This window comes from Schistocerca americana, chromosome 6 (assembly GCF_021461395.2).
Source record: "Schistocerca americana isolate TAMUIC-IGC-003095 chromosome 6, iqSchAmer2.1, whole genome shotgun sequence".
Classification (NCBI taxonomy): domain Eukaryota; kingdom Metazoa; phylum Arthropoda; class Insecta; order Orthoptera; family Acrididae; genus Schistocerca; species Schistocerca americana.
In genome coordinates this window covers 237369457-237441545 of record NC_060124.1, presented here as the reverse complement: position 1 = coordinate 237441545, position 72089 = coordinate 237369457, and the positions used below count along the sequence as shown (strand labels likewise).

The following is a 72089-nucleotide window of genomic DNA, read 5'->3' as shown; positions in this document are numbered from 1 at the left end:
TGCCTGCACATTTCTGTCATCACTTAACCACACACACACACACTAACATTCACTCTATTCATTTTATCTAACAGATAAAAGAGGAAGGTTCCCATACACCAAGTGGTACAACATTGGGAGAGAGCACATGGTTCCAACTGTAGCTTTTATTCGGGCAAGTCCCGTCTTCACGTTTAACTAACTCCGCGAGTTTTACTGGATATTATGAAGGAACAATTAAATCACACGCGTGAATTTACGTAGAAGATCCAGCTCGATCACGAAATGTGATTACGTCGAACTGAAGCTTCTCACCAAGAAATGCACGGGGTCTGCGGACCACGTGTTACAATCTCTCCACAATCAGTAGTCAATAAACACATTTAAATAAAATACACTTTGCATATATACTTCAGAGTCACACTGAAATGTAAATTGAGCAATTCTGAGTATTACTCGGCAATGAGCGCCTGTCCACTCCCAAATGCAGTGAACACAAATTCCCATGAAATTACTTGGTAAAATAAATCATCTCCCTATCTCTCCTAACCGAGATGATTCTAGGAAATACCATAGCGGCTTTCCTCAGCAGGGAAGCTGCTTCCAAGTTCAAAGTGAACATGGAATTCTAAATCCTCGCTAACTATCGGAGCGATAGAGCAGAGCGTGCTTACTCACTCAGGTCTGCCCAGCAACAACCTCGATACCGTCTCCCTCGTCCGGGTCCACACATCGTGGCCGCAAGGACTCAGAGATACCGCACACGGTTATTTGCCAACCTAACGAGCGCTAATGACGCGCGTGGAGCTTATGCCTCTCTGGTCCAGTGCAGTCGCGCTCTACTAGATTCGAGGTTGGCTACACTTCCACTATGCCTATAGCACACCCACAGCCGACATCTCACGCATACCTCATCATACGTTCGCATTCACACTTTACAGACAATTACCATATCTAATATTAAAATGATCGTCTATATTTAAATAACCCTATCTTACTAATTATCATCAGGCTCTTCCCTGAGTGTCGGAAGGGCACTCAGGTGTCTTTAGTTGTGGGGTCGAGCCATGTAGCGGCTTACATGGAGCCGTTACACTATTCTGTCTCACCCTGTGGAAAATATCCACAGGTTCCGTGTTGGAAAGTCAGAAACATAATCTGCTTCTCAGGTCTCAACCGATGAAATGAATCAGCTTTTCCCTGTGTCAATCAACTACCGTGTGACAAGGAACTATCACCCACAAGAATCCCCTGACCACATAACTAACAGCGACAATTACTACCTAAAAGACGCAACAATAAACACGACAAGAAAATCAATAATGATGATTTCTTCTGAAGCGATAAGGAATGTTAGTATTCGCATTACCGTGATCAAGAATGTAGCCGATAGGTTAACACATGTGCTAATAGATGTATTTCATTTTTATCTCGTGAACGGAATATATCCCACTTTATGGAAAAGAAGCATAATCCGATCCCTTCCTAAGATCGAAAACCCGCGATCACCTTGTGTTACCGATCAATCAACGTATTATCTGCAGTTTCCAAAGCTCTGGAATATATTGTCCACGACTAAATTACTGAACACGTAAGCGACTTCAATTTCTTTGACAAATACCAATCCGGCTTTTATAAGCGCCAAAGCAGAAATATTGCACTAATTAACGTAACCTGTTAATATACCATAGACAACCCTGAGGCCACAATATTGACCATACTAGACTTCAGCAAAGTTTTTAATACCATCAGCTTTGACATACCGCTCAGAAAAGGTGACAACTAAATTTCTCAGATAGTGTCCTAATGTGGTTTGAAACCTACTTGAAAAATAGACAGCGAATTGTTGTCCTTGGGAGTGCAAAATCGCCCTGGAAACATGTTCTCATCGGAGTACCCCAAGGGTCAGTCTTAGTCCATCTTTCGTTTCTCTTTTATGTCAGTGACGTTCCATCGGTTCTGTCTTCTTGTAAATATCATTTGTAGGCCGACGAACTCCAGCTCTACTTTAGTGCCAGACTTGCAGATATGAATATTGCTACTGCTCAGCGCAAAGATGACCTTTCTTGGAGGTAACGTGGATGAAAAACCTGCGCTTAAATTAAATGTAAAAAATGTCCCAAGTAATCTCAGTATATCATCATAAATTAATAAGTTCAGAATTCTACGATCAGCTGCCTCCCATACAATCAGAAGGCATCCCATTACCATATTAGAAAGCAGTGAAGAACTTGGGTGTAATTTTGAATGAGCATTTAAATTGGACAAAGAATACCGTTGCCTTACGCCAAAAGTCTGCCGCTTGCCTCTATGCCCTGGAAAGGTTTCGGAACGTATTTCCATAGGATATGAAACGTAACATCTTTCGTGCTATATAAACACAAGGTATCACCCACCTAGTATCGTAGCTGTCCTGATTCATAAAACAAAAACATCAGCAATTTCGTTAGCTATCACTGCTGTCCGCCTCTGGAACAACCCAGAACTCTTCCCACAATTCCCTCATCTGCTACTTTTAAGAAAGAGTTGAAGAAATTCCTCCTGCGAGCCTCATAGCTCTTCTCCAAAATTAAATTATATAGCCATTTCCTCCTCTGTCAACTAGCAAATCCACTACCCCTATCTTCTTCCAGATGTTCTTCTTTCTCTTTTCCTTTTTCTGTGAATCATCCGACCATCTCTTCCCTTATTTTTTTTAACTGTGTGTTATCACATTCATCTTTCCTTCCATCTTCCACCCCTTTCTCTATGCCCATTGCTGCTAGCACTCATAATTTTAAAAAAACATAGCTGATTAAAGTCTATAATTATAGTTTTTACCATGTACAAATATAAACTGTCAGTATGTTATATGGACTTAGCATAACATACTTACTGTTAAATATGGAAAGTGAAACATGTAGGACGCTTGGTCAGCTGTAAGAGAGGGCCTGATGGTCCTAATTTTGCCGGCTTAGATAAATCAAGAAATAAATAAAAAATAAATTTCATGTGGTTTGTATGTGTTGTTCCTCGCATTTTGTGCAACCATTCTTGGTAAAATATTTGTTTTGAGATTGTCCACAAACATTCTTTTGATGCACAACGCAGTCCTAAATATCCGTCTCACTTAGTCCAATTGTTCTATACTGGTTACAGGCCCACACAGTGAAAGTATTAATTTCAAAGTTCGTTTCGGTAACGAATTATTTTTAATTTCGGTTTACTATAAACGTCCTCGGACCATTTTAAACAGAAATGTTAACGGACGTGTACTCAGCTTAAATCACGATTTCACTTACGAGTGAAGTTTGGCCTATGCACTATACATTAATAATGATTAAGAGAGTCGGCTCATGATATTACCATATCGTCATAGTCCAATACAATAAGGACAGGGCACTGAATTCAAAGGCCCTTGCTTTGATTTCTTGTCCAAAGCATTCAAGAAATACTTCCTCATGCAAACATCGCTGTAGCCTCATGAAGCTCGTTTCCAAGCTCCAGCAGTACAACCTAGTCTAATTTACGTACTATTTCTCGGGCTGATCTTTGCTTTCTAATGCAATACTTGGATATCATTACATATGTTGAGTCGCAGTTCCGATATGAAACGACACAGCTTTAGGCTCGCACTTTCAATGCGACCAACCTATTGCACTGACAAGGCTAAAGACGCTATTCCATTATTGTGTTGTTTTATGTTCCCAAATCCGCAGTATTAGAATATTTACAGAATTTTTACTTTTGCATGATTTTGTAGTTCATGCGTGAGCATACGAGATGTCTGTAGCTGTTCTCCTTATACTCCATACAAGTACAAGCCATTGGGAAGCCGTCCGCTGTGGCCGAGCGATTCTAGGCGCTTCAGTCCGGAACCGCACTGCTGCTACGGTGACGATTGTTCCTGTAATGTGAAAAGTATTAAGTCGTAGAATGTAGTGTTTCTGTTACATGTTATATTAAACATTCTGATGATGCTTGGTCGGTACAAAATGCCTGAAAATATCTTGAAGTCTCAGAACAACGGTGAAGAAGACGGAAGGTAGAAGAAAAGTCTTCCTACAGAAAAGGAAACAGCGTTTTTCAACCTGCGCTGCAAATAACATTCAGGATCTGCTTTCTGTAACACAACTACGGTAAAAAAAGTCGCTGCAAGAAAAAGTTATCAGTGTGGAGGAATGAAATTTCGGGAATACATTTGTCTAGGTCACATCTTTAAGTGATTAAAGTTGCAACATCAAAGGTTAGTGTAAGCGCGAGGTAAGCCATTGCAAATGTGAAATGCAGGTACTTTAATAACCGGTGTAGCCTCGAGACTGTTGAAAGTGAGCATACAGACGTGCATGCGTTGTGTTGTACAGCTGCTGGATGTCAGTTTGTGGGAAGAAGTTCCGTGCCTGTAGTATTTGGTCGGTCAATACAGGGACAGTTAATGCTGTTTGTGGATGACGCTGGAGTTCTTGTCCGATGATGTCCCATATGTGCTCGACTGGAGACAGATCTCGTGATCGGACTGGCCAAGGCAACAAGTCGATACACTGTAGAGCATGTTGTGTTCCAACATTCGTATATGGGCGAGCGTTATCCTGTTGGAAAACACCTCCTGGAATGCAGTACACCAGACTGACGTACGATTTTGCAGTCAGGGTGCGCGGGATGATCAAGAGAGTACTCCTGCTGTCGCACGAAATCGCACCTCAGACCATAATTCTAGGTGTAGGTCCAGTGTAACTATCACGCAGACCGGTTGTTTGCAGACCGTCATCTGCCCTCCTTCTAGCCAACACACAGCCATCACTGGCACTGAGGTACGAGTAGAACCAGCTTTCATCAGGAAACACAACGGACTTCCACCCTGCCTTCCAATGAGCTCCTTCTTCAAACCACTGCAGTCACAGATGTCGCTAGTTTGGAGTCGGTGGCGTTCACGCTATGTGGCCTCTGGCTCGGAGCTTTTCTTGAAGTATCCGATTTGTACCAGTTCATTGGGTCACTCTCGCGCCGACCGCTGCTCTGCCACACACGCAGTACGATATGCCAGAGTCATACGCTGAACATGATGGCCATCCCTCTTGGTGGTGCCAAGTCTTCGTCTGGAGCCCGGTCTTCTTGCGACTGTACTTTCTCGTGACCAAAATGGTTCTAATGGCTCTGAGCACTATGGGACTAAACAGCTGAGGTCATCATTCCCCTAGAACTAACTAACCTAAGGACATCACACACATCCATGCCCGAGGCAGGATTCGAACCTGCGACCGTAGCGGTCGCCCGGCTCCAGACTGAAGCGCCTAGAACCGCTCGGCCACACCGGCCTGCTCTCGTGACCACCGCTGCCAGCAAACATGTACAGCGGCTACAGTCTTGTCCAGTCTTTCTGTAATATCTCAAAAGGAATATCCATCTTCTCGTAGCCCTATTACACGACCTCCTCCAAACTCGGTGAGGAGGTTCTAATGGCGTCTCTACAGCTTAACAGGCATTCTTGACCAACATCAACTCACCATGTCCAATCTCAAAAGTAACTAAAGCTCACGACCATTGCAGCGTGTATTTAAAGCAAAGCTGATAGTCATCTTCATAGTGGTGCTAATTGCGCTACTCTTTTGTGACACGTGTGAAATTTGAAGAAACATCATCTTTCAGACGTAGAAACACTCCAACATCAGTTTATGTCGCAGAACTTTTCTTTTGTGCTGCGATTTTTTTACGTCTTATATTACCCTCATTGGGAAAAAGTTATGGTAAGTCTGTGGGTGTGATGTATATCCGGCAATGCCCCTCCACGAGCCCTCAAAAGTACAATAACATATCCAAGCATGCATTCTAAAAGGTGTTCCAAAAACAGATTGACCACGGATATTGCAGCACTACCCACATTTGATCTTGTACAGGTTTTATCGAATGTTCACAGATACAGCATCCCATAAATATTAGACTAAGTTAAAATCTGGTGATATGGGGGCGTGGTCACTGGCGTGATTTCAGTGGAATGTTCATCAAGTCACTTGTGTGCTACCAAATACCGACAATATGTCACACTGACCTACTGAAACATGGTATCTCCGTCAGGGTACCCTAATGTCACATGGGGCTGCAGATGTCCTGCAACAATGTTCAGATGATGTGCATGTTCAGTGGTCGCCGTAGCAAGACACTAGGACCTAACTGCGACAGTTTGAGCACAGTCCGGGCTCTAACCTCCAATCAGAACACGACTTTGTTGACGGGAAGAGTATATAGCTTCATGAGGCATGCATTGCATTCTCACGTGCCCGTCATCACGACAGCATCAAAACCAAGATTCATTAGATGTACTACAGGCCTCCTCTGTTTCACAGCCCATTGACCACTGACGACGTTCGCGGACTCTTGCCAGTCGTTGAGCTCCGACTCGAGGTGTCAGGGAAGGGGACGTGACCCGGTCATCGACTGTTGAAGGCTGTGCAGTAGACTTGCCTCGATGCACTTCCGCTCGAACTGGTTTCTGACGAAGCAGACGGTCGATCACAGCATATGGATGTGTGGAGGCGACGTGACGATCGTTCGTTCGAGACTTGGGGTCGTCCCGTCTGGTGGCTTACGAGAGCTGTATTGAAGACGCGGAAAGATACTGTTGACTTCGGAAACAGAAATTCTTGTGTAATCTCGGATAACATGACTTGCGAAATATAGATGTATACAAGCATTGACCCAAGAGTCTTGGACCAACTATCATCTCACTATCGAAGTCGTTTAACTTTCAGCGTAGTTCCATGGTTTTGGAACAACAATCTTTACATCTATATATGTTGGCTCGGCGATGAAGTGCCCACTGACCCGCACCGTATTCACCGACCCGTATTCTCTGATGACCTCGACGTTGGGCGCTCATAAGCACCAACCACCGACCCGTATTCACATCCCTTAACGTTAAAAAAATACTCTTTAAGTAACAGTAGATTTCCCCTTCAATTTTCATTATTTCAGGTATTTAAAGCCCCTCGAGAAAAAAAATCCATTTCTATTTTGAAAATAAATCTTCAACAAGTAACCGAGCTAGCTTAGGAAAAAGACAGATTTCTATTTAATATACTATGTTCAAAATGTTGTTGTATGACCAACTGATCATACCGTCGTCCTTTACATTTTATAATCTGATCCGTTTCCGGCTCGCGTTGATGCCGCTCATAGCTTGGCATCTTGTAATAGCGATAGTGGCCTCTAGTTTCCTTAGTGTGTTTACTGGCGCCACTACGTTTGCTCGCCTTGTCTGTCCGTGAGCAGCAGCAGCGCTTATCGATAGTGCGTGCTGTGCTTTGGAGTGGCCTCTACTACTTCCAGGTCGTCGTGTGCCGAGCTAGTTCAGTTGGAACAGATCGGCAGTGAGGTCCAGACAGCCAGACAGTACTCGCCCAAACGCTGGCGACACACAAGCACTGGAAGGATGTGGTCGCGGGAGTGCACGACCACGTCGAGGACCGGATTCAGCTAGTTTTAATTAATGGACTGTGATATTCGAGTAGTGCAACTTTTACCTGTGTGTGTGTGTGTGTGTGTGTGTGTGTGTGTGTGTGTCCACCCATCGAAGTGCCCTCATGGCAACAAGTTGTCAGTCGAAGATTTATACTGCGATCTTTCTCGTGCGTGACTTAAGTGGGGACGGCCGTCGCAGCGGACGACGTGCATTTGGTCTTCCTACTGCTTCTGGCTTCTCTGTGTTTGTGCCGACTTATAATTCGTCCGTGTTGTTTCACTGTAACTGGTTTTAGTATTGTGAGTTGTTTGTGGAAATGTTTTCCCTGATCCGTGTGTATCTTGTGGTTTGGAATGAGCAGTTATTTTAATGCTGTCTGCGTACTGGATTTGGTGAAGGGAGCTGCGAACGGACATCACGTCGGTTGGGGGTGCAGCAGCTAGCAGGTCCGTGCAGCGCAGGGGCAAGCCGGGACCGCTGGCGGCGTGCTGCCACTGACGGATCGAGGAGCGGTAGCTGTGAGAGCGATCACTTCGTTGCACACCGTACCCTGGACGTTTAAGTTGAGTGAACAGTTAACTGCTAATGCAGCCTCGACTATTCTGAGATCTCGCCTTTGGTCGGCAGGTTGTTCCTCCCAGGGCCGCTGAGCCTGGCGGCAATAAGTGAAGTATTTAGAGGCGGTGAAATATTGCAGTCTTCTTTCTCTATTTGTTATTCATCATTGAATTTAGTATCATTCTTATTAGTGAAGTGCAACCAGCGGTATTTTCTGCCATGTGGTCGCTAACGCCCCAGTTACCTGCCCTGGAGGTTAGCATACTTTCCGGCAGTGTACCTTTCCTCGTCGTGTTCGACAGCCTTTTGTATTGTACGGTGCATATTTTTTGGGAGGTCTACCTTGGTTCTAGTGTTTCCTTCGGCCTTGGGTGTTTTCTGAAGACGTAGTGCCGTCTGTCTCTTCGCCCTTGCCTAAAAATATTCCACCGTTGTACCGCTGATCGGACGTTAGGCGGATTGGTTAGTCGGTCGGTCGGCGCTTAAGCTGCCCTAATTTTAGTTGCCATCCTATTGCGTGAGTACAACTCTTGGCTGCCTGTCTCACCTTACGTTATATCTGAGATACTTTCCCAGGCCGACCCTTGGAACACTTGCTGAGAACCACTTGTCCTGTTTCCTTAGATTGTGATGTTTGTTTTAAGGATATTTGTAATTTTCTAATTATTGTTGCTGTGGCCTTCAGCCTAGCAATAATTTCATCTATTTCATAATAAGGCCTTCAGCCGTGTTACAATAAGTTTTTTAAAAGCAAACTTGTTTTGAAAGCAAAGTATTTGTTGAAATGTGTGCTATTTGGAATTGTTCTTCTGACTTCTGATTCAGGCCTTCAGCTGTTTGTGTCTTTCGTGAAAAGTCCTTAATCAGTGTTACAGTAAGTTTTTTTTAAGCAAACTTGTTTTAAAAGCAAGCTATTTATTTGAAAGTGCTATTTGGAATTGTTCTGACTTCTAATTCAGGCCTTAAGCCGTTTTTTTGTTTGAGGTTATTGTTGGTGGCCTTCGACCCTAAAATTATGTAATTTTTTTTCTGTGATAAGGCCTTCAGCCGTCATACAGTCAATTGTGTTTTTTAAGAGATTGTTTTAAAAATTTGTTTCTTTAAATAAAGATTACGTGTTTGTTGTGCAAAAGAGAGTAACTGATTACGGCCCCATCCTGAGAAGCCAGCTCTCATAATCTAATAAATTATTTTTCCACTTTGCATTTCATAGCTCTCTTCGTATGGCATTTCTAAATACATTTTTCCTTTTCGTAGGAAGAGTATGTGAAATACTTGATCAAGCTATACCACGGTTGTTCAAATGTAACTGCCTTTTCTTTTCTTTCAGATTATTGATAACAAGAGCATAAGTTTCTGAAACTTTTTGAAATATACAAATGATTAGGAGTTAAAAGCTGGCATTTTAATTTACAACATTCTCAGCAATTCCAAATTTCATTTTTGTGATAAAACAGACATGTGTGGAAGAGAAATAGAAAACACACCAGCAGTGTGACTAATAGTCACTGTCAAGTTTCTAGCCTCTGTTAGAGTTGCGCTTACACCTTCTTCTATGGGCAAACACTGTGTAAATACCTTTTTATCTGTTCGATAAGAGTGTCTCTCTATTCACCTCTCAACATAAAAAGACGGTTCATGTCACTCTGACCGTAGATTCGCCTGATCTTGGTGTTGGCCCTCCCTTACAAGGGTGTGTCTACCCTTTATTTCTCCGATGCCTATATGAAATCCCGTACATCCAACTTCATATCCTTAACAGCATTCACAGCCTCTGATCCTTATGTTTATATCTCCCAATGACGATGTTTCCGCGAAACATATCAAATCTACTCAGTTACTCCAACGTATGTTTCCTGAGTCCTTCTGTTATAACTGCTACCTATGCTACTTTCAGTGTTACAAATTACCTAAATCTGTACGAAATCATGTAATAAAAAGCTTCCTCTCGCGGTATTCTTCCTACGTTTGTTATACTATTTGTTACTAACAACATTCCTCCACGCTCTTCCAGGTGTTCATCACCTTCCCATAATTGCTACTTGTTAATTACTGTTAGCCCGCGATCTAGGCGGTCACATTCCGCCCACATGGAAAACAATTACAAAAGTACAATTTTCAATGTCTGAACGTATTTATTTTTCATTTCTTTCGGCCAGTACTCACAATATACACTAAGAACTCACTATGCGAATACTGTTGCGAATACCTGTATGTTTGGTCTTCATCTCTGTTTAATCTTTCTAGTTCATATAAGACATATCTATTTAACAGATAACCTGTGCCACTATTTTACGACAAGAGGTGTGATATATTGATAACTATAGGCTTTTTATTGCACTGACACAAATCATTTGTTCAGTAACGCTCTCTCGTCAGAAATAACTTGAGCCTTCTATATTCCTTTGGCTCCTCATCTGTTAAGCAATTCATTAGTGGTCTCCTCCCAGAGATAATGCCATGTTCAGCTATTGCACCCAGACAATTTGCTCGCCATAAACTAGCGTATATGGTAAGAGGTCATACTTGCCTTCACTTGGGGTATGATTTCCGCCCCCTTGCCCTTCCCTCTGTTTTGTGACTAGCCTAACACGTCTGTGTTTCGTCATTTCGTCATTATGTCCACAAGCTGCTACTTGCTTACTGTGAGTAACCTCCCAAACATAATGCGTCTAAGTACAGATAAAGTGATAAATTCTTATCACACAAAACGTACATAATACGTCATTTACATTCGGTACATGATACACCGTGGCTGTAGTGGATTTTGTTTGTATTATCGCAATCGTTCCACTGATTTACGAGATAACTATGGTAAGTCCCTCTGTAACAGGGCAGAGGCAATTTCAACTGTGAGGTGCAAAGATCTGGAATGGTCTCCACTCAGCTTCACGAGGCCAAATGGGGGTCTGCATGATAAAAAAGATTATGAAATTCTCATTAAAGCTGCAAAAAATGGAGTAATATCTTAAGGCTTGCAGCAGGCTGGGAGCAGCGTGACATTTATATTACTTTTACTTTGTACATCAGATGAGCATCGGCAGTTGTCACCCAAGTTAGGTATTTGTTTCACGTGGTAGACAAAGCGTAACAAAATAGTATAGCTAATTTCTCAAGACCAATTCCTTACTCAGAGAAGGATTTGTCATAGTAACATGCTTCTGCAGGCGATTTATTTCCACTCTAGAACAACTTTTTTAAATTCTTCGTAATCCATAAATGGCGAGAAAAAAAGGGATGCAGCATAACACATGAAATTTTTTCACATGAAATATTCAAACTGCCTCCTCGGATACTCCTGCTGACATTCTAATACTTGTTTTTGTTGCTTTTCACTGAAAGTAATGTTGATCAGCTATTCACGTTATTGTGACAAATTCCGTTTCCTTACTTGCATATCGCATCACCTGTTGAGGATGACAACGTACTTCAAGAGCACGAAATTATTGAGAAGAGCTTTTTACGGTCTTCATTTCTGACGCAATGAAACGTAAGTGTCAAAAAAGCCGAGTTGGCGGCCATTTGAATTTCTCAGGAACGAAAGTGTACAAAAAAAGCTGCGCTGGCAAATGGCTGTTTGGTGTACGGTGTAAGTCGCGCCTCTGACGTTTCTATGATGACAGAATTTCGAGGATTATCTTTGAAGCAACTGACTGTCGTCTTAGGGGTTAGGGAACGTCAAATCTTTCTACTTTCGATTGGGGGAAGTATAATGGAGGAGGCAATTCTTCAGGTAATTCACGACGACACTAATGTTAACAAAATATTAGTTGCAGTGTTATCTTCTATGTTGACGCGATGATGAGTGCTACATAATGACCTGCTGTCTGTATCTATACCATTTACAGCGTGGACAGGTGTTATTGGTTGTTAATTTTTCTGGTGGGGCACACTTCAACGAATGGTTTATTCAGCAACTTGCTAATGGTTGTTTTAGTACAATGGTGCATTTTACGGCTTAGTTGTCTTGAAAGCGTTATGTAAGTATAAGCTCACACACACAGCAAGTAAGAGCTCTCCTCAGACAGTTTACTGAGGACACCTTTTCTTTTTCTATACAGGATCATTCATTTCTTTCTTAGAGGATCCTGTAACTGATCCCTTAGATGTCATGCCTTTGTAAATACAAAGTACTAGGCAAACCACTGCCCATTAAAATTGAAATGCCAGAAGGATACCATGTAATGAATTTACCTTCCTTCATGTATACGCATTAGGCGAAGTATAGATTTGTTTTGATAATGCTGGGCATAGAGTCAAACGGATACGTCACCCAAATCGCTTCAACGTTACGTCACAGTTCATAGATTATATGGCTGGTGAGAGGTGGCTTGTCAGTGTCTACGCAATCCGTATGAGATGTTTTTAAAGTGTCAGAGAACACGCCAAAACCCCGTGTGTCGAGGTATGTGAGGACAGCAAGAGCAAAATTCTATGTGACATTACCTTGTTGAAATACACTCCTGGAAATTGAAATAAGAACACCGTGAATTCATTGTCCCAGGAAGGGGAAACTTTATTGACGCATTCCTGGGGTCAGATACATCACATGATCACACTGACAGAACCACAGGCACATAGACACAGGCAACAGAGCATGCACAATGTCGGCACTAGTACAGTGTATATCCACCTTTCGCAGCAATGCAGGCTGCTATTCTCCCATGGAGACGATCGTAGAGATGCTGGATGTAGTCCTATGGAACGGCTTGCCATGCCATTTCCACCTGGCGCCTCAGTTGGACCAGCGTTCGTGCTGGACGTGCAGACCGCGTGAGACGACGCTTCATCCAGTCCCAAACATGCTCAATGGGGGACAGATCCGGAGATCTTGCTGGCCAGGGTAGTCGACTTACACCTTCTAGAGCACGTTGGGTGGCACGGGATACATGCGGACGTGCATTATTCTGTTGGAACAGCAAGTTCCCTTGCCGGTCTAGGAATGGTAGAACGATGGGTTCGATGACGGTTTGGATGTACCGTGCACTATTCAGTGTCCCCTGACGATCACCAGTGGTGTACGGCCAGTGTAGGAAATCGCTCCCCACACCATGATGCCGGGTGTTGGCCCTGTGTGCCTCGGTCGTATGCAGTCCTGATTGTGGCGCTCACCTGCACGGCGCCAAACACGCATACGACCATCATTGGCACCAAGGCAGAAGGGACTCTCATCGCTGAAGACGACACGTCTCCATTCGTCCCTCCATTCACGCCTGTCGCGACACCACTGGAGGTGGGCTGCACGATGTTGGGGCGTGAGCGGAAGACGGCCTAACGGTGTGCGGGACCGGAGCCCAGCTTCATGGAGACGGTTGCGAATGGTCCTCGCCGATACCCCAGGAGCAACAGTGTCCCTAATTTGCTGGGAAGTGGCGGTGCGGTCCCCTACGGCACTGCGTAGGATCCTACGGTCTTGGCGTGCATCCGTGCGTCGCTGCGGTCCGGTCCCAGGTCGACGGGCACGTGCACCTTCCGCCGACCACTGGCGACAACATCGATGTACTGTGGAGACCTCACGCCCCACGTGTTGAGCAATTCGGCGGTACGTCCACCCGGCCTCCCGCATGCCCACTATACGCCCTCGCTCAAAGTCCGTCAACTGCACATACGGTTCACGTCCACGCTGTCGCGGCATGCTACCAGTGTTAAAGACTGCGATGGAGCTCCGTATGCCACGGCAAACTGGCTGACACTGACGGCGGCGGTGCACAAATGCTGCGCAGCTAGCGCCATTCGACGGCCAACACCGCGGTTCCTGGTGTGTCCGCTGTGCCGTGCGTGTGATCATTGCTTGTACAGCCCTCTCGCAGTGTCCGGAGCAAGTATGGTGGGTCTGACACACCGGTGTCAATGTGTTCTTTTTTCCATTTCCAGGAGTGTACAATACTTCGCAGACTTCGAAGATAAGGCATGATTACCGGGCTTTACACGTAACATATGCTGGCTGTGTGAACCACAGGTGATTATGAAGTTCATCCAACGACGCACTACACCATGATATCGCACGTTGGGTCCATAAAACGGTGGCAAACGCAATCTATCAACATTCGTTCTACTCAAAGACGCCACACATGGACACATCCATTACCATAGTGTAGGAATAACCGGAACTCGTACGAGAGGATGGCATAGAGCCATTCCTGTCTCCAGTGTTCTCTTCGGGCGCTCTGCTGTTGGCCACCCTCACTGCTGATAGGTTTCTATGTCCTCAACAATGGTCGTCCTGCTGACAGTCACTGATGCTCCAGACTGACTGTGTGGGCACATGCTTCGCTAAAATCAAGCTCATTTCCTTACTCAGGCTGTACGATCCTGCATAGCCAACCAACAGTGACTGTGCTCTCTGGCGCTAGTCGCTTGGGGCCGTGTGTTCTGTATACCTCTTCTCAATCGATCGATTCCATACTGGTATGACGGTCGTCGTATCCCAGCCAAACCGTGAAGCTAAACTACAAACCCAACGATTTTGCCGTTGTCAAAATTCGACAAACAGTGTTAGACATTTCCCCTAATGTCATGATCCTCTTACAAAGAGACAAGATTCAAATACAATTTCTTAGTGAAAACACACGGTATGATAGTTAGCCATGTGCAGAATGTAGATGACATTATTTCTATCTTCTTTGTGCTGTTTTAATAATGTGCATATCCAAGCGTGTAGTACACTTGGTGTTGATTTTGTTTGTGTTGCACGTCACCTTCTTGTCGCTGCTATTCTAATGGCTAGCAAAGTAGATAATGCGCTGTGCATGTCATTCCAGCCGTGGGCGATCGCTCGCTGCTGGAACTGAAATGTATGGAAGGTATGTTGAATAGGTTAATACAAAGAGAAGCAACACCTAAGTTGTGCTATGCGTTTAGTTTATTGTGGGACATCTGTGAGAGGGAATGGTTCAGAGTCCGAGTTGTACGAGAGCCGCCACAACCCCCTGGAATCCGGCGTTGAAGTCGAGCGCGACCTCGTTGTGCTGGTAGTCGGTGCGGTCGTCGTAGTAGGCGTCGTTGGCGTCCGGTCCCCCCACCAGGGCGCCGTACAGCACGTGCGGGTTGGGGTCCGTCGTGCTGTACTGCGTCCAGTCGCAAGTCGCGGGCGCGTCGGGGCAAGACCTGCCAACACAGAGCAGCATACAAGAGGTCAGAAATTTACACTTCCAGTTCAGCTTCAGCATGAGAGTCAAGAAATATGAGCAGTCGGAACAACGGAATTAATTAATAATTAAATATATCTGGACGATTCCTTCTTGTCCAAAACCCATTTGTGTTTCTTCACTATTTATCTACAGATGTTTCGGCTATGGTTGGTACAAATATCTTTTGCTGCAGAAACTAACGTCTGAAGCATAGCTCTGCGTGGACTATGAGGGAAGCTTAGAAGACGATAACCGAAGCGTTTTACATGTGGCCCCACAGAAGGATGATGAAAGTTATGTGGAATCATAAGATACGAAACGAGTTTCCGCGCAGAAATGGCGAGTATATAAATACCGGGTATTATAGTATAAATCTGAAAACTTAATAAACCATGGAATGGAAATAATGGAAATGTCGTGTGGCTAGGGCCTCCCGTCAGGCAGACCGTTCGCCTGGTGCAGGTCTTTCGATTTGACGCCACTTCGGCGACCTGCGTGTCGATGGGGATGAAATGATGATGATTAGGACAACACAACACAACACCCAGTCCCTGAGCGGAGAAAATTTCCGACCCAGCCGGGAATCGAACCCGGGCCCTTAGGATTGACAGTCTGTCACGCTGACCACTCAGCTACCGGGGCGGACTAACCATGGAATAATGTAGATAGAGAGGTAAAAATGGGCACACATGCTTGGAATGACAGGGGTTTTATTAGAACAAAAAAAGTTCACAAAATGTCCGACAGATAGCGCTGGACAGCAAAACGTCAGTGACTGCTACCGTGACGGGTGAGAGGTACGCCGATATGTTACAGAATCGCATCATCCCCAGCCTGGCTGATAAACGCCTGCTGGAACGTACGATGCTTATGCAGGATGCGCTCCACCCCATATTGTTAGACGCGTGAAAGATCTCTTGGGCGCGTCGTTTGGTGATGATCGTGTGCTCAGCCGCCACTTTCGTCATGCTTGGCCTCCCAGGTCCCCAGACCTCAGTCCGTGCGATTATTGGCTTTGGGGTTACCTGAAGTCGCAAGTTTATCGAGATCGACCGACATCTCTAGGGATGCTGAAAGACAATATCCGACGCCAATACCTCACCATAACTCCGTACATGCTTTACAGTGCTGTTCACAACATTATTCCTCGACTACAGCTATTGTTGAGGAATGATGGTGGACATATTGAGCATTTTCTGTAAAGAACATCATCTTTGCTTTTTCTTACTTTGTTATGCTAATTATTCCTATTCTGTTCAGATGAAGCGCCATCTGTCGGACATTTTTTGAACTTTTGTATTTTTGTGGTTCTAATAAAACCCCATGTCATTCCAAGCATGTGTGTCAATTTGTACCTCTCTATCTACATTATTCCGTGATTTATTTCGTTTTCAAATTTTTAGTGACTTTTTGATCATCCAGCATATGGGAAAATTTAACGAGAAGAACAGACAGGATAATAAGACATACTAACCGCAGAGGAGCTGTAGCGAGCTGTAGAGGGTAAAAACTGTAGGAGATTGAAGTACATCCAGGACATAATTGAGGACGTTTACTGTAAATGCTACTCTGAGATGAAGATATAGAACTTGTCACAGGAGAGGAAGTCACGGCATATTAGTCGTATAAAACCCAATTACCGATGAGGAAAAAGAAGTGACACATGATTTTGGGAATATTTTTATATTAGTGCGGTAATCCAGAGATAACTCGTACTGAAAAGCTGTCGTGTAGTACTAATGCCTTAAATCGAAAGTTATACAACTTTCACTCATTCACATTCTGAAAGTAGCCCAGCGTGGACATAACACTTCAGTGTCAAGTAGTTTTTCATAGTGTCATTTCTCCTCTGCAACATGGTAGCCGTTAGCAACGAGTAATTTCATAACGACGACGAACTTATGCCGCGTGAACACATTTGTCTAGCCGTATTTGTCTTTTACAATACACACTGTTGTAGGGTTTCACGTTATAGCAGCTCTATAAATTCTATTCAAAACAGCACTTTTTCAATGTTTGCTATACATTGGTCTGTTCCACCACCCTGTTTTCCGACAGATTACACAATCATTATGCGTAACTCCAGCGTGAAAAATAACAATATTAACAAGAACAACACAGTTTCAGATGGCAAAAAGTATGATAATACTTTCAGTACTGCTTAGGACGAACGGACTCCAGGACACCAATATGCCGTTACGTATCTAAAAAAATAACAACAAAGTTTCAAAGCACCATACACTCCACTGTAGAGTGCAAGATTCACGTGTGGGTGAACAGGGAACAAGAACTTGAGGAAAGGAGCTCTACAACAACTTCATTTAATCACACCTGTCATATTCTGTTGAACCTGTGAACTAACATATTGATTAGAAAGTGTAGAAATGCTTCACAAATGTGAGTATCCAAATGAATACGTAAAAGCATGTTGTTAAAACTGCAGTCATCAAGTAATTGACATCATGTTCCGTGAAGTATTAAGCACTGTACAATGGTTTTGTAAATGTAGCTAACTACAGCAACGATCAAGTTTAACAGTTTCTCAAATGAAAAATACAGCCACTGAAAATAAGTTGAAAATATGTTTATACTGTGTCCCATTTACTCGTGTAAGTGACACTAAGAAACCAGTGAATTTTGTTATATGGTTGTACGTCATTTCACACTTCGTAGTATTTCCATACATTTGATCAATATGTTGTGCCAACATTTATAACAAAAGATTACAGTGCTCCCCAAACTGGTTGTGAATAAATAACGTCGTATTCCAACCTCTTCGTGATCATGTCTTCATTTTTCAAGCACTTGTACAGCGTTGAGAACCGTCCCCGTAAGAGGAAAAGAAGAAACTTCGTTTTCGTCAAGACGGAAGCATCAAAACACATTTGTTGTTCAAAAATAAAAATCCAAAAATATTCACCTTTCCTATGAAAATCGCCTCAAAATTAGTAAGTAACGAACTTAAACATAAAACATTCGAATATTATTATTATGAATATACAAATGCATTACTGAGAGTGTCTAGTATTTTAATTAAACAGATTATTGAGAAAGCACGGATTTCTTAAGTATTATTTCAACGGCCAACTGACAGTTGTTAGTTGCGGACTGTTGTATTAGAGTCCAAAATTACTTTTGAATGACCACGATAATTTCTTTTTACTTGCAATACTCACTGGGCAACGACCTTGCCGCAGTGGATACACCGGTTCCCGTAAGATCACCGAAGTTAAGCGCTGTCGGGAGTGGTCGACACTCGGATGGGTGACCATCCAGGTCACCATATGCTGTTGCCATTTTTCGGGGTGCACTCAGCCTCGTGACGCCAATTGAGGAGCTACTCGACCGAATAGTAGCGGCTTCGGTCAAGAATACCATCATAACGACCAGGAGAGCGGTGTGCTGACCCCACGCCCCTCCTATCCGCATCCTCCACTAAGGATGACACGGCGGTCGGATGGTCCCAGTAGGCCACTCGTGGCCTGGCGACGGAGTGCTTTTCTTTGCAGTAATCATTCCTATTATTTCTAGAAGACCTGTGATTACAATGTCTCGTACTTGAAGTAATCTCTAAGCAACAGAATCCAGTTTCATTGCATACATTACAACAAAATCCCGTAACTCTGGGTTCAGAATCTTTAGTCTTCGTTGCACACATTATTTATGACAGGACGGTAATGAGTCCCTGCACTCCATTCTTTGAACTGTGCATTTCACTGGAAGGTTGAAATTTGCTTACTGATAAATCTTCCCTTATAGGTTACAACATCATGTACTTAAATTTCGTTGTCCAAACAAGTTTTTGTCTAGAACATTCGCCTCCTCCCTGTGGTTGAACGGCCAAGTTTATTGTGAGTTTACGTCCTCAGTGACAACTTTTTTTCCCGGTTCGTTACTTTTCTTTTATCCATATGTTTGGCCTTCCGATGTGCCAGGTAACCGAGTGCGTTAAAGCATAGCTTCGGGTATACGACGAAGGCTGTTGAGTCGGCTTGCCTGGATGTGGCTTTTCGGGGCTTTTCCTTATCCAGCTAGGTACATATCGGGTTGGTAGCAACGTCCCGCCTCAGATATGCACTGCACAAACATTCAGAGAAGTTTCTCATACTTCAACGTAGATTTACTCAGAAGCAGAAAGGCAGGATAGGCAGACCCCGTCCCAACAGAAGTGTTGGCGTCAGGAATGCCATACGACCAAATACCGCTGACATGGCCTCAACCCATATAACAATATCAGCAACGTAGGAGAAACTGGAGAAGTAAATTGAAGATATGTTTGACTTTCCGGGGATATTCCTCTAGTTCCATCTTTTGTTCTGCAGAAGTCTATTTTAGGTAGTTTTTCCTCCATCGTTCTCGATATTCGCTTGCCAAGTTCAGGCTTCTCTTCTTTAGCACTTCGACGACGTTTTGGTGTTTGTATAATTCTTTTAAGTCTTAATTTTTTTCTTATCGTCCATTCCATGTCATCTTCTTCACATACAAGTCCAAAAATTATCTTTAGTATACTGGTAAATTAACGAAAATGGAACAGTTTACTAATTATCAGCATGGGAAAATACTACTCAACAAGAGTGACACAAAAAAATGAAAGACATACTTTTCGTAACTACTTAATTACAGTGGTCCACAGTCCGCTTTACAACTGAAGAACTTGATACAGCTGATGTACAATTCACCATCTCATCAGGTAACAAAATACAGCGAACAATAAAGAAATTAAAGAATAACAAGGCTTATGCTGAAGACCTGCTATACGCTGAATTTTTAAAGAATGGAGCACCACAACTCGAATAAGAACTATGGAGTTTAACTGAAACGCTCTGGAGGTAGAAACCATAACTGGGAGCGGGAAACGACATTTACACGGCTTTTATTTGTGTGCAATATCGACGGAGGAATTAGTTTACTCGATGAGACTTTTAAAACCCTGTCGATTTGCCTATTAAAGAGGCTGATACCCTTAACCGGAGAACTGACTGGGGACTACTCTGAGCTGAGACAGGATCACGCCACTTCACCTACTTCATTTAAAAGCATCTTAGAGAAGATCGATACAGAATTTACTAAAACTAACTCACAATGCATACAATTGCAGGAGGCGAAAATTACTAGCCTTTCGTATGCAGATGATGTAGCAGTGATAAGTAGTTCCAAACATCACTGGTTAGAATCATGTATAATTATTACGCTGAGATTAGATGATTACGTGTAAGTGAAGAAAAGACGGAAGACCGGGTCGTAAGGAAGAAAATCAGATGCGTTATACCTTTGACTGTAGACAGATTCACTTTCAAGTAGTTAGGGAGTTTCACAGCAACAACCGTCGAACCTATTTAGAACGGATATACAGGGTGTTACAAAAAGGTACGGTGAAACTTTCAGGAAACATTCCTCACACACAAATAAAGAAAAGATGTTATGTGGACATGTGTCCGGAAACGCTTAATTTCCATGTTAGAGCTCATTTTAGTTTCGTACACCTACGCTCAATGGAGCACGTTGTCATGATTTCATACGGGATACTCTACCTGTGCTGCTAGAATATGTGCCTTTACAAGTACGACACAACATGTGGTTCATGCACGATGGAGCTCCTGCACATTTCAGTCGAAATGTTCGTACGCTTCACAACAACAGATTCGGTGACCGATGGATTGGTAGAGGCGGACCAATTCCATGGCCTCCATGCTCTCCTGACCTCAATCCGCTTCACTTTCATTTATGGGGGCATTTGAAAGCTCTTGTCTACGCAACCCCGGTACCAAATGTAGAGACTATTCGTGCTCGTATTGTGGACGGCTGTGATACAATACGCCATTCTCCAGGGCTGCATCAGCCCATCAGGGATTCCATGCGACGGAGGGTGGATGCATGTATCCTCGATAACGGAGGACATTTTGAACATTTCCTGTAACAAAGTGTTTGAAGTCACGCTGGTAGGTTCTGTTGCTGTGTGTTTCCATTCCATGATTAATGTGATTTGAAGAGAAGTAATAAAATGAGCTCTAACATGGAAAGTAAGTGTTTGCGGACACATGTCCACGTAACATATTTTCTTTCTTTGTGTGTGAGGAATGTTTCCTGAAAGTTTGGCCGTACCTTTTTGGAACACCCTGTATAATTAGACTACCTGTTACCCTCTGTTTCGCTCGCTCATTTATAGTTTTGTTAAGATGAGTTATGCGGAGTAAGTTAGCTAGTAAATTTACGAGATGTCTGTGTTATAGTGGCGTATAAAAACGTATGCAATGCCACTGCGTAGTTACATAAAGGAAATGTTTCTATTGTTTTTCTGCATATCGAATCTGAAAGCATGCATTATATTTTCCAGTTATAGTTAAAAAATGGTTCGATTCATTACATGTGTTTAGGGGTTCCTCTGGCTTATCTAATACCAGATGGAGATTTTACCACCAAAGCAACACATAACAACCTTGCATTTTAATGTTTCATGCTGCCTACATTTTTGATCCATCCCCCTACGATGATTAATTCATGATTAACGTAGTCAGTAAATATATAATCAAATGGAGCTACACCAAAAGTCTCCTGCGTTCCAAATGTAAAGGTACGATTCTACGTTTGTCGTTCAGTCTTTAAATTAAGCCGTCGTTGTGAGTCTACAAGTGTCTTGGAAGCTACTAGGGATGCGTGACGCTGAACGTCTAAAATGCGACTGGCTTGTGAATGTTCTAATGTCTCTGTAGCTCCTAAGGCCACCTGTCGTGCTGCATCCGAGTTCCGGCGGATACGAGATTGATCTGAAGTTTGTTAGATTCGAGTAATTTTCACAGCTCGAGCTTTCTTAGAAATATACGTTACATAAAACTTACGTTTGTGAGGCTTGTAGTAATAGCTTTAAATATGGCTCTCAGGGTTCCCGTCCTTCGAGAGTGATGATGATGGTAAGGCAACGCATACATCCAAACGCGAGCGGAAGAAGAAAAGACCTGGTGGGAACTGAGCCTGGAAAACCATGATCGTGAAACAGTAACGCTGATCGGATGACCACAAGGTGTTCACGGAAATTCTAGCTCAACAAAGCGGCTGTTAAGCGACGCATGACGCTCAGTGGCTAAACTGTGATTGTTACTGTTGCATCTCCACCAAATCTCCCCAACTATGCCAGATGATGCAGCAATTCAATATTACAAACCACGAGCTCAGTGCCATTGGATCTGCACTGTCACGGAATAATGTATACACTAAGAGTCGCCAACTTTGCGCCGTTTTCGTCTGCATGGCACTGAGGTATACTATAGTTAAAAATGTCAGTAATACTCAAAAAAATACAACTTAACAAGGAATCCAGTAGTCTTTCCCAGCGTTCAAGCTATATCTATACTAAATACCGTAGGAACCTGTTCAGTCGTGATAATGTAACAGAGTGAGCTACTTTCGCAATTAACACTGGAGTTCGTGGGGAAGTGCGGATTGAACATGTTGAGAATTGAATAAACATTGTATTGATGACGTTGTATCATATTACGTGGAAGGCATCAATCAGCAAAAGCATTTCTACAAATATGATCAAGATGAAAACTGAAAGAATAAATAACTTTTCCCGAGCAAAAATATTTTTCCTTATTTTGCGTAATATTCTTCAAATCAGTAAATACCTTGCACTACACGCTTTGTAAACTAGCCTATCTTCTTCATCAGGGTTCAAGGTGTCTCATGCCAAATGTCACGGATATCGGTGCAGTGGTTTAGTCGTGAAAACGTAACCGATATAGCTACTTTTGCATTTATATTATTAGTATGGAAGTGGGAATTGGCATGGACTAAATATTTTGACGATGGTATAAGTATTGTGTTCTAGCTACTACTCATGGCTGCGCTCGCCAATGAGCAAAATGAAATAAAATTTGTGTATAGGTTCATTGGCCGGGAGACCATGGTTGGGATGTTTGGGAGCTTCGTGCAAGTCTTTCCGTTTGACTCCACGCCGGTTACTTGCACGTCGAGACTGATGATGATGGTAAGGCAACGTAAACGTCCAAACGCGAGCGGGAGAAGAAAAGACCTGGCGGGAATTGATCACGGAAAACCCTGATCGTGAAACAGTAAAATGGTTGAAATGGCTCTGAGTACTATGGGACATAACTGCTGAGGTCGTCAGTCCCCTAGAACTTAGAGCTACTTAAACATAACTAACCTAACGACATCACATACATCCATGCCCGAGGCAGGATTCGAGCCTGCGACTGTAGCGGTCGGGCGGTTCCACACTGTAGCGCCTAGAACCGCTCGGCCACTCCGGCCGGCCGTGAAACAGTAATACTAACCGGATGACAATAAGCTGTTCACGGAAATTCTAACTCAACAAAGGAGCTATAAGGGATGAATGACGGTCACGAGCTAAAGTGTGATAGTTTTGTGACTGTTATTAGTATGGAAGTGTGAATTAAACATCTAGAGGATAGTATAAACATTGTATTCATTACGTGACAGGCAGAGTTACTTTCGCAAAAGGCAGAGTTACTTTCGCAATTATAATATTAGCATGGGTGCCTGTCTAGTAATAGTGAACAAATCACTTTTTAGATTCACCACAATTCCAAAGAAAATAGTTTGGGACACTTTGCACTTATCTAAAAAGCTATGAAGTCGAAGAAGAATTGCTCTTAACACAAAAAATTATTAACTTTTACTGCTACCCTTCTGTCGCTGCCGAAAACTCAAGGAGGAATCAGTAAGATAAATTTCACCCATTCGCGGAAGGAGAAGCTAGTAATCGTACGCTGATGTGGTAACGCAGGCGAACCGCTGCCACTGAGCTGCGGTTAGTAGTGTGGGCTCGATGAAGCAACAAGGAGTGGGCTGAAGACGGCGGGCTGGCTACTCACGCGGAGCGGTGGTGGGGTCTGACTGGAGGGTTCTCGCCGAAGCCGACGACGTAGCTGCGACCGGTGTCCCCCAGGATGTAGCCGATCTGCTCCTTGGCCAGCGCCTGGTTCACCTCCGTGTTGATGCCCAGCGCTGCTGCCTGAGAAATGTCAAGAGAATAGATATTTTAGTAAAGTATCTGTTGTTAGCCTTGGGATCGGAATCTTATTTATGTAGTACTTTTGATAAGAACAGTCTGGAAAGCTATTTACGAAGTAAACAATTTATTACATTATTCAGTCTAAAAAATTTATTACATTCCTGTCGATAAAAGGCATTATCCGCCAACAACTTTGTCAGCAGTAGGAATATATTTTATTTCATTTTATCTACACACATCAACAAAAGTTTTCTATCATCCCTATACAGATATGTCCTGCAAGTGTGTCTGTTCCTGTACCGATATGTATGTTGATCCTGATGTTGTTTCTGAACATACTCCCAATTAAGCGCAACATACGTAGGGCGCCGCGCTCGAATGGACTGCAGCATTTCAGTTGAAAGCAAAACATCAGAGACGTCTGTGGGACAGTCGAATGAACACCCATCATTACACGAAAGACAATAGTGACCAGTCATCGGATCTGCATCACCACGTTACGAGAAGAAAGCTTGTCAGCCAGGTAAGATGCTCCACCTGTACTCCGGAGTCAAAGTGATGTGGCGCGGTCGTGGAAGCGGTTCCAGTTTAATGTTGAGGACTTACACGGCACACGATGTCCACGTTCGACACTTGCTCATCATTATCGGTATACAAGACTATCGCATGATGTGACTCTCCAGTACAGACGAGCACGGCGAGCACGCCATAGTACATCAGAAATCCACGGAATAAGTCACAGGAGGGCTAGAAATCACACAGAATGGACTCTCCAAGATTAACGTTGGCGGTTTGGACGAAATTTGGGTCAGTTTGCATCCAGATAATCGCACACAACGTGTTGGGAAACAACTCGGTAATATCCCAAGCCTCCGACACAGTTGTCCCACATGTGCAACAACGTGGCTTTGGAGTGATATCCTAGGGTGGCGGTTCATGAGACCACAGTATACTTCTTGTGGTTGTTGACGACCCACTCACTGACCGACGGTACAGGTACGAGATTCTGCATTCAATGGTGGGTATCGTTTGGCCAAAGTTTTGGCGACAATTTCATCTCGATGGATGATAACTCGGATGCTCATCGTGCTATTCTCATGAACACGTTCCCCTAACATGCTGGTATCACCAGAATGGATTGACCTGCCAATACTCCGGACATGATCCCTATCGTGCATGTGTGGGATCGATTGAAACGATCTGTTTTAGGGAGTCGACAGCGACCACATACTCTGAGAGGCTTTCGCAGAATCACTATCGAGGAGTGGGACGATTTGCACCAGTGCTTTCTTTGTGATCTCATTGATCGAATGGCACGACGGATTCAAGCCTGATCCGAGCAAGGGGACGTTCCATCACTTATGGAGGTTTCTCAGGAGTGCTGTGAAACCCCCCTAAACGCACTGAAAATTAATATACATGCATGGTTCAAAGTATATTTTCGTTTTCTGCGGCATGAATTTAGAAATAAAGGGATAATGAAAAACTTTTGTTGATGTTATTCGGACCATGTTTGACTGTAGTTAAATTTCACAGCAATATATTTTCAAGAAATGGACCTCATCTCATCACATCCTAATATTAAATAGAAGACACGAATACTCTCGGCATATTAAAATAGTTACTTCATAGTCACTTTTCTAAGTGTTGCGTTCCTTGATCCAAATGGAACGGTGCTGGGCGAACATTTACTCATGTGCATTCCTGCATCTGCACACGAGGTGGTGGTTGGCTAGCGTATGAAACTTAGACACCTGCTAGTGATCGTGATGCCCCCTCAGCGTAGCAGAACTGGTTCAGGCGTTAAAGGCTATGACTCGATTTTCGTCATCGTTTACGCATTCGACCCAAGACTTGAACAACCTCCCAGCATACGCTGAATTTTAACAGAAACTAAAACGCAGTCTTGATAACCTGAACACGTTTCTTTAAAAATTGTCATCGGTTTCAACCTGTTTTAGACCATCATCAGACTCGTCGTACTCCAAACGTGCTAGGCAGAGGCGTTGACATGGAAAAGGAACCGTGTCTGAGACACGGATGTCAACCGATCTGATTGACATCCACGTCTCGTACCTACGGTTGCTGCCCTACCCCACCAGCCGCCTTTGGATTATGGTCTGATGATTGTCTAAATCAGAGTGAAACCGGTCATCATTTTTGAAGAAATGTGTTTATGCTATCAAGACTGCTTTTTAATTTTTATTAAATATTGTTTGTAGATCTCTGCTATTCCAACTATAATTACAAACATAAAGACGCTTAAGTGGCTCGCATCAGGTCTAGTAGCAAAAGATCTCTCTCTCTCTCTCTCTCTCTCTCTCTCACTCTCTCTCTCTCTCTCTCTCTCCCCTTTTCTCTGCCGTCCTCAACTTGAGTAGTCTCCAAAATTGTCCAGAGAGAGTTCTTACTTCTGACTGGCCAGTTAGAATTCCCCGTCCCAGGAAGCAATTCTTGTTCTATGGTAAAAGAAATACCTATTCCAATAACATTTCGAACACTGAAAGGACTGTAAAATATTGCTTCGTTTACTGATGTGTCGCAGAATCTATAATGGCTATATCTCATCAAGTCGTGAATCTTGTATGATTTCTTGGAGTAGCGACTCAGTGTACAATGGAGTTGTAGACCCACTTGCCAGACAAGTAGAGTCTCTTCGACGCATACAGTAGCATGACGTTAGCCTGGAGAGATGCTTTTTTTTCTCTATGTCTCGAAGCCACTCGTGTATAGTCTCAACGTAATATATTTTACAGGAAGAACACATGTCCTGTATCAGCTTACTGGTACAGAGATTATCGAATGTAGATTATTAGTTAGGTAGGGGATGCCTGGTGCATTTGCTCATTCAGTACGTCCTCTCTTGCATAAGCCACACTAACATTAAAGGTAGAATAAGATCAATCCCTTCCACTCTACTACCTCTTCCTCAGCAATGGAAAATAGGGAGAAAATAAATATGGGTAACATTTTGTCACTGGTACCGGCAGTTCACCTACATGAAATTATCGACTGGTAACAGATCAGCATATCAGAGTTATTGATAACATTTTTTTTCGAATAATCATGAATACTTACCCATGAAACAACGAAGGCGTAAACAGTTGTGGATCACATTCTCTACAGATGAGCTCCGACACACTCACCTTGAGACAGGTCAACGCGACGTTGGCGGCCAGTCGGAGGTTCCCCCAGTCGGAGATGTAGAGCAGTTTGAGAGGGGTCCGCTGCTGCTGGTTCACCATGTACGTGCAGTGGTCGGACAGCTGCGTGGAGAACTGCTCGTCACCGGTTATCTCCGCCAGGAGTGCCTGCAGTACAGACCATAACGTTGCCCGATAAACCATCATAGTAAAGTTACACATTTCCTGGTTCATTCTAATCGAACAATATCGTTCCCCCTTTTACACTTTTCATGAGTCATTTTGACTCAACGCTATATTTTGGCTACTTTCGTAAAATATTTTAGTAAATTACCATAATATCTTTCCAGTAATACCAAACTTTGGTCGAACAAGTGAAAAACGTGACTATTATTACACTTCCAGTAAAGTACGTTTTGTTCACTTGAAACCTCCCCATTGAAAAATTTATGAATGATTGTACTGGTAAACCCCTTACGTTATTTGATTTTCAAACAGCTGAGCAAAACTGAACGTGCACAGACATTTCTCTATTTACTTATTCAGATCATCAATAAACTGACACACAATATTTTTAGCACTACGCAATCTCACTTTCAATAATCCCTACAAAAGAATGGCCCTGGCTAACAATAAACTATACCTTTCATGAATCACTTACCTCACAAAAATCTTCGTTACTCGAACTACTGCACTACAGCGAGCGCCAATATTGCCAGCTAAATAAAAGATTCTAACTACTGAAGGCACTAACTACTGATAGGCATAATTAGCAAATGAAAGATTTTGATGTAGAACAAACAATTTATTTACCTTAATAGTGTTCAAAAGTCATAATATATTTATATCAGTTCATGACATCCAGACTTACAAATTTCGTTTTTCTGACAGACACACGTCCAGATCGTCCGCTCTCAAAACTCAGCCATCTCTCTCCCCACATCCACCACTGCTGGCGGCTCACCTCCAACTGCACAACGCTACGCGCTGTTCACATCCAATTGCCCAACACTACAATAGCGAATATTACAACAATGCCATCCAGTCACAGACTGCACACAGCACAGCCAGTGATTTTCATACAGAGCGCTACGTGGCGTTACCAATATAAAAACCTAAACAGCCTACTTACATAAGTGTGTGCGTTTGATGTATTTGTTAGCATTAATATAAAAAATTTTTAACAAATATGTATTGGCCAGTGCCCAAAACAATTTATAAAATTTTTTGTGGGGAACGTGGGGGCTATGTACTGTTTCCACGTACGCGTATACCATAATTACTGTACCACGCAAACATTGGGGTTACACTCTTCTGTATGAGACGTTCCCGGGGGTGGAGGGGGAGGAGGGATCCACTGGGGACCGATCCGCACAATAACCCTAGTTTCAGTGTGGGCGGTAACAGGGGTGGGAAAGGGGGGAGGGTGGACGCCTGTGCCCTGTTGTGGGGTTGTGAACCACTGAGGGCTACAGTGGGACGAAGCCTCTTCGTCATTTCTAGGTCCCGGGTTCAATACACAATACAATACACAATCTGGAAACACTGAATTCGTGACCCTTTCTGTTGTGAACCTGTTTCTATAAATGCGTACAAACCTTCAGGCGGAAAAACGTGTTATGTATTCTCATACGATAACTTACATGTCCGTGCGTTGTTTTTCTATTGACCCTAACTTGAAGTCGAACATAGGATTCACCTCATGTCCGTAAAAGTTAAAACTCCATTTTATGTCTCCCACCAGCAAATGCTTTGTAGAGAAAGAGCACATCCGCCTAACATGTGACAAAAAGTCAAACGCTTTACCAAAAACAATTACCGTCGTTGATATCAGCGGACATTAACAAAGACTTTTAATAAGGCGCTTCAGTTGTTTAACTGCTCTCGACCTTTCGCCAGAGATCTCCTCTGTCATTTTCAAGTGGTAGACTGACAGGCAACCACTTGAGAAGGGCAAGGAAATCTCTGCTGGAAACTCGTGGGCAGTCAACCATTTGACCCAGTTCGAAACCCAAGAATATTTTATTAATGGATATCACCACCAGAGCATGCAATTGTACACAAAGACTTTTATCTGCAGAGAGCATATATTTCGTAGCAATTCGGAAATAAAGAAAATCGCAACTCTCAATTATTTCCAAAAAAAAGGCAATTTTGCTGTCACCAGTACAAGAATGAATAACACATGCAACTGCGAAATCACTAGTTGATTGACAAAAGTAAAGAACGCAAAATATGAACTAATGTACCATATTCATAGGGAAACGAAAAGGAAGTTCATGAAAGCCTGTAGCTGTAGCACAGTATTGTATGGAAGTGAAATGTGGATCACTGGAAATCCGGAGAAAAAATAAATGGAAACGTGTGAAATCTGTTCAGGCAGCGTATAGGATAATGTCTTTGACAACATCTGGAGTTTCTACAGATGAATAACTCATCATTTAAAAAAAAGGAAAAAACTTTGTCCGAAGAGACCATGAAGGCGCAATGGTGCCAACCGGCCTCCGTGTCACCCTTAGCGCACAGGCGTCACTGGATGCGGATAGTTATTTTCAAGGCAGAAATGTAACGGAAAAGCTCTGTGTAAATATACCTTCAGAAGGGAGGGATATATCAACCAAGGATCGTAATACGGCATATGCTGAAAAACGACAAACACACAATCAAAGAAGACAAATGTCAGAAGTTATCGATAAAGAATATTAATTACCAAAACATGAGCAAGCGCGTGTTATCTCTATCCCCCTAAGACTGTATGGTGACAGTAGTTGTTTACGAGCGAGAGTCTCCTTTCGGATGACGACGGATTATGCTTTTTGATGAGCACAGTCCTACCTACCGATGGTTTAAATGTCCTGCCACAGCGCTTTCGTTGCATTTACCCTTAGGGCGTCCACCTGCAGAAATATCGACGGTTGTCGAAGACGTTACACAACTTTGGTCCCGTAAGGTGTTTGAACATTTTAATCATCGGGAAAAATTTAAGTTTCAAATTTAAAATACGATACTATCGAAGAACATTATGAATTCAGGACAGGTACTAGAAAGAAGACGTGAGGAAAGTAGCCTACATGAGGCTTTTATCAGAATGCGTGACAAAGTCGTGGAACATCTGATACAGCATGCAGGAACAGTTGTAGCACTGGAAAGAGCAGTAGCGCGGGAAAACAGTATGACAAGACAAAAACTATAACATGTTGAAACGATTATAGAGACTGTCTGGAACAGCAGCTACGAAGAAGGTGAAAGTTCAGCACTAAATAGAAGAAAATGGAATACTACATCGTAACAGACGGAATACTGATCACTGAGAAACGAACCTGATATAATTTGCTGGAAAAAGTGCGTTTCCAGCCCACCTAACGGCTTTACTTTTAATTGTTCATATTTTTTTGCGTTGGTAATCACTGGGAATTGATAGAAGTCCGCCTTTGGGGCAGGTTTTTCAAATTTCAGTTCAACCTGAAATGCATAAGATTGACTTTATTTCTGCCTAAAGCAAAGACCTTACAGATGGTACAACATGAGTGTTGCACACTGGGTAAAAATTTGAACATTATATTGCAAAAATCCGTTGTTTGTTTCAACAGAGAGAATGAGGGACCTATGACCTCTGGTAACGTATATTCTGGGTAACTTGCGAAAAATAATAAGAGCTCGTGATTAATAAAAATTACGCTACATAGATATATCTAGATTTCAAAAGGCACAGTGGCTGTGTGTCGAAGGACTGCCTGCTGTTCTTTATTGTAACCGATATGTATCAAGTGTTACCGACAACTCTTGATTTGTTTGTAGAAATTTCTAGTAGAATATAAACTTGTAGACTTTTTAAAACTTTACCACAATGCCCATCGTCTTCTGGTCGTAGCTGAAGTAGCTGGAGATGTACTGTAGCTGGAACTCCTCGAAGAGCTCCAGGGCTCTCTGCAGGTACGTGTTGTCCTCAGTGGCCTTGTAGACCCACACGTAGCCCCACACTAGTTCGTCAGTGTAGCCGGAAGTCCTGCAACAAGCACTACAGCTACACACTGGTATTTATCGGCACGGAGCTCCCATCCACGAAGTTCCCACGTATGCTGGTACATGTGAAATAAGAAACTGACCCGTGAGGAAAGCGGATACCTTAGCTTTACATCTTACAGTCGATTAAAATCCAAACCGCGCGGAACTATCCGTGCGCCGGTCTCGTGGAACTGTAACTGAATAACTGAATGCGGCCATTTCCATTCGCGCGCCTGAAGCTCTTTCTGATGCCGTGCGGCCATTGACAAACTACTGTAAAGGGTTGCATTCAGCTGCATTGAAGAAGAGTCACTGGACATGAGCACGGATACTGTTCCGCGGTTTGTGCTGCCACAGCCGCTACGCTAGAGCTGCACCATTGAGGTGCACACACACTTGCGAACTGAGTGGCTCAGAAGCCATTCACAAGCATAGTGGTCACGTTTCTCACGAGCACATTGCTCACAAAAGTGCACGTTTCTCGGGAGTGTCTTGTGAGCACTTGTAAGTTTTCCCAATGAGCACAAACTGGAGGCCATTCTCAGCATGGAGGATCGCGCTGCGCGCTCACACGTGCCCCGCGGTGGCGAGCTATGTGCCTGACAGTACGCTCTGTGAAGGCTCTGTGCGTCACTGTTTTCCCTAGCAGTTCATTAGCTGCTTCCGACCACGTGGGTCCCAACGTATGATATACAGTTTGAACGACAGTGCCACTTCGCCCGGTTACACATTAGTGGCCCAGCAGCGTACGGGCCAGACCGCAGACTATATACGCCGCTTTGACGCACTAAGAAGTTCTTGTTGTCGTGGCCTTCAGTCCAGAGACTGGTTTGATGCGGCTCTCCATGGTACTCTATCCTGTACAAGGTTCTTCATCTCCCAGTACCTGCTGCAACTTACATCCTTCTGAAACTGGTTAGTGTATTCATCTCTTGGTCTCCCTCTACGATTTTTATCCTCCACGCAGCCCTCCAATGCTCCAATGCCTCAGAACATGTCCTACTAACCGGTCCCTTCTTTTTGTCAAGTTGTGCCACAAACTCCTCTTCTCCCCAATTCTATTCAATACTTCATCATTAGTTATGTGATCTACCCATCTAATCTTCAGCATTCTTCTGTAGCACCACATTTCGAAAGCTTCTATTCTCTTCTTGTCTAAACTGTTTATCGTCCATGTTTCACTTCCATACATGGCTACACCCCGTACAAATACTTTCAGAAACGACTTTCTGACACTTAAATCTATACTCGATGCTAACAAATTTCTCTCCTTCAGCAATTCTTTCCTTGCCATTGCCAGTCTACATTAATTCTTTCCTTGCCCTTACCAGTCTACATTTTATATCCTCTCTACTTGAACCATCATCAGATATTTTGCTCCCCATATAGAAAAACTCATTTGCTACTTTAAGCGTCTCATTTCCTAATCTAATTCCCGCAGCATCACCTGATTTAATTCGACTACATTCCATTATCCTCGTTTTGCTTTTGTTGATGTTCACCTTATATCCTCCTTTCGAGACACCACTAAGAAGTAAGGGCACCATTTATTGGCCTATTCAGCGGAACATAAACTGTCGTCTGCCCATATACGTTTCAGTTCCTAATCACTTGAGGCCAATGCCAATACGACCCTTTTAATGATGCCACAGCGGTGTTTCCACAACCTCTCTCGCACGGAGTTAGTAATCACTGATACACCTACACCGCTGTTTGCAATATTAAGCTGTTCAGATGATTTGAGATAGGGTATATGTAGCATCGTCGTTTGAAGGAATCGTGATGTGGTGCACTCTGTGAGAATAAAAGCCCATAAACTAGTAGACAGCTATATCAGAATCATGCACTAATTTGTGCATGTGCAAATAAATACGCCAACACAAAGATCATATATGTCTCATCTGCGCCGACCTGTGTGGCCCAGCGGTTCTAGGCGCTTCAGTCTGGAACTGCGCGACCGCTACGGTCGCAGGTTCGAATCCTGCCTCGGGCATGGAAGTGTGTGATGCCCTTAGGTTAGTTAGGTTTAAGTAGTTCTAAGTTCTAGGGGACTGATGACCTCAGATGTTAAGTCCCATAGTGCTCAGAGCCATTTGAGCCGTATCTCATCTGTAGAAAATTTCAGAACGTTCGTCGATGAGGACGTACCGCGTGGCTATAATTAAACTTTCGCAACTTGAGCCAGTGTAGACGAAAATTTTAAGGGTACCCAACGTTGTAGAAATGGTGCTCAGACTGTGTGCTGTAGGATTTACGTTGTTGGTAGTCTTAGCATCATTACATGTTGATACTAATATGGCGACGTAGGGCTGAAACGCAGGCATCAGTGTGTGATACAGTTGCGGACAGTTAACATGAATGCGGACAATGTGAGCAGGTCTTTACTCGTAAGGATTTTTTGTCAAAACAGCAGCAGTAGTGTTGCTGCTCTTATCGAATATCGATGCATTAAGGAAATCTGGTAAGGCCCTCTTTCCACACCAGGGTTGAAGAGCACTATTCTTGGGAGAGGCCAAGGGCCAACATCACCACGAATTTTTGAAGTAGTTCCTGTTGCCATGGCTGAGAAGGTGGATGAAGTGTGTCACCTTCAAGCACTGCATGTGCTGTGTAACGACAGCTGAACATTTCATGGTTTAGCACTCGAAAAGTGCTGCGAACAGTTGTGAAATGGTGGTCGTCACAATGAGCAACGTTTGTAACCTGAAACTAAAACATGGTATTCAATTAACAAATGTTACCCTCCCATGTGAAAATGACAATGCCTGTCTCTCAATGATTTATCCCTCATTTTTCTTCCGCGTGTCCTTGCAAATGTTTCCACAGAGTTTCCTTGTCTTATGAACACGTGTTTCTAATGGGAACCCTCTTAAGTAGCGAAAGTTTAATCATAACCAAACTGTATAATTGATGTAATATGGACTTTCATGGAAACGGTACAAGCTCGAATTCACTGCCCGAGAATCAAAGAGTAAGTAAAACGGAGCTGATGTTCTACACATGAAATTTACAATGGTCTTCCCTTCAATTCTTCATGCACCTTTGACAGCTATCCTCTTCTACACACCCTGTGAGTATGTTCACTTTTTGAATTTATGGTCTTTCTGCCGCAGATGCTGCTTCTGTTGCTGACATATCGCTTCAGTCGCAAGAGAGTATATGCAACGAATCGCACTTAGAGGTAGTGCTTCTCATGACGAATCAGACAAACCATATTGTCCGATTAATAATACAGCTTACGAATATGTCACTTAAGCATTGCGTCAATCTCATTGCCAGAGACAGGATTATCTCACGTTTGATAATGCAGAATTATATAGATCAGATTGATTCTCACGCCTAATGTTGGAGAATGGTGTGGATGTAACAGAAACACAGGTGACTCATGCTAAGGACGATAGAAAAGAAAAAGTAAATAGCTATACCATCGCTAGGACAAATAATGATTAGTAATTACCACATATGTCAAAATACAAAAAAATAAATTTCAAATTAACTCATGAAGATAGATTAGGGAAGATACTTCACTTGACCTGATAATGTCACGGCGTGTAATGTCTACAAAAATCCGAGAACTAACAGCGTCAATCGCACAATAAGGTTTTGCCATGAGCTTGGGGTGTAGTCGTCCCCAGCTGAGTGGTCAGTGTACATCGCTGCCATGTGGAGGAACCAAAATTGACTCTGAGTACTGACGAGGATTTTTGCTTGGTAAGAGGTCTGGTATGGGTTGCACGTAACCTCGTGATACCAATTGAGGAGCGAGTTGGTTGAAATTTAGCAGCCTCAAAGTCTAAAAATTGGTCAAAACGGTCAAATGTACTGTGTGCTGACCGCATGTCCCTCCACATCGCACCTGCAGAAGTTCACACGGCATTCGATCGGCATCCTTGGGTCTTCAAGACATACGCGACGTTTGAATTGTACAGTAATGATTTTAAGAACCATAGCCCTATGTAGGGATATGCGGAAGAAGATGAAACTGGAGTTTGCCTTTAGGGACTGGCTGGATATGGAAAATTTCAGCATCATCCACAATTCTAAACATCTCGGCACGTTTAGATCTGGCAGATTTGAAAAGAATTATTGTGCTTTTCTCTGCAGATTGTCCATGTCCACGGTCAGTAATGTCAGTGTGACACAAAGCAAAGTTCTGACGTCATTAACGCACTGTCAACACAAACCAGTAATCATCCAGTATGCCTCAATGGAACTTTCAATGTGCAGAGTGACACCAGTGTAAGGAGGGAATAGGTCTCCAGTGGGGCTCTCCAGACGCAGCCTATTTTGACAGATTTGTGAGTGCTCTAACGGTTCATACCACGTGATTTCGAGGTCTATATATAACTGGATACGCACAGAAGTATAGTGAAATCTATTGCCCATTATTAGTAAGCACACAGTGACAAAAGAACTGAAGATCTATTTTTCACTGGGGGTTACTACACTTGTAATACCTTATCGTTATACGAGGCGTGTTGTTTAAATAAGTACCGTTTTAAAATTAAAAAAAGATTTGCTAAGATATCTCAATAATTTTATTTTTACATGAAAGCCTGTACCTTAATCTACTTTTCTACATAATCTCCGTCAATACTAGGGCACTTGTCATAACGTTGTACCAGTTTCTGGATACCCTCCTCACAGAAGTCTGACGCCTGACTTGTTAACCGCTGCATCACCACTGTTTTGACTTCGTCATCGTCTTGAAGACGCTGACCACCCAGGCATTTCTTCAAGATGAAACATGGGTGGCCTACGTCACACCAGAATCAAAGCAACCGCCCATGGAATGGCGGCATTCAGATTCACCCAGAAAAGTGAACTTTAAGCAAACAATTTCTGCCCGGAAAATCATGTGCACAGTTTTTTGGGACAGAAAAGGAGTACTGGTTGTGAAATTTCTGCCTCGTAATGAGACTATCAATGCAGCAGCTTCCTGTAAGACATTGGACAATCTGCGCCGTTCACTTCAGAACAAATGACGTGGCAAGTTGAGAAGGGCATCGTTTTGCTGCAAGACAATGCCCGTCCGCATGTGGCGAATCAGACCAAAGATCTCATCACATCTTTTCGATGGGAAACTCTAGATCATCCAGATCTTACGCCCAGTGACCACCATCTGTTCCTGCACTTAAAGAAACACCTGGGCGGTCAGCGCCTTCATGACGAAGTCAAAAAAGTGACGGTGCAGAGGTTAACAAGTCAGGCGGCAGACTTCTATGAGGAGGGTGTTCAAAAACTGGTACAACATTATGACAAGTGCCTCAATATTGACGGAAATTATGTAGAAAGGTAGATTAAGGTACAGGCTTTCATGTAAAAATAAAATTATTGAGATATCTTAGCAAGTCTTTTTTTTTTAATTTCAAAACGGTACTTACTTAAAAAACGCGCTTCCTACATCATTATGAGAGATCAGTTACTATAAATGTGACACTGCTGTCCAAAGTAGCAATTTTTGTTTACGACAGGCCCCAAATGCCAGCTGCGCCATCAACGGAACTTATTTCCAATGCAATTCGCAGAATGCCATATCGACTAACGAGTAGAAGATGGTCGCGAGGAACAAGGTGACGAGAGGACTCACGTGTAAAACTGGGCCATTTCTGGGATGGAGTCTGTGCAGAGCGCCCTGTACGTGTCGGCGAAGTTGAGCAGCTCGATGGCGGCGTTGAGCAGAGTGGCCGAGTACTCGGCGTCCACTGACTGGAACACGATGGACGCCGACGCCAGCGCCGCCGCCGCCTCCCCGGCGGCGTCCGTTCCTGCAACGACACCAACCGACAACCCGTCCTGAGCCCCTGTCACTGGTGCAAGGGATTCACAGTCCCGACCCCTTCCAGGATAACCTGGTTTTTCGATTACTGGTTAGACCTCTGCAGAATATTGGAGAAGCCAATGAAACAAACGAGAGCTACAAAAGAACCGCAACAAATACATTTCGATACTTACATTTGTCAGACTTCAAGAAGAATAGAATATAATAATTCCAATCCCAAAGAAAGCAGGTGTTGACAGATGTGAAAATTACCGAACTATCAGTTTAATAAGTCACGGCTGCAAAATACTAACGCGAATTCATTACAGACGAATGGAAAAACTAGTGGAAGCCGACCTCGGGGAAGATCAGTTTGGATTCCGTAGAAATATTGGAACACGTGAGGCAATACTGACCCTACGACTTATCTTAGAAGCTAGATTAAGGAAAGGAAAACCTACGTTTCTAGCATTTTTAGACTTAGAGAAAGCTTTTGACAATGTTGACTGGAATACTCTCTTTCAAATTCTGAAAGTGGCAGGGGTAAAATACAGGGAGGGAAAGGCTATTTACAATTTGTATAGAAACCAAATGGCAGTTATAAATCACTAAAAAATCATATTTTTTGTTACTTTTGACTATATTATTTCCTTTCCTGACCCAGTATTTGTTTAATGGTGATTAAAGACTGTACAAACGAGATAGTTCAAGCCCACCAGGGTAGCTGAAAGCGCTAACGTGCTGCTTCCTGGAGTCGGGTAGGCGCGCTGGCCCCCGATCGAATCCGCCCGGTGGATTAACGACGAAGGCCGATGTGCTGGCCAACCTGGATGTGGTTTTTAGGCGGTTTTCCACATCCTGCTAGGTGAATACCGGGCTAGTCCCCATGTTCCGCCTCAGTTACACGGCTTGCAGACATCTGAACACATTCGCACTATTCCATGGATTACACTCAATGCAGACACTTGGGGTACACTCATTCCGTCCCAGGGGGTACGGGGTGGCGGTAGGAAGGGCATCCGGCCACCCCTGAAACATGTACATGCCACATCCGATTAGCGATGGCTGACCCTGCGTAACTGTGGAACAAGGCTCAAGCGATAGATGGATGGGTAGAAACGAGAATAGTTCTACACTGTCATCAAGTTGCTCACAGATCCTTGACCACAATGGTGGGTCTGTTGACATGCTGCCAACGCTGACTTGTTAGGAAGGCAACAAAGCAGTGAAGGGAGGGGAGAGGTTGTTTGGGGAAGGAGACCAGACAGAGAGGTCATTGGTCTCATCGGATTAGGGAACGACGGGGAAGGAAGTCGGTCATGCTCTTTCAAAGGAACCATCTGGGAATTTGCCAGGAGCGATTTAAGGAAATCACGGAAAACCTAAATCATGATGGCCAGACGCGGGATTGAACCGTCGTCCTCCCCCACTGCGCTAGCCACTGCACCACCTCGCTCGGTAAAAGCAGTGAAGCAACTAGATCCTCAAATGAACCAAAATCGTAATATGCCAGTTATTACAGTGATATGTATGAATATAACCATAAGTCAAGTGACAGCCCTACTTATTAGAAGGCCATCACTTTACAAATATCATCGATCCAAACTCAGGGTTACTGACAGAAAATGTGACTCACCAGGGAAGGACTCGTTGAGCAGGTAGGCTGGCCTGGGAAAATTGATGTCTTCGGGGCGACCCCAGTAGTTGTGGTCGGCAGTGCCATCGCCGACCTGCAGGTAGAGCTGGTTGGGCTGGGGGTGCGCCTTCAGCAGCCAGTCGGTGCCCCATTTGATGGCGTCACGCACTCCATCCAAGAGGCCCGCCTGCTGGTACCCTGCTTGGAACTCGATCGCCCCCCACGACAGCACAGTGAACGCCGATGTCGCGGGGAAGGTGAACTTGACGAAGTCTCCCGCTATAAGAATAGCACACTCGTCGTCACCAACGAAATCGTCATACAAAACTGCTAATTAAGGATCACATAACCATTTACAGGAAAGAGTTGAGGGCCAGAGTCCAATGTACATGTCTTTACATTATCAGCATCTAAACATCTTAATCACACCAAACAATTACTTCATAAAAAATACAAGTGTTAAACAGCGGCTGTTAAGTATAATACCATTTAGATGAAGGGGAGATTTACGTGGTGCAGGAAGTATTTTATCGAGGCTGTTGGTCACTTACATCGCAACACCATGAAGGAAGCATGTAACAAACGTCAAATTGGTATGAAGTATACTGCATGATTGAATATGCAAATAATTAAAATTTCAATGTAATTGCACCAAATAAGAGGTAGCAACACAATCTGCGTTATGTACATATGTAAAGATTGTGCAGTGGGTTTCTCATTCAGAAATCGCATTTTATTGTCCCTTGTTCGGAAGGAGACTGGACCATGCCTTGTGTAATACAGAGGAACGTCCACTGCCACAGGACTGTGGCCTGTTAAAACTGAGGTTGTCCATTCCACTGTATTGCAGCTCGCGTTGGTCAGGAAACACGCGATTATCATATGAATGTAGACTCGGGGAGGGCCTCACTCGCGCCGTTCATGATATCAGTGGCCCCATGTAACTAGCGCTCGAGAGCACACCCACATACGATTGATTTCAATATTTGTTCCGCTTCCTGGTGCTACAGTTTTAATTGCTGACCCTGTTAACGGACATAATTACGTGAACGATAAAACGTGCTCCTTAAGTTGAGTAGTTTTGGACTCTTGAACGCCGTACAATTGACATTACTGGCGCTGAAGATCTGAGCATGTTAACTGTGCACTGGCCTATTAGCGTACTATTAACAGCGTGTGATCATTTTTTTTATTGAGCGTTCAGCCTTCTGACTAGTTTCATGTAGCCTGCCATCACTTCCTCTCCCTCCACAACATTTTCATCTCAGAGTATTTGCAACCTGCGTTCTTAATTATTTGCTAGATGTGTAGCAACCTCAGCATGCTTCTACAGTTCTTAGCCTCTGCAACTCCCTCTAGTAGTGTTAACAGATGTCCTATCGTCCTGTCCCTTCTTCTTATCAATGTTTCTATATTTTCCTTTCCTCGCCGATTCAGTGGAGAACCTACTCATTCCTTACCTTATCAGTCCACTAATTTTCAAGATTATTCTGTAGCACGACAACTCAAATGCTTCTTTTCTTTTCTGTTCCGATTTTCCTCCCCTTCCATGTTTCACTGCCATACGATGCTGTGCACGAAACGTACATTCTCAGAAATTTGTTACTCCTTCCAACAATAATTTCATTTTAGGTTTCTTCACATTTTCACGTAGCCAGTTCACCTTAGGTTATCTGCACTTCCAGTTTATTTCATTCCTAAATAACGTGTATTGCTGTATTCCTGAATTTTCCTCAACGCGTTTGTACTTCCTCCTTTCATCGATCAACTGAAGTATTAGCTCTGTTACCCAAGGTTTCATTGCAGTTAACTTCCTTGTACCTACGTTTTTTTCTCCAACTTTAATGTTGGCCTGTGAGATGTCCATTCCTCTCCACTGTCTACTGAGCTACTCTTTATCGCAGTATCTATAGCCTCAGAGAACTTCAAGCTTATCTTTTCATCCTTTAGTACCTCCGTATCACACTTCTGTACGCACTGATTCTTCCTGACTGAACTCTTAAATTTCAGCTTATACTTCATCACTACTACACTTTTATCTGAGTCTGTACCTGGGTCCGTCTTACGATCCATTATAAGATTTCTAAATCTCTGCCTAAACATGATGTATTCTAACCGAATTGTTCCTGAATCTCTCAGGCTTTTCCAAGTAAACCTCCTCCTCTTGAGATTCTTGAACAGAGTATTCGCTGTTACCATATGAAATTTATTGCAGAGCTCAATTAGACTTTCTTATATCTCATTCCTACAACAAAGCCCATTTTCTTCCATAACATTTTCTTCTACTCCGTCCATACAACCGCATTCCAATCTCTCATGACTACTACATTTTCATTTCCTTTTACGTACATATTACCTGTTCAATATTCTCTTATACGTTCTCTATCTCTTCATCTCCTGCCTTCGGCATCGGTATGTATACGTGAACTATTGTTGTCAGCGTCGATTTATTCTCGATTCTCATGAGAGCAACACTGTCACTGAACTGTTCATAGTAACTCACTCTCTGTCTTCATTATGAATCTTACACCTGTCACTGCATTTTCTGCTGCTGTTAAAATTACCTAGAGTCATGTGACCAGAAATACCTATCTTCTTTCCGTTTCACTTCACTATACGTGCCTCAAAATTACAATGTCCTGTGGAACCTTTTCACCTCTTCTTTTTTTTTCATAGATCTTACAGTGGCTGTAGTTCATTGTGTATAACATGACGAAAGTCTCCGTTACGTACATATTCGTGGTTCAGCTGTCTCCATAGATTCCTTCCCTCCTCGTCCCCATGTTTTGCTAGGTAGTCCTCGTCCTTATCTTTCAGAAGGGACAAATAAAAGTATTTTCAGAGGTTAGTTTTCCTCCTGCTTCCTTCTAATATGTCCGTATCGCAGTAGTCTGTGTCGTTCAGTGCTGTTTGTAATACCTTCTTCCATTTACATTCCTTCCACTATTGTATTTACTTTGAATATGATGCAGTCGCCTCTCTTCACAGCTTCCTCTCGTTACATTAAACTTCAGACTTTGCAATTTTCTCTCTTGCTTTTTCTATGACGTATGGAGAGTGATTCACTCAAAACGAATTGACGATGTAGATTACAGAAATTGCTACAGAATTTAAGAAAAGCCAATGCTTAAGTGACATGAAAACGGTTACTTTTGTGAATAAACGCTAACCATTGCTATTATATGCGTACAATTTGTGAGTATTTTATAAACTCACCGTCGAAGTAGCCTTGCGTGAGGTCCTCGCCGAAGATTCCTTTGTCGTCAAGGCACGAATCCTTGCGCCAGGATACCAAAGGGTCCATGCCGGTCAGCTTTCCTGAACGCTGTGCTTGGTAGAATAGCAGCGACTTATAGATAACCTCTGTGTAGTTGTATGTCGCACCTGTAAAAGATATCACAGTTGTTGTTAGGATGAACGAATCTCGTTAATCTTAGCTGTACCAACGTTGCGCTAAACGACTCTGCGATTTTTTCCGCAGTGAAGAACTGGATACCGCACATATCCTACACAGTGGGGATTATTTATTTGATGCAGGGTAGTTGTTTGGTAAAGAATATAACGCAATTAAATAAAAACTACACAGTTCCGTCATTTCAAAAAATACATTTAGGTTATCTTGCTCTTTTCTCTATCTCTCTCCCTCTCTCTGGAAAATACAGTCCAAAACTCGGCACTGGATAATACCAGCATTTCATCCTTTTCCTAACACAAGAACTTGGTGAGTATGGATCGATGCAGACCCAGTTTTTCATGCAAGCAAGTAGAAAGTTGCGGTACACAATATGGAACGCAAATATAGTAGTCATTGTCCTGATGCCAGCTAATAGTGTGTGTAGTGTATGAAGTAATTGATGTTGAGAATGAATGAACCGTGTAGCACTAGCTTTTTACATTATGAAATAATTTCATTGTAAGAACATTATTGTACACTATCAACAAACCGAATGAGGTTACATAGTTTTTAAACTGGCCTGATATTCGGAAGGATGGACGCTCTAATCCTAATTCCACCACTGTTATTTAGGTTTCCGTGGTTTTCCTAAAATACTCCAGTCGAATACAGGAATGATTCCTACTACTGTATAAGTCCACTGCTGTCTATTCGTCCAGTTGTTGTCGGACTAGACGTCTGTAAACGACAGTGTGTATGAATTATGTTTCCTCTTCTCAAGCTCTAATACCACTACATTTGCCGTATCTATATTTACACGATCCATGGATGTATAAATATCACCACCGGTTTTCTTGATTAGCCATCTGACCAGTCAAGTATCTCATTATCCTATTTACAAACATCATTAGATTCTTGCAATCAATCCCTCTTCGTCTAAGATTTCCGGTCGTATGCTATTAGTCTTCCACAACATTGGCTTCCCGCGATAGATGTAGACGAATAAATGAGCTTGTCGGTACTTTTTGAATACATGTGTATTTTGATTTGATGTGGCTTGCCACATGCAACAGTTAGCAAACATTTAGTACAGTGGGCCTACTTCGGTTTATCTTGTTTTGTACCACGTTGCGCCAGAGTTACATGTTTCTAATCTATGGGTCTCTAAGTCCATGGGTTCAGCTGGAATGTTTGTAACATCGTACGTGATTTTGATTAATTTCAATTAGTAGCATAGTAGAGCGCCCTTCAGACATTCAAAGAAGCTACAAGCCCCATTGAGGGAGTCCTGCGCAGATGGAGACGCAACGTTGGGTTTCAGTATGAGATTCATCCGACCATGGCATAATAACCCAGAATATTTTAATAAATGCGATACTTCGGACCGTAAAAGTTCATATTTTACAAAATTAATGCGTTAGTTGGCGGTGGTTCAGCCAAAGGCAGTATACCTAAATAAAAACTTTTGAAAGTCACTCTCTGAACAGAATGTACAAAATCATTTACGTAGAGAGAAGAATAGCTAAAACATGTGACGGCGAGTGTTGTACATTGAGAATGCTGATCCTAGTAACACATTATGTTTCCTCATCGGTGCTTGAATCTAGTGATCGGTTTTAGAATCACCTGAAGGGATACACCCTACAGACCGCCACAAGCAGTTTCCGGCACTTTCTACTATTTTTGTAGTTGTGAGACATGAAGTTACGTTTAGTGCACCATTTGTAAATATTTAGAATTCAAAAGATCTAATTGTTATGTATCACATTAAAGTTAGTTTAAAGATATTTTTAATTCTGCGATTACAAAGTCTTATGGCAAGTAAAATTCCGTATACTTTTAAAACAAGTCTGGAACCGCGCGACCACTACGGTCGCAGGTTCGAATCCTGCCTCGGGCATGGATGTGTGTGATGTCCTTAGGTTATTTAGGTTTAAGTAGTTCTAAGTTCTAGGGGACTAATGACCTCAGCAGTTGAGTCCCATAGTTCTCAAAGCCATTTGAACCATTTTTTGTTCTCCCCAACGCACATTCCGCGTCGGGATAAGAGGAATTATGTTTTATACAGAGACAAAAAAAACGGCTCTGAGCACTATGGGACTTAACATCGGAGGTCATCAGTCCCCTAGAACTTAGAACTACTTAAACCTAACTAACCTATGGACATCACACACATCCATGCCCGAGGCAGGATTCGAACCTGTGACCGTAGCGGTCGCGCAGTTCCAGACTGAAGCGCCTAGAACCGCTCGGTCACCACGGCCGGCTATATAGAGACATATAGACAGTTATTATTAACTCAGTTTGTGAGTCGAAGAGGAAAGCAAATGACCACTGATGCTCAACGTATCCTTAGACATACACCACACGATGGCTTAGGAGTATGTACAGACATGTAGATGTGTTTATGTCAAAAGTGGTAATGCACACTGTACTACAGGCAAGCAGTACTAGGTACGAAAATTGAAACTTCCTAGCGGATTAAAACTGTGTACCACACCGAGACTCGAAATCAGGACATTTCGCCTTTCGCCCGAATGTGTTCTACCTACTGAGCTACCCAAACACGACTCACGCTCCTTCCCCACATCTTGTATTCTGCCAGTTGTGACTTAACGAGCATTTCCCTCTCATTTAAGTATATGGCCGAAAGAGTCACCCATCAGAAGTTGTGAAACCAACCCTATCGTCCAGGACCGGATGCCACAAAGGGCGCATATTCACAACGAGATGGGAAAACTCACAGGCGTCTACTGTCTATTGAGGCCTAAGCGCTGTAGTGTGCGAGTGAGACAGACGAGAACTTACGTGATAGGGAAACCCAGGAGAAGCCTTTTGTGGCCAAGGAGACGTAGCAGTGGCCATAAAGGGAAACATTTACGAAAACTACTTAATTCTGTAGTAATGCAGGGAGCCAAGCCACAGTAATTTTAATCTGTCATCCTCCATAAATTTTAATGCCGATCCCAATAAAACTTGAATATTGATCATATCTATAATAGTTTAGGATTTATTGTTAAAGTGAAATTGACACGTTTTGTAACAAAGACCTGAATGCTAAAATCTGAACGCTTTAGTCGATCTTAACGACCGACATTTCATATAGAAGCGCATCAATAAAACGACACATGATGTAAATATCAACTCTGTAATTTCATTTGTTTAAAAGATATAGTAAATTTAAATTATCAGCCTTTTCAGTTAAGCATCAGATCATAATTTGCTCCACACAAAACACATTGAACAATGACAGCATGAGACCTTATTGTATCATTAGGTAACAGATTATTTGTTGTAAAGTTCAGTGCATAATACTTACTCTATTCTTTATTTATTTATCAGAAAGGACATTGATCCAAGGCTACTGGCCGTGACATTCATATTTAAGAAGGAAATTGAATTGGTTTTATGTAAAAGAATTTAACTTTTATTACGTAATGGATATTACTGTTACTTTATTTAGAGTGTGAAAGTGATCAAGCTTTGATTATTTAAATATGTTAAAATGTAAAATAATGTAGAATAAGCTGTAGTCAATCAGACGGACGGCTGCAGTAAAGGGAACTGACCTAGCTAGTAGAGCGAGGATATTCAGCTCGCGGGAAACGCGGCCGGGGACGGATAGAGGACAGTGCTGGAGCAGACGCGAAAGCGGACAGTGCTGGTCTAGACATCAAAGGGTACAGTTCGGTCTAAGACGCGAAAGTGGACCGTCGGTCTCTAGGTAGTTAGGAAGTGAAACGACTTAGAAAATTTCGCGTTGTGTGGTATCGCGGGAGCGTTGAGCAGCCGCGCGCCTGGTGTGTCTCGCAATGAGATTGTGAATGCTTGAACTGTGTCAAATGGATATACACTCGAATGTAACAGTAGCTCTAAATACGACCACTTTCGCTATTAGTTTGCTTTCTGACTAAGCATTATTCTAATCAAATCGCAAATGCGTGGCCTACATCATTTATGCGTCGTTAATTTAGTTCCATATATTATTACTACTGTTATTATATGTTATGTTAACTATGTATTTCGCAAACTTGTCATCAGCCAGAAAATGTCACCAAAGGGTCATAAGTGTCTAATTTAGGGCGTGCAAGGCGACACGTGCGGTTCAACCCCTAGACCAGTGAGTCCGAACATGTATGGGATGTTGGCTCGCGCAGTACCTCGTCTCCTACCTTCCAAATTTAATTATTCCCATAACACTATGCCACCACATCCCAAATTTATTATTCTTTTAGGTAAGTTAAGTGATAAGTCTGATATTAATATACACTGAGATGAACTCCATGTCAGTCGTTCCAGACCATTTTAGTGTCAAAATTTTGCTAAGTTACGTATTTACTCAAAGGTATCAGATAGATTATATAATGGTAAGACAGAGATTTAGGAACCAGGTTTTAAATTGTAAGACATTTCCAGGGGCAGATGTGGACTCTGACTACAATCTATTGGTTATGACCTGTAGATTAAAACTGAAGAAACTGCAAAAAGGTGGGAATTTAAGAAGATGGGACCTGGATAAACTGAAAGAACCAGAGGTTGTACAGAGTTTCAGGGAGAGCATAAGGGAACAATTGACAGGAATGGGGGAAAGAAATACAGTAGAAGAAGAATGGGTAGCTTTGAGGGATGAAGTAGTGAAGGCAGCAGAGGAACAAGTAGGTAAAAAGACGAGGGCTAGTGGAAATCCCTGGGTAACAGAAGAAATATTGAATTTAATTGATGAAAGGAGAAAATATAAAAATGCAGTAAATGAAGCAGGCAAAAAGGAATACAAACGTCTCAAAAATGAGATCAACAGGAAATGCAAAATGGCTAAGCAGGGACGGCTAGAGGACAAATGTAAGGATGTAGAGGCTTATCTCACTAGGGGTAAGATAGATACTGCCTACAGGAAAATTAAAGAGACCTTTGGAGATAAGAGAACCACTTGTATGAACATCAAGAGCTCTGATGGAAACCCAATTCTAAGCAAAGAAGGGAAAGCAGAAAGGTGGAAGGAGTATATAGAGGGTCTATACAAGGGCGATGTACTTGAGGACAATATTATGGAAATGGAAGAGGATGTAGATGAAGATGAAATGGGAGATACGATACTGCGTGAAGAGTTTGACAGAGCACTGAAAGACCTGTGTCGAAACAAGGCCCCCGGAGTAGACAACATTCCATTGGAACTACTGACGGCCTTGGGAGAGCCAGTCCTGACAAAACTCTACCATCTGGTGAGCAAGATGTATGAAACAGGCGAAATACCCTCAGACTTCAAGAAGAATATAATAATTCCAATCCCAAAGAAAGCAGGTGTTGACAGATGTGAGAATTACCGAACAATCAGTTTAATAAGCCACAGCTGCAAAATACTAACACGAATTCTTTACAGACGAATGGAAAAACTAGTAGAAGCCGACCTCGGGGAAGATCAGTTTGGATTCCGTAGAAATACTGGAACACGTGAGGCAATACTGACCTTACGACTTATCTTAGAAGAAAGATTAAGGAAAGGCAAACCTACGTTTCTAGCATTTGTAGACTTAGAGAAAGCTTTTGACAATGTTGACTGGAATACTCTCTTTCAAATTCTAAAGGTGGCAGGGGTAAAATACAGGGAGCGAAAGGCTATTTACAATTTGTACAGAAACCAGATGGCAGTTGTAAGAGTCGAGGGACATGAAAGGGAAGCAGTGGTTGGGAAGGGAGTAAGACAGGGTTGTAGCCTCTCCCCGATGTTATTCAATCTGTATATTGAGCAAGCAGTAAAGGAAACAAAAGAAAAATTCGGAGTAGGTATTAAAATCCATGGAGAAGAAATAAAAAACTTCGAGGTTCGCCGATGACATTGTAATTCTGTCAGAGACAGCAAAGGACTTGGAAGAGCAGTTGAACGGAATGGATGGTGTCTTGAAGGGAGGATATAAGATGAACATCAACAAAGGCAAAACGAGGATAATGGAATATAGTCGAATTAAGTCGGGTGATGTTGAGGGTATTAGATTAGGAAATGAGACACTTAAAGTAGTAAAGGAGTTTTGCTATTTGGGGAGCAAAATATCTGATGATGGTCGAAGTAGAGAGGATATAAAATGTAGACTGGCAATGGCAAGGAAAGCGTTTCTGAAGAAGAGAAATTTGTTAACATCGAGTATAGATTTAAGTGTGAGGAAGTCATTTCTGAAAGTATTTGTATGGAGTGTAGTCATGTATGGAAGTGAAACATGGACGGTAAATAGTTTGGACAAGAAGAGAATAGAAGCTTTCGAAATGTGGTGCTACAGGAGAATGCTGAAGATTAGATGGGTAGATCACATAACTAATGAGGAGGTATTGAATAGGATTGGGGAGAAGAGGAGTTTGTGGCACAACTTGACCAGAAGAAGGGATCGGTTGGTAGGACATGTTCTGAGGCATCAAGGGATCACCAATTTAGTATTGGAGGGCAGCGTGGAGGGTAAAAATCGTAGGGGGAGACCAAAAGATGAATACACTAAGCGGATTCAGAAGGATGTAGGTTGCAGTAGGTACTGGGAGATGAAGAAGCTTGCACAGGATAGAATAGCATGGAGAGCTGCATCAAACCAGTCTCAGGACTGAAGACCACAACAACAACAACGTATTTCTTTGTGTAGTTAACTCGAATAAAATAAATAAAGATTGTAACCAAACAGTTATTCGGTTTTTAACGTAGTTACAAAATATCCAGGCTAATGAGTGAATTACATTTCTAAAACATTTTTTCAGTTGTACATTCGCCATTCGAAATTTCTCCTCTCGATTATGTGCACCGGCGGTTGTGCCAATAAAATTACCTGCAGTATTTAAAGTTTATTTATGACAAAGTTTACGATATTTCTTATTTCGTGAATTTTGAAATAGTAGATGAAACAAGTCATATTCTTTTACCAATCCGCCACGTCTCTGGGTTCATCGTATCGCGACTGATCAAATTATATACTCAACTTCAGTAAGCTTCACGTATTATCACATGATGCTCTGAGACATATGAGTTTATGGAGAGCTTCTATATCTCCAGTTACATCTACATGACTGCTCAGCAAATTATATTTTATTACTTGGCAGAGGGTTTATCGAACCACTTACAAGCTATTTCTCTACCGTTCCATTCTCTAATAGTGCGTGGAAAAAACGAACACCTAAACCTTTCCTTCCAAGCTCTGATTTCTTTCCACTTTTGGAAGAAATAGCTCGTAATTGAACCTTCGTCAAAATATCTAGCCCCAAGGAAAAATGCCTTTGTTTTAATGACTGCCAGGCCAACTGCCTTGCACCCTCTCTCTCCCTTACTGAGCGACGATGTAAAACGAAATCCCTTCTTTGAACGTTTCCGATATCCTCCGTCAGTACTGTCTGGAAATTATACCATAAAGCGTAGCAAAACTCCTGGAGAGGACGGACAAGAGTATTTTCGTTTACATACATCTGATGTGTGGAAGAAGCTAGGATATTTTATCTAGTTTTCACCCTGTCTTTAAATATTTTCATACACCAAATGCACCGTTTGTTGTGCACTGCGTAGCGCATGACGAACGCTAAAACAGTAAATTAGCTACCATCATAAGTGCACGAACAGCAAAAGCTTTTGCACCGTTTCAGAAGCAAGGACATTTCCATAAATACCTTAAGAAAATGGCTCTGAGCACTATGCGACTTAATTTCTGAGGTCATCAGTCTCCTAGAAGTTAGAACTAACTAAACCTAACTAACCTAAGGACATCACACACATCCATGCCCGAGGCAGGATTCGAACCTGCGACCGTAGCGGTCGCTCGGCTCCAGACTGTAGCGTCTAGAACCGCACGGCCACTCCGACCGGCTAAATACCTTAAGAGCACAGTGGTTTATGTCATAATCTGTTGCACCTGAATGAGTCAGCCAACACGGAAAACGTAAAAACACAGGGCACGCAAGTGATTACGCGCTCTGCTAAACATCGGCAGGGAGAGTTGCGCAGACGAACCACCCGAGGCCATCCACCATGTACAGCCGGCTTCATACGAAATGTGAATGTGGCCGTGCAAGTTCACGATGACGTGGACGTAGCCTCCAGGAACGTCCCACAAAAGCCTTTTCAAAGAACTGGGTATACATGCTACTGCTTCTCAGGAAATTTGTCTGAGGTAATATATCTCTTTTTCAAATCAAGAACCCGATTCACAGAATCAAAAGCGGATAACAGAATAACCCTTGTAAAAACTGCGTTTCAGGACGGTGTCAAAACTCACGAAATAACTTTTCAATATCTCCGGCAACAAATCTAGATTCGTCACTACAGCAGTCTTATAGTACACTCCTGGAAATTGAAATAAGAACACCGTGAATTCATTGTCCCAGGAAGGGGAAACTTTATTGACACATTCCTGGGGTCAGATACATCACATGATCACACTGACAGAACCACAGGCACATAGACACAGGCAACAGAGCATGCACAATGTCGGCACTAGTACAGTGTATATCCACCTTTCGCAGCAATGCAGGCTGCTATTCTCCCATGGAGACGATCGTAGAGATGCTGGATGTAGTCCTGTGGAACGGCTTGCCATGCCATTTCCACCTGGCGCCTCAGTTGGACCAGCGTTCGTGCTGGACGTGCAGACCGCGTGAGACGACGCTTCATCCAGTCCCAAACATGCTCAATGGGGGACAGATCCGGAGATCTTGCTGGCCAGGGTAGTTGACTTACACCTTCTAGAGCACGTTGGGTGGCACGGGATACATGCGGACGTGCATTGTCCTGTTGGAACAGCAAGTTCCCTTGCCGGTCTAGGAATGGTAGAACGATGGGTTCGATGACGGTTTGGATGTACCGTGCACTATTCAGTGTCCCCTCGACGATCACGAGTGGTGTACGGCCAGTGTAGGAGATCGCTCCCCACACCATGATGCCGAGTGTTGGCCCTGTGTGCCTCGGTCGTATCCAGTCCTGATTGTGGCGCTCACCTGCACGGCGCCAAACACGCATACGACCATCATTGGCACCAAGGCAGAAGCGACTCTCATCGCTGAAGACGACACGTCTCCATTCGTCCCTCCATTCACGCCTGTCGCGACACCACTGGAGGCGGGCTGCACGATGTTGGGGCGTGAGCGGAAGACGGCCTAACGGTGTGCGGGACCGTAGCCCAGCTTCATGGAGACGGTTGCGAATGGTCCTCGCCGATACCCCAGGAGCAACAGTGTCCCTAATTTTCTGGGAAGTGGCGGTGCGGTCCCCTACGGCACTGCGTAGGATCCTACGGTCTTGGCGTGCATCCGTGCGTCGCTGCGGTCCGGTCCCAGGTCGACGGGCACGTGCACCTTTCGCCGACCACTGGCGACAACATCGATGTACTGTGGAGACCTCACGCCCCACGTGTTGAGCAATTCGGCGGTACGTCCACCCGGCCTCCCGCATGCCCACTATACGCCCTCGCTCAAAGTCCGTCAACTGCACATACGGTTCACGTCCACGCTGTCGCGGCATGCTACCAGTGTTAAAGACTGCGATGGAGCTCCGTATGCCACGGCAAACTGGCTGACACTGACGGCGGCGGTGCGCAAATGCTGCGCAGCTAGCGCCATTCGACGGCCAACACCGCGGTTGCTGGTGTGTCCGCTGTGCCGTGCGTGTGATCATTGCTTGTACAGCCCTCTCGCAGTGTCCGGAGCAAGTATGGTGGGTCTGACACACCGGTGTCAATGTGTTCTTTTTTCCATTTCCAGGAGTGTAATTGAGAAAGGATAGAAGTTTGTAAAACTGATTACCTATAATTCTCGCCGTAATGAATTTACAGGTACCATAAGATCAGTGTCGCAAGGCTTCACAGCATCTAAATAAATATAACATTCTTAAAAAAAGAAATTATTCCTGTTAAATGGTTAATACTGAAAGGCTCGGAAAGAGAGGGAAAAAATGCAAACAGAAACATATTGCACCGTCTTCGAGCGAAATTAGAACTACTAATAAACATTATCAACTCCTGATAATCGAACCATTTATATCTGAATATACACGGAAGAGAGAAAGAAACTGGTACAACCTGCCTAATATCATGTAGGGCCCCCGCTAGCACATCTAAGTGCTACAACACGACGTGGCACAGACTCGACTAATGTCTGAAGTAGTGCTGGAGGGAATTAACACCATGAATTCTGCAGGGCTGTCCATATATCCGTAAGAATACAAGGGGGTGGAGATCTCTTCCGAACAGCACGTTGCCAGGCACTCCAGATGTGTTCAATGACGTTCATGGAGTCTGGTGGCCACCGGAAATGTTTAAACGCAGAAGAGTGTTCCTGGAGCCACTCTGCAGCAATTCTGTAAAGTGCGAGGTGTCGCAGTGTCCTGCTGGAATTGTCCGAGTCTGTCAGAATGCACAATGGAAATGAATGGATGCAGGTGATAAGATAGGAAATTTACGAATGTGCCACCTGTCAGAGTCGTATCTAGACTCTCAGTGGTCCCATATCACTCCAACTGCACACGATCCACACCACTACAGAGCATCCGCCAGTTTGAACAGTGTGCTGATGACAAGCAGGGTCCATGGATTCATGAGCTTGTCCCCATACCCGTACACGCCCATCCGCTCGATACAACTTGAAACGCGACTCGTCCGACCAGGCAACATGTTTTCAGTCAACAACAGTCAAATATTGGTGTTGACGGGCCCAGGCGAGGCGTAAAGGTGTCGCGCAGTCGTCAAGGGTACACGAGTGGGCCTTAGGCTCCGAAAGTCCATATCGATGATGTTTCCTCGAATGATTCGCACTCTGACACTTGTTGATCGCCCAACACTGAAATCCGCAGCAGTTTGCGGTAGATTTGCTCTTCATTCATGTTGAACGGTTCTCTTCAATCGTCGTTGGTCCCGTCCTTGCAGGGTCTTTTTCCGGCGGCAGCGATGTCGGAGATTTGATGATTTAACGAATTCGTGATATTCAGGGGACACTCGCGAAATTGACGTACGGTAAAATCCCCACTTCATCGCTATCTCGAAGATGCTGTGACCCAGACCTCGTGCACGGACCATAACACGTTAAAACTCGCTTAAATCTTGATAGCCTGCGATTGTAGCAGCAGTAACCGATCTAACAACTGCACCGGACACTTGTTGCGTTATATGAGCGTTGCCGATCGGAAGGCCGTATTCTGCCTGTTTAGATATCTCTGTATTTGAACACGCATGTCTATACCAGTTTGTTTGGCACTTTAGTGTATATCTTACGTTGGAGAGAGCCTCTTTCATGGAAGTAGGACTGTGGCACCTATTTATCTTTGTAATACATAATACTTAAAACCTACGTTAATTATAGTATAGAAACAGAAAAAAACACAGTACACAGATGGTCAGTATGATGGTGTATTTTTACAAAAAAAAGCACACCTTTAATCAGTCACTGTGAGAAAACGTGAGAGATCGCAAGTGTTTATGTATATGTATTTAGTAACTTAAAATTAATTAGTTTTGTATGCAAATCGACACATTCCACATGGCGGGGGAATATCACAAATGAGTTCACGAAACATGAAACATTTTACAACAGCTTCGAGTATAACATAGCGAGAGAACAGATACATAAGTAACTTACCGTATGCGACGCCGACCAACGTCAGCAGTGATAGAGCAGTGAAACGATACATGATTGTAGCCTAACTCAAAAACGACTCCGAGGGGGCCCGTATATATATTCACTTATTGGCGGTTCCGTGTAACGATCCATATTTGTTAACACAGAGCACTTTGTTAGTGAACACATGTGTTTACCGTATCTAGCGCCAATTCGCTTTGTCACATGCGTGGTTATGGCCACCGCTACATTCATCGGAATGCTGTGTTCATAATACAGGCAAGTGGGAGGCGGCAGTTACATAACATGTTTGTTTTGGACGCTTAGCACCCACAAGGCGGCTTCCGAGAACCACATCATCAGACCACACCTCTCTAGCACGACACGACACAGTGTGTTTCGTGTTCCTTTGCGGCTCTTGTTCCCTGCTCTTCAGTTGGACATTCTTGTCACGCCACAAGCGAATGCTGACGCTGATGCGTGAGTGTGTCAGAGGGCCGTCTTCGCACGCAGGTGACGTCAACTGGAGACAGTAGTGGGTGGTGCCAGTAACAGCTGTCCCAAAGCCACGGCCGATCTCTGCAGAGGCTGCTAACTCGAGACGGCAGCCAATCACAATTGTGTAACACCAGGCCTCTGAACCCACTGACTCCCAGTTTCAAGCCGCTATGTTATCTATTTACAACTTAAGGTTTTGTGTCTTCTATTCGATGTCCTATTTTAATCAGTCAGTACGTTAATATTACTCGTACTCCTGACATTTTTCTTTTTCCTCGTAACATTTCTTGTGACAGCGTAATGTCTACTGTTTTCTGCATTGCTGCCAGAAATCAACTGTGATGTTTGCAATCAATGCCAGTTTGCAATGTATGCAGCAATAGGTGATGACCTTGTTACCACCGAAGCGCAAACTGAAGACGAAACTACAAATGAAGTGAAGAATCAGGGCCACAATGACCATGGAGTGAGCGAGGGACATGAAGAAGATGGAGAAGGAAGAAATAAAGAGTCTGTTCCCATTGTGAGTTACCCTTTAGAAGCCATTAGAACTGTGAGCATTGAGCATGTTCTATGAAGATAGATGAGAGAGCACTGAAACTCCAAATGAAATAATGAACATAGAACGTAATCTACAATGTGAGTGTTGGACAAACAGACACCAGATTAAAATGACTAATTACCTCACTCCCGAGTAAAGAAGCCTGGTAAGTATTCGATATATTGCTGTATATACTGCATTCATGTAAGCTTAAGAGCGAACACTGTGTGTAAAATAAAACAAGGCTAAACAAATTTGATCTTTTCCATTTCCCACCGCAAGAGAATGAAAATACGAATCTCGCTTACAACGACACTTGTTTGAAACAACGTAATTATCAAGGTCCTTTGAATGTGGTTATAGCCGGGTTCCACTGTAAATGGAGAAAAATTGCGGTCTTGTCACACTTTCCAGGGGCACTCCTGGCGATACCCTTGTCTCTGTCTGATAAACACTCGCCTTCGAGAACAACGTACTGGGTTCTATTGTATTGTATGTATTGTATGTTAACCGGGGGCCTAGAAACGACGGAGAGGCTCCGTCCCCGCCGCAGCCGCAGTGGTCCACAAACCCACGACGACTTCCGCAGTCCACTTCACCCCTCCGCCGCCCCACACCGAACCCAGGGCTACTTTGCGGTCCGGTGGACCCCTCCCCCCCTCCTCCCTCCCCCAGGGAACGTCTCACACCAGGCATGTGTAACCCCTACGTTTGCGTGGTAGAGTAATGGTGGTGTACGCGTACATGGAGAACTTGTTTGCGCAGCAATCGCCGAGATAGTGTAACTGAGGCGGAATAAGGGGAACCAGCCCGCATTCGTCGAGGCAGATGGAAAACCGCTTAAAAACGATCCACAGACTGGCCGGTTCACCGGACCTCGACACAAATCCGCCAGGCGGATTCGTGCCGGGGACCAGGCGCCCCTTCCCGCCCGAAAAGCAGTGCGTTAGACAGCACGGTCAACCGGGCGGGCTACTGGGTTCTATTACTTAATAAGTTTTCGAGTCACTCCCATACCTGGGGATGTGTTCCGTATGTTCGTACCTTCGGTAACAGTCTGCAGTAGAGCACCGTGTCAAATACATTTCGCAGTCTAGGAATATGGAATCTGCATGTTGCCCTTCATCCATCGTTCACAGGATATGATACAAGAAATGGGCAAGCTGAACGATACTTTCGAAAACCTATCTGATTCGTGGACAGAACCTTTTCTGCCTCAAGGAAATTTATTATATTCGAACTGAGAATATGTTCAAGCCTTCTGCAGCAAACCAACGTAAATGAAATTCGTCTGTAATTTTTGCGGATCCGTTTATTACCATTCTCATACACAGGAGTCACCCGCGCTTCTTTCCAGTCGAGTGGGACTTTGCACTGGCCGAGTGATTCGCGATAAATATAAGCCAAGTAAGGGTCCAATGTCGGGCAGCATTCTTTGTGAAACAGAACTGGGATTCCATCCGGACCTGGTGACATTATCTTTCAACTCCTTCAGCTGCTTCTCTGTCTCACGGATACCTGTTACCATTCTGAATGGAAACTGTCACAAGGTTCAAAAATACACCTAGTTGAATCTGTAAAGGGGAAATTAAACTAAGTGCTAATTACGTGGTATATATTGCTATCGATTTCCCTTTAAAACTAATGACCGAAAATGCCATCGTTACTTTCAAAGTAAACTTCAGCATCTGTAGACATATGCTATGTTGTTAATGAGAACCGTTGTCTATACAATGAATGTTCATTCATTATTCTTTCTTCAGAATGTTCGATACCATAGCCTATTAAAATTTGATCCTTTTCCTTCCGAAACAGTGGTTTCCAGCACATAACTAACATTTTAAAATAAAATCTAAATGACCTACGGCAAACGCCGCGTTTTGAACACCAAAACACAATTTTTTCCCGTGTTCCATTTATATGATGTCTCCATGTGCTAGAAGATACTTGCAAAACGCTCAGTCGGTAGTAGGAAACAAGTGAAACGCTTATCAATACAGCGTTTGCTTTGTAAGGACTTCCATCCTCCCCTTCTCCTGGCCTTGGCTCGTCAAAATAGCCTTACTTGCTCCACGTTTTCTGATCTGCACTTCTGTCTCCACAAGCTTGTTATGTGGGATAAGTAGGACTGCCCCTTCGTTCTCACAATAACATGAGTTCCTAAATGTGAAAACGAACAACCTTCTTGTGAAATGGTGTCTCAAAATGAAATTCAAGATCTTGTATATGGCGATGAAGTTATTTACAGGTTAATGTTGTCTTACTGAGCAATAATGTTTTGAATATGAAACTGAACCGAAATCTTCTTTTTTTATTCAAAATAAAAAATAAATAAAAATGAAAGAAGGAAATTTCTTACAGAATATAAATCCTCGTGGCACTAAAAGTGCTCTGTTTTACTAGGAAGAAGTAAAAATCTAAATTCTGTTGAAACTTCAAAAATTCTGGAAAATATTCAACCACCTGAAATTAATACTGAAATAAATCCGCTTAATGAAGTCCAGATACTCAAACCGTTGACTAAAGGCATCTCCCTTCGCTCGTCGGATGAGTAGGTTCTTCCTGTTCTCGCCTCTAATGTGCACAGCGAGAGTTTCCTTATTTTTCCTTAGTGTCGTGTGAATCCTTGTGCGTAATATGGCGCATCGTTGTTTGTCTCTCAGCGTCTCGTGTTCGGCTCAATCTGACGTGGCGTCCGTGGCTCACAGGAACATTCCATTTACAGATACTTCCAGTTTTAGTTTTGACAAGTCCAAGCGGCATGTGCAGCCAAGTCCGTTAGGAATTAATGATCGGCTTGTAGATACGATCAGCGTGACTTCAGAAGAGCTGCACACGGTTTATGGCGATTCGGAATCGTGTGTGTTTTATGTCATGTTCCTAGACCCGCTTCAGATTGACAGGCTCCTTTTGCGACACAGACAACAAGTTCCTTTCACTCCTCGCGATGGTTCTAAAAGTGTGGCTATTGCGGAAGATATCGAGGTGGAATATACGAATGTCAGGGTGTTTAACCTTCCGCTCGAAGTTGATGACTTTCCCTCAAGACCTTCCTGCTCCCGTTGGGGAACGTACGGGGGGAACACTGGTCCGCTCATTATCGTTCATAAGTTCATAGTATCTTTCGATTCGTGGACATGGTGGTAAGACGGTATATGCTCTCTCATCTTCAGGTGAGTGGATACAGGGGACATATAGTTTACATAGGACAAGAAGAGAGCTGTTTTACATGTGATGAGAGCGGACACCTCTGCTCAAATTGCCCATGTCTTGTCACGGTCTTAAAATCCACTTATTAATATCGTAGTTCTGTAGTGCAGTGGACAAGGTGGCGGTCGCAATACAGCTGGTTTCGATTTGACTAACGATTTGTTGATCTATGTGATATGACAGCACATAGATCGACAAATCGATAATCAATTCGAAGCCAGCTGTATTTCGACCGCCATCTTGTCAACTGCACTACAGAACTATTTGTGATCGTGCTTCGAAGTTATTGCTATGTTAGTGACAATTTGTGAACAGTGACCAGGGGAGCCAAGGAAATGGAGGTATCACAACGAGACTGCCACGCCAGAAGAAAAAAGTGAGTGACTGTTACGAAGCATTTTCGTGCAAACATCGGTCCAGCTTCCAAAGTGACATCACCTCTTACTAAGTTTTCTCGTCTTCCACAGGATGACCACAGTATCTACGAGAAGACTATGTAACATCAGTATGGCTTATTGTAAAGTTGTTTTTCTAATGCCATTTAGCCTTAAGACCTAGAAACATGCCGCTAAATAAATAAGTAATACAATAGTTCACAAAGTTTGTGACTGGTAGCGGTAATTTAAAAGAAACCTTTACATATCTCATGATAACTTGGTGCTGTCCTACATGAGGATACGATCTAGCAAAAATAAGTTTTTTCATTCGAAAATGACTTTATGGCGTTTGGTAGATGTATAACAGTTTCCTGGTTTCGACTCTAATGTGTCATAATGCTAACTAAAAGTCCTTTATCTTTTTACAAAAGTAACATGTCGTTATCAGGCACTCCTTGTGGTCATTTAAAATTACTAGATTTGAAGCTCTGAGGGATGAAGTAGTGAAGGCAGCAGACGATCAAGTAGGTAAAAAGACGAGGGCTAGTAGAAATCCTTGGGTAACAGAAGAAATACTGAATTCAATTGATGAAAGGAGAAAATATAAAAATGCAGTAAATGAAGCAGGCAAAAAGGGACACAAACGTCTCAAAAATGAGATCGACAGGAAGTACAGAATGGCTAAGCAAGGATGGCTAGAGGACAAATGTAAGGATGTAGAGGCTTATCTCACTAGGTGTAAGATAGATACCGCCTACAGGAAAATTAAAGAGACCTTTGGAGAAAAGAGAACCACTCGTATGAATACCAAGAGCTCAGATGGAAACCCAGGCCGGCCGGTGTGGCCGTACGGTTCTAGGCGCTACAGTCTGGAACCGCGCGACCGCTACGGTCGCAGGTTCGAATCCTGCCTCGGACATGGATGTGTGTGATGTCCTTAGGTTAGTTAGGTTTAATTAGTACTAAGTTCTAGGCGACTGATGACCTCAGAAGTTAAGTCGCATAGTGCTCAGAGCCATTTTAAACCATTTTGGAAACCCAGTTCTTAACAAAAGAAGGGAAAGCAGAAAGATGGAAGGAGTATATAGAAGGTTTATACAAGGGCGATGTACTTGAGGACAATATTATGGAAATGGAAGAGGATGTAGATGAAGATGAAATGGTAGATACGATACTGCATGAAGAGTTTGACAGAGCACTGAAAGACATCAGTCGAAACAAGGCACCTGGAGAAGACAACATTCCATTAGAACTACTGACGGCCTTGAGAGAGCAAGTCATGACAAAACTCTACCATCTGGCGAGCAAGATGTATAAGACAGGAGAAATACCGTCAGACTTCAAGAAGAATATAATAATTCCAATCCCAATGAAAGCAAGTGTTGACAGATGTGAAAATTACCGAACTATCAGTTCAGTAAGCCACGACTACAAAATACTAACACGAATTCTATACAGACTAATGGAAAAACTGGTAGAAGCTGACCTCAGGGAAGATCAGTTCGGATTCCGTAGAAATGTTGGAACACGTGAGGCAATACCGACCCTACGACTTATCTTAGAAGAAAGATTAAGGAAAGGCAAACCTACGTTTCTAGAATTTGTAGATTTAGAGAAAGCTTTTGACAATCTTGATTGGAATACTCTCTTTCTAATTATGAAGGTGGCAGGGGTAAAATACAGAAGGCGAAAGGCTATTTCAATTTGTGCAGAAATCAGATGGCAGTTGTAAGAGGCGAGGGGTATGAAAGGGAAGTAGTGGTTGGGAAGGGAGTGAGACAGGTTGTAGCCTATCCACGATGTTATTCAATCTGTATATTGAGCAAGCAATAAAGGAAACAAAAGAAAAGTTTGGTGTAGGTATTAAAATCCATGAAGAAGAAATAAAAACTTTGAGGTTCGTCGATGACTTCGAAATTCTGTCAGAGACAGCAAAGGACTTGGAAGAGCAGTTGAATGGAATGGACAGTGTCATGAAAGGAGGGTATAAGATGAACATCAACAAAAACAAAACGAGGATAATGGAATGTAGTCGAATTAAGTCGGGTGATGCTGAGGCAATTAGATTAGGAAATGAAACACTTAAAGTAGTAAAGGAGTTCTGTTATTTGGGGAGCAACATAACTGATTATGGTCGAAGTAGAGAGGATATAAAATGTAGACTGGCAATGGCAAGGAAAGCGTTTCGGAAGAAGAGAAATTTGTTAACATCGAGTATAGATTTAAGTGTGAGGAAGTCGTTTATGAAAGTATTTGTATGGAGTGTAGCCATGTATGGAAGTGAAACATGGACGATAAATAGTTTGGACAAGAAGAGAATAGAAGCTTTCGAAATGTGGTGCTACAGAAGAATGCTGAAGATTAGATGGATAGATCTCATAACTAATGAGGAGGTATTGAATAGAATTGGGGAGAAGAGGAGTTTGTGGCACAACTTGACAAGAAGAGGGGACAGGTTGGTAGGACATGTTCTGAGGCTTCAAGGGATCACCAATTTAGTATTTGAGGGCAGCGTGGAGGGTAAAAATCGTAGAGGGAGACCAAGAGACGAATACACTAAGCAGATTCAGAAGGATGTATGTTGCAGTAAGTTTTGGAAGATGAAGAAGCTTGCACAGGATAGAGTAGCATGGAGAGCTGCATCAAACCAGTCTCAGGACTGAAGACCACAACAACAACAACAACAACAACAACAACAACAGCTTTAACAAAGGAATAACTCACCCAGACAAATGTTACAGCACCTCAGCTCTCCACTGCCCCCCCCCCCTCCACCTCCCCCTTACACACACACACTACACGAAAAATATGATCACGAAACACTGTAAAATTCGATCAAGACATTTATGAATAAAATAATGTGTTAGAAATGCGTCTTAGCCCCTAATTTAAAACTCACCGAGCTACCTCAGTGAATGACTTGACAAAAGAAAAACATATATATGCTGATTCAAATGGGAGCTCTAGTATGTAACCAACAGTGTAGAGCACTCTACAGTGCTGCAGTGCGTATGGAGACTTGAGTCAAACTTCAGTGGACCACCCCCTTAAAGTCGATTTTACACGAAACAGCTAACGTGTATAAGTGAGGTGTAGACGGCCCGCTAGCTAGCGGCATAGCTGCGAAACTGCGATTTCAGCAGACGGTTTATCTTCTGGGAGAAATAGGAATCGTTCTATTCTTCCGTAGATTCGCGCATGCGCAGTGGAAGAGGTGTTGTGTGCGCGCTTGCGCAGAACGCACCATTTTGCGTGAGCTCTCTGCATGTCGTTGTTTTCTTTTGTGGTCAGCAGATGAGAAATACGTGATTTTTTGAGGACTATTTTGGTTTTTGGCGAGATATTCCACACATTTTTCAGTAGCTATTTTTTTCATAAACACAATAATGAAACAAACGAAAAGTATCTTCTTTTTACATTGCCGTTGAGGACAGCTGTACATCTAAGGATAACTTCTTATTGTAGAAATGGGATGAAACAAAGGAAGTATAAGCGTTCATACTGAGGCATACAGCAAGGGAAGGTGTTGGTTGGTTTGTTTGGGGAAGGAGGCCAGACAGCGAGGTCATCGGTCTCATCGGATTAGGGAAGGACGGGGAAGGAAGTCGGCCGTGCCCTTTGAAAGGAGCCATCCCGGCATTTGCCTCAAGGGAAGGTGTCCATATGATCCTCTTCATACTTTGTAGTATAGTAATGTGTGTCTGCAAATCCTTAATTCTGACTTTATTTCTTTTATGTAAATGTGCATAGAATTCTACTTTAGGTATGTGTATATATCACCGCATGTGTTTCATTCGATTGCATCTTTTGTCTTATTCAGCATTCCAGGAAAGACAGCGTTGAGAGAATATCCACAAGAGTCAGAGTAGCTGCGCCGGCCGTGAGGGCTTTAAAACCAGTTTTACATTTTTGCGGTCTTACTATTGTGAAATAGCTTCCCTCATTACTGTATCACTTGCACGAATCCTGTCATGTACCATTCAGAAGGCACATCTAGTCTGACGAAGTTCATAAACTCCTGTGGATCTTCAGGCCTCAGCTCCTTCATTAACAGAAGTTACATGTTCCTGTTTTCACTACTTCTTCCAAGCCATGGGCGAACCCAGTTTCTACCACTTGCATTATTTCGTCGTTCTGTCCCCTTCCTAACAACTAAGGTGGACACTGTCAAGGCAAATGCTTGAAAGACAACTGCAGCTTTCATGTCTAAAACGCTGTGAAACGTAAACTTAGACAATCATTTTCTTGTACCAGCATGACAAAAAGCGGATACTTCTGCATATAATTCTGAGTAACCACAACGTAAATTCACTATAGCTGTACAAGGTACCGATAAGTGCTTCATACACTACTGGCCACTACAATTGCTACATCAAGAAGAAATGCAGATGATGAGCGGGTATTCATTGGACGAATGTATTATACTAGAACAGACATGTGATTACAATTTCACGTAATTTGGGTGCATAGATCCTGAGAAATCAGTACCCAGAACAACCACCTCTGGCCGCAATAACGGCCTTCATTCGCCTGGGCATTGAGTCAAACAGAGATTGGATGGCGTGTACAGGTACAGCAGCCCATGCAGCTTCAACACGACACCACAGTTCATCAAGAGTAGTGACTGGCGTATTGTGACGAGCCAGTTGCTCGGCCACCTTCGACCAGACGTTTTCAGATGGTTAGAGATCTGGAGAATGTGCTGGCCAGGGCAGCAGTCGAACATTTTCTATATGCAGAAAGGCCCGTACAGGACCTACAACATGCGGTCGTGCATTATCCTGCTGAAATGTAGGGTTTCGCAGGGATCGAATAAAGGGTAGAGCCACGGGTCGTAACACACCTGAAATGTAACGTCCGCTGTTCAAAGTGCCGCCAGTGCGAACAAGAGGTGATCGAGACGTGTAACCAATGGCACCCCATACCTTCACGCCGAGTGATACGCCAGTATGGCGATGACGAATACACGCTTCCAATGTGTGTTCACCGCGCCAAACACGGGTGCGACCATCATGATGCTGTAAACAGAACCTGGAATCATCCGACAAAATGACGTTTTGCCATTCGTGCACCCATGTTCGTCGTTGAGTACACCATCGCAGGCGCTCCTGTCTGTTTGAATGGCTCTGAGCACTATGGGACTTAACTTCTGAGGTCATCAGTCCCCTAGAACTTAGAACTACTTAAACTTAACTAACCTAAGGACATCACACACATCCATGCCCGAGGCAGGATTCGAACCTGCGACCGTAGTGGTCGCGCGGTTCCAGACTGTAGCGCCTAGAACCGCTGGGCCACCCAGGCCGGCTCTCCTGTCTGTGATGCAGCGTCAAGGGTAACCGCAGCGATGGTCTCCGAGCTGATAGTCCACGCTGTTGCAAACGTCGTCGAACTGTTCATGCAGATGGTTGTTGTCTTGCAAACGTCCGCATCTGTTGACTCAGGGATCGAGACGTGGCTGCACGATCCGTTACAGCCATGGGCATAAGATGCCTGTCATTTCGATTGCTAGTGATACGAGGCCGTTGGGATCGAGTACGACGTTCCGTATTACCCTCCTGAACCCACCGATTCCATATTCTTCTCACAGTCATTGGTTCTCGACCAACGCGAGCATCAATGTCGCGATACGATAAACCGTAATCGCGATTCGCTACAATCCGACCTTTATCAAAGTCGGAAAAGTAGGGGTACGCATTTCTCCTCCTTACACGAGGCATCAGAACAACGTTTCACCAAGCAACGCCGGTCAACAGCTGTTTGTGTATGAAAATTCGTTTGGAAACTTTCCTCATGTCAGCACGTTGTAGGTGGCGCCACTGGCGCCAACCTTGTGTGAATGCTCTGAAAACCAATTCATTTGCATATCACAGCATATTCTTCCTGTCGGTTAAATTTCGCTTCTGTAGCACGTCATCTCCGTGGTGTAGCAATTTTAATGACCAGCAGTGTAAATACGAAGAAGTCAGAATTTTCAGTAAGAGTAAATAGAAACTTTAAAAAAGTATGAACTTCCGCACTCGACGACGTAGTCGACGCAGACGAGCTTGTGGTTCCTAATATGAACCCTTGGAGCTCTGGTGAAGACTTTTATATGTTTGGTGTGTCGTGTAATACCAGCTTAACAAAATCGTTTGTTACAACTTCCGGCAAGCGATGGTGCGTATGTGTGGAACTGAAGCTCCGAACAGGAAACGTATGTGACTGGATAGAAAGTAAACCTGCGCCGTGAGCGGGTGGTATCTTTGCCGCTCTAGCTCTCCCTCAGGTCGTTGCTCGGCAACGAGAGAAGACTGGACAGCGAGATTGCGCCCTTGAATGGCCGCGGACGGGATATGTTCCTGTGCTCGCCTTGCGATTGGCAGGAAGTGACTGTCTCGCAGCAGTGGTAGCTGGAGGTCAGTTTTGGTGGAGGACGTGCGAGTGCTCTGCGCTCTGCGTTGGCCGATCAACGCTGGAGGCCAGCGGCCTCGCTCGTGTACAGTTACCGGCGCCATCACACTGGCTAGGCACTTGAATTTTCTCTCTCTGACCGTAGATGAAAGCGAACCTGCTTGGGAAAATGTTGCCTGCACATATTGTCGACTATGGTGAGGTGCTTGGGTTGGGGGTTGTTTGGGGGAGGAGGCCAGACAGCGAGGTCATCGGTCTCATCGGATTACTGCAGGACGGGTAAGGAAGTCGGCCGTGCCCTTTCAAAGGAACCATCCTGGCATTTGCCTGGAGCGATTTAGAGAAATCACGGAAAACCTACATTACGAAGGCTGGACGCGGGATTGAGCCGTCGCAGGAAGTCGGCCGTGCCCTTTCAAAGGAACCATCCTGGCATTTGCCTGGAGCGATTTAGAGAAATCACGGAAAACCTACATTAGGAAGGCTGGACGCGGGATTGAGCCGTCGTCCTCCCGAATGCGAGTTCAGTGTGCTATCCACTGCGCCACCTCGCTCGGTGAGGTGCTTGATTAGTGGGTTTAAATTCATCAATGCTGGTTCTTCATGCGCCTTTCTCCAGTCAGATACTGTGGGTGAAAGCTGCCCATCTGTTTTTTATACGTAAGCGCATACTCTCTGTTTGCACCGAACGTGCGTTAAGTCTGTGGAACTATTGTTTATTGAGCGTGGCTGCCTGGTGGTGCATGGGGGGTGTGAGCCGTGGTAAAAATTGCTGTTTTGAAGAGCGCGCCGCAGCGCGTGGTGTGAACCACTCGCTCTCCGTTTCTGGCGGTGGCGCCGCTGTGGCATACGCAGCTTTGGTGTCTCCCTCTGGTGGGAAAGGGGAAAGGTTGCCTGTTCACGTGCATTTAAGGGGCCCTATGAGCTCGCCAGTGAGTCAGTCTGGACCAGTCTCTCGTCCGCAGCTTGCTAGTCTGTCTCTCGTCCGCATTTGTTAGACAGTTAAGTGTCTGTCTGTCGTTCGGAGTGCTAGTATGTCCGTCATTCGGATCAACCTTTAAAGCCGGCAAAATGAGAGTCTTTCGACTCCGCCAGTAAGAGAACTCAGTGAGTGGTCGCCCGATCGGGGGTTAGTTTCTGCATCTGAGTCTGCGCGTTAGGCCGCCAGTCTGCTCGAGTTTGCTCAGGCAATGGTCATTGGCGGTTGAATCGATCGGTTTGTCGCACGCGCACTGAGACACAAGATGACTTGTCCGTCTTGAGCGTCGGCGCACGTGAGGTCGTCACGTGAGTCCAGTGGGCCGCGGCGTATAGTGAGGGGTAGTTACTTCGCAACAGGAGTCAACCCACGACATCAGTCTGGCCGGTACGAGCTGCGACGCCGTGAGACGGGAGATCGGCGCGCCTTCCTGCGTCCGTTGAAGCGGCTGGCAGCGGACGGTTCGGTAGAGCGATTTGGGGTTGCTGCGCCAGGTCTTCTCGAGAAAGCACAGTGTATTAGAAGTTAAGTGATTGGTGATATGTTGTTTGATTTACTCTTGTTAAATTCTACTTGTTTTCTTGGTGAGGTCACCAGCCGTTTTGCTTTGGGATCGTCCCACCATTCTTCTCCGTTTGCCCACCCACAGGAGGGTGGTTGTTTATAAATTGGGTGGTTTGTTTTTCCCTTGTGGAGTAGGGGCGGGTTAGAGCAACCAGCGGTTCGGGTTGTTCGGTAATCTCCCTATCAGTCTACCGTACGTTAGTAGCTGCCTCTGTCATGTCTGTCGGATTTGGTGTGTTAACGAATTTATTGCTTGGAGTGTAACGGCCTCATACCTGAAATATGTTTCAATGTTTGGAAACTTTGATATATTGCCTATTATCTTGAGAGGCGGTATCTGTGTACCGTAGAGCATCTTAACTATTGTTTGGCCAACCTTGTAGAATTTTATATAAGATTGCATTTCATGGGTTTTTATTTAAATGATCATTTTAGCATATAATGTTGCAACCCTTTCACCGTAAGACTTTTCTTAGAAGTTAAAATCAAGTTGCACCTTCGGTGGCAAAGTTAATATTTTAATGGTTAGTGTTTTGTACCATTTCCATCCCTTCTACAGAGGGTTGCGTAGTTTGTGTGCTTGTGTAAACTGTTAAAACTCTTAGTTTAAAGTAATCTGGTGTGTTGCAGATTTGCACCAGTGTAGTCCTTCAGAGGCTGTTGTGAGCGGTCGTAACTACGGCCGTGTCAAAACGTAGTGGCAAGGTTCTCTGCCCGAAAGCTCATACAGTCAAAACTTGTTTCTTTCTGCCTCTGAATAAATTGTAACTTTAATATTTAGAGGGTGCTTTCTGATTACAATTTTAAATCTGTTTCTTTTAAAAAATGCTTTTAGGCACTATTAAAGTGAATAAAATTCCCATTTCTTAAAAGTAATTTGGTTATGATTTCATCAGTTACTCCCTGGCAACTACTTCCAGGCTTACATAGTGTGATTAAATGTGTTAATATTCTTGATGAATCGCAAGTAAGTAGAATAAATTCTCAAGAACATTCTTTGAAAATAAATCACGGTTCAGGGTGCTTTGCTATGTTCTTTGGTAGATTACCTCCCGTTGCCAGTGTTTTAAGATGTTTATCGAACAGTGTTCTGGGCACCTTTTGTGAAGGTTAACTGCACTTTTCTTGTCTCACGTGTTGTCCAGTATCCTCCGTTTTGCAAAATTCGAGTTTATTCAGTTTGTTTTGCTGGTGTTTTAAGTGCTTGTTAAATTCACTTTACGCATTGGTTTTGATCTCATACTGTTCAATTTCATGTGTATGTTACGGGACATGTAATCCATTACATAAAGCTTTATTATCAGAGACGTCACTGTATACCTTAGTTAGTGTTGTGACAGATGTGGAACACAATTGGTGATACGTTCATTAATAGTGATCTCTTTTCGTAAGACAATGGGCCAGATGAATACTTTAGATCCGTATTACATGCCGTTCACGTTATTGATGAACTTGCCCTCTGCTATTAATTACTTGTCAGTTCTTTATTTGATCATGCTGCCTAGGCCTTGCCCAGTCTATCGATAGATTTTAGCGGCTAATGCCATTGTTTGACTGCCGTGAAGTTACACTTCCTTTTCGCTTAAGGGCGTTCCATAGTATAAACGTAGCCTACAAAACAAATAATTATTTTATAATTATTTATGAACTTTTTGTGTTTGCATTAAATTTCAGGGCAAATCCTAAGGTACTTCCGCCAATTTTAAAGCTTGCTTAAGTGGCTGTCGGCCGTCTTTGTAAATCTTAAAATTAAGCTCGGACTGTAATTTTACTATTATCGTTTATATTTTTCATCTGTAAATGTTCTTGCTAGTCTAACCGCAACAGCGTACCTCACTTGAATTTTTCAGTTGTCGAAATTATCTGTAATTAAATGAAAATATGAAAGGTTCCTTTTCTCAAAAAACAAAACAAAATAAGGAGCAAACGCCGCTTAGAGCCAATCTGTAAAATAAGCTCCGTCTATTGTTTGCTTGTTCCTTGGGCTATAAATCTCACAATAGTTACTAATGGATTTCTTGTATTTTAGGGGAATTAAGGCAAACCTTAAAGCACCTTCACCGATATTAAACTTGTTTGTGTGGTGAACTGGCGTTATTTCAGTTAGCCTGTACATGCTCTGACTTACTTGAGTACAGTAGTCCCTTAAAATTTGGTGTCGCCTTCATAGTCGTTAGTAGGTTTGTTTCGTCTTATTCCCTTCGATAAAACTGTCAAGTGTAAATCATTGGTTTCAGTTTTTACGTTTTTAAACAGCAAAAGTTCTTCCTATTTGCATGTTTTATCATAACGCACTTTTATCGTTGACCTTAAGACGTTGGTGCGTTGTTAAGAATAAATTTGGAGTTATCTTCTTAACTATACCTGCTTGTTAAAATTTTTTATTGGCTTTCCGATGAAACATATCGTTAATTAGGCCTTAAGAAAATTTTTCAGTTGCTAAATTTGTCATTTGTTTTCCTTTGCTTGTCTGTGAACAAAGCCGCAAGGCGACTAACTATGTAGCAGAAATTTGATTTATGATTCTTTGTTTGTCATTGTAACAATTCAAAATCTATGTTTTGTTCTATAAGGCACTTGTTATTTATCACTGAACCAATCGAGCGAACCAGTCGAGTGGTTAGTACATTGGACTCGCATTCTAGATAACGACTTTTCAAAACCCGCGTACGGCCAAGCTTGTTTAGGTTTTCCGTGATTTCCCTAAATCGCTTCGGGCAAATGCCGGGATGGTTCCTTTGAGCGGACACGGCCGACTTCGTTCCAAGTCCTTCCCTAATCCGATGGGACCGATGCCCTCGCTAATTGGTCCCGTCCCTCCAATCAACCACCCAACCACTGAACCACTTCCAGTTCTTGGTTTAATTCCATGTTAACTATCTGTGACAGTGATCCCCTTATTCGTGTACTTTTCTTATATGTTTTTAATTGTTTTTTAATAAACTATTCTTCAAAGACACTTCATTTTGTGATTCAAGTAGATACCCAGTCCCCAATCTGCTCCCTACCGCTTCAGAACTGTTGATGAGGGGCTAAAAGTAACAAGCACAATCAATATGAAACAAGATCAACACATGCTGGCATCCAATCACCGGCTGTCTCTGAGATAGCAGGAACTGGGTATCATCGAGAACTGTATTAAGGCAATGATCTACAAAAATCTGGACACTCGAAGATCACCAATTTATGCTGTACAAATTGATGCAGAACGCAACACTGACACAAACTGCTGGAGAATTCGTTGAAACATGTGGCCGATAACATCTCGTTCATGAACCGGCACCACAGGGGTAAATCCTGTTGCTACCGCTTGTATGAAAGTAGAGTGGTGTGCGTTAACATAGTGGTCACTGTCCATGGATGACTGCATGTCACATTAAAAGACATCCAACTTACAACTCGGCGTCATTCCTAGATATGCAAAAGTCCGTACTGAGACTACATCTAATGTTGCACAACGCATCGCACGTAAAGCGGAGATGAGACGGATAAAAGTGAAAATCAGAAACGCATATTGATTTAAACAACTTAAAGTGCTTCAATATCATGTTGCGGGCTTTCACACTAACTACGCACCCCCTGACTCAGAGTTGAAACATTACAAGCTTTGCCGGCCGAAGTGGCCGTGCGGTTAAAGGCGCTCCAGTCTGGAACCGCGAGACCGCTACGGTCGCAGGTTCGAATCCTGCCTCGGGCATGGATATTTGTGATGTCCTTAGGTTAGTTAGGTTTAACTAGTTCTAAGTTCTAGGGGACTAATGACCTCAGCAGTTGAGTCCCATAGTGCTCAGAGCCATTTGAACCATTACAAGCTTTGGCTGGTTTCGTTGTTTAGGGGCTGGGATACGTAGTTGCCGCATTACAGGCCAAGTACTGCTGAGTCTACAGTATATGATAAGAATACACACATGATTCGAATGTTCTATCACCCGGCCATTGCGAATTATGAATGTAATATATAAATTTATAAGTGAAAGATTGCAATTGAGTAAAATCTGCAGGTACTATCTCAACGACTTTAAATGATGAGTACGATATTAGAAGTACTTTTGAGAATGCGGTATATTTCTGCAAAATACTTATTGGTGTCGACGGTCCAGAAGTTAAATAAAATATAAGTTGGATAACAAGGAAACAATAGATTCCTACTTCATGTGATCAGTTATGAACAACAACATAGCTCGCGAGATATTCACTTCTGAACGCATTGTGACGGTACGTCACATAAATGTTCATTTGAAGAAAGGGAAAGGAAGTTTTTGGTATGAGACGTGTGAATTATAAATTATTTCAAGACTGTGTACGTGTGCGCAATGTATAACAAATAGGAAAGAACGTAAGTTATTATTATTAAAACACAAATATCGATGTAATTAACAAAACACAGGTTTTTTGGTAAAATCTCTGTGTAACATAGGCCATGAAGATAGAGACAATGCTTTGATTGAACTGGCTCTCCTGTTTTGTTTCGTCTAGCGGTAGGCCGCTATTGTAGTGCTGTCTGATAATTAACGTAAGTTTTATCTGTATTTTGAAAAATATAATAGAAATTGTTATTTGAAAGTGTATATTATTGACTTAGTTGTCACCTCTCATGATCTCAACCATTAATTATAATTAACAAAGTTTTTACAGAACTTCGCAGTACAGGGAGCTCATCTCCCCTAGCAGGATTTAGTCGGCCATTGCACTGACTGTATTATTTAATTAAAATATCATGTCATAATATTAAATGTAAATGCGAGACACTTCTCAGTTTTTAACTTTCATTAATTTCAAAGTTAAAAAGAGTGAAAATAGATTTCATTCATTAATATTAGAATACTGAGTGAGTTCAGTATGTTTCATTTTGGCCGCCTAACGGCAGACGAGATGCTCTCCAGTTTTGCCTTGCAAATAAATGAACAAAAATATTGAAAAGCATTACATTCCGCAATATCTCAGTCCATCTTTGTGTAATTTGGTACATGAATAACCAGTAGCCCCTGAGACCCATATTAATAATTACAGTTTGCGTAATAATACGCATATTTTCTTTTCTAAACAGCAGCGCTTACGCAAACTATTTATCAGAAGACGGTGAGTCGCGCGTAGTGTTTAAAAAAAAATACTATATCGTACGTACTTCGGGGCAGCCGATGTCCGTACGAGTGTTATCGTGGTATAAGTTAATTAAAAGTCTCATGCTAGCCCCAACCAAAATCATAAAATACGTAATTATAAAAATAAAAATATACTACCATTTCACTGCAGAAGCCAAGGAAATCACATAAGAGCACAGCTCGGCACTCTGAAATATTTCTACCTTCCGCGACCACGCGCAGAGTGCTCCACTGTCCAGGCCTTTCCGCCGACTCCGCGTCCGTCGCGCCGTCGGGTCCAGCACTTCCCGTGTCCTGTGCCGTCCTCCCTAGAACTGTCACCCTGTTCAGAACTCCCCCGTGTCCTCTCCGGAAACGAAGCTCCTCCCTAGCCTCCATACGTCTCTCTTAGTAACGAGCGCTGTGATTGGCTAGAGCGTTATAGTCTGTCTGTAAACTGAAGAGCGAGCAGCGCCTTTGGTGGGGGAAGTGGCCTTTCCCGGAAGAACGCTGCCACTGGCCTACAGGGGCACCCAAAATCAGTTGCCCTGTTACCCGTCTAGCGGTGTAGTTCAGCGTGCAGTGATATACTGATATACGTCGTTTCTGTTTGTGGAACCTTTGTTGCCAGCGTCAGTCAGTTGACTTTGTGTACTCACTGATATACTTCAGTATCCCGAAGTGATGGATAATCGCCCTGCATTGCAAGAAAATGTGCGGAATACGAAGAAGAGGAGGTATTTGCGGAGTAACGAGCGTTCGATCGTCTCTAACGTTATTACAGCGTGTGTTAAGGAGGCAACACAAAAAGAACTGTTGGTTAACATTAACAGCCCCAATCAAAGGGCTGC

The 72089-nt window shown here is 43.3% G+C and overlaps 1 protein-coding gene across 1 annotated transcript; it reads right to left on the bottom strand.

Annotated features, from left to right (window-relative positions):
- Positions 1-14812: 14812 nt before the first annotated feature.
- On the bottom strand, positions 14813-53749 carry LOC124619234 (endoglucanase A-like). Its single transcript, XM_047145477.1, has 8 exons — positions 53617-53749; positions 41856-42023; positions 38640-38918; positions 36833-37010; positions 31081-31243; positions 27241-27405; positions 23955-24094; positions 14813-15079 (listed from the first exon to the last, which is right to left on the bottom strand). The coding sequence occupies exons 1-8, from the start codon at positions 53666-53668 to the stop codon at positions 14866-14868; spliced, it is 1359 nt and encodes a 452-aa protein (XP_047001433.1). The 5' UTR covers positions 53669-53749; the 3' UTR covers positions 14813-14865.
- Between the last annotated feature and the right edge of the window lie 18340 nt (positions 53750-72089).

Excerpts from the sequence above, each read along its gene's own strand:
- LOC124619234 (XM_047145477.1), bottom strand. The coding sequence starts at position 53,668 with ATGTATCGTTTCACTGCTCTATCACTGCTGACGTTGGTCGGCGTCGCA. Across the intron at positions 42,024-53,616 it reads GTTGGTCGGCGTCGCATACG|GTGCGACATACAACTACACA; the intron begins GTAAGTTACTTA and ends TATCTTTTACAG. Across the intron at positions 31,244-36,832 it reads GAAATGGCCCAGTTTTACAC|GACTTCCGGCTACACTGACG; the intron begins GTGAGTCCTCTC and ends TGCTTGTTGCAG.